Source organism: Siphateles boraxobius, unplaced genomic scaffold (genome assembly GCF_051911475.1).
Source record: "Siphateles boraxobius isolate OS27281-9 unplaced genomic scaffold, OSU_SipBor_1 65, whole genome shotgun sequence".
In the NCBI taxonomy this organism is placed as follows: Eukaryota; Metazoa; Chordata; class Actinopteri; order Cypriniformes; family Leuciscidae; genus Siphateles; species Siphateles boraxobius.
Genome location: NW_027509192.1, coordinates 8,923,402 through 8,994,824, shown reverse-complemented (window position 1 = coordinate 8,994,824; position 71,423 = coordinate 8,923,402). Strand labels below are relative to the sequence as shown.

Below are 71,423 nucleotides of genomic sequence, written 5' to 3'. Positions count from 1 at the left end.
ACCAACACCAGCAGTTGACATGGCACCCCTGACCATCACTGCCTGTGGTTACTTGACACTGGACTTCAGGCATTTCCTTCTCCCCAGTCTTCCTCCAGACTCTGGCACCTTGATTTCCTAATGACATGCAAAATTTGCTTTCATCCGAAAAAAGTACTTTGGACCACTGAGCAACAGTCCAGTGCTGCTTCTCTGTAGCCCAGGTCAGGCGCTTCTGCCGCTGTTTCTGGTTCAAAAGTGGCTTGACCTGGGGAATGCGGCACCTGTAGCCCATTTACTGCACACGCCTGTGCACGGTGGCTCTGGATGTTTCTACTTCAGACTCAGTCCACTGCTTCCGCAGGTCCCCCAAGGTCTGGAATCGGTCCTTCTCCACAATCTTCCTCAGGGTCCGGTCACCTCTTCTCGTTGTGCAGCGTTTTTTGCCACACTTTTTCCTTCCTACAGACTTCCCACTGAGGTACCTTGATACAGCACTCTGGGAACAGCCTATTTGTTCAGAAATTTCTTTCTGTGTCTTACCCTCTTGCTTGAGGGTGTCAATGATGGCCTTCTGGACAGCAGTCAGGTCGGCAGTCTTACCCATGATTGCGGTTTTGAGTAATGAAACAGGCTGGGAGTTTTTAAAAGCCTCAGGAATCTTTTGCAGGTGTTTAGAGTTAATTAGTTGATTCAGATGATTAGGTTAATAGCTCGTTTAGAGAATCTTTTCATGATATGCTAATTTTTTGAGATAGGAATTTTGGGTTTTCATGAGCTGTATGCCAAAATCATCAGTATTAAAACAATAAAAGACCTGAAATATTTCAGTTGGTGTGCAATGAATTCAAAATATATGAAAGTTTAATTTTTATCATTACATTATGGAAAATAATGAACTTGATCACAATATGCTAATTTTTTGAGAAGGACCTGTTTATATATATATAAACAAAACAAAACATATGTTGTCATAACTTATTGATCATATCATTTTAACAGTTTGTATGATATATACACACACATATACACGTGTATATATATATGTATATATATATATATATATATATGATTATTTACTCAACATTATATTGTTCCAAACCTGTATTACTTTTCATTGCTTCACTTGAAAAATGTCTCTCTTTTGTTGTTGTTGCTTACATTAAAAGTGACTGAGGTCTAATATTGTTTGGGCCCCAAAGTTCTTCATAAGCATCTTCTTTTATGTTCTACTAGCCCAGGGGTAGGCAAGTTCGGTCCTAGAGAGCCGCTGTCCTGCAGAGTTTGGCTCCAACACTGAAAAAAAACTCACCTGCCTATAGTGTTAGTAATCCTGAAGATATTGATTAGCTTGTTCAGGTGTGTTTGATTAGGGTTGGACCTAAATTCTGCAGGATAGCGGCTCTCTAGGACCGAACTTGCCTACCCCTGTACTAGCCTATAAGTCACAGGTTTCTTATGACATGAGGGTAAATAATGATAGAATTTTTTAATTATTGGGTGAACTATTCCTTTTAGACACTAAGCATGGTGAAAAGTCTAGAAATGAGAACTAGAAGGGAAAACACGATGAAAACAAACTGTGATCTTAAATCATTAGATAACTGAAAAGAGTTTAGACACTGGTCACTGAGGATCTGGACTCCTCGGCACCACAATATTTCGCTCACTTACCTAAGAGCCTTCTTTTTTCTTTGACGTAGGACAGTTGCGTCAAAGTATCAGTAAACAGAAAGGCCGGCATCACCATGACATTTCAGTTGTGCCAAATTAAATTACAGCACTGCCAGTTCTCATTCCCTTTCAGAGAAATGCATGCAACAACATTTGTTTTAAATGCCTATGGGAATCCCTGTGATAACTGCAGTGCTGTCTGAGGCCACGCTTGACTAAACAAGTAAAACACAAGTAACCAATTTTCTAAGTCACCCTCAATCAATTACAAATCTCTTATTTGCATCTGTAAAATTCCATGGAACGAGTTCAGTTTTATGCGCCACTTTTGATGTTTCTTTATTACCCATTTTTGAATAACCTTTCATTTCACAGGCATTATGTCATGAGGAAGTAACTTAAACCAAAATGTATTTCCAAGAATCTCCTTCTAGACTCTGAAACATACGTGCAAGGCAGATCACATGCGGAGCCAACGACTAATCGACGTACGTGTGTGTGTGTGTGTGTGTGTGTGTGTGTGTGTGTGTGTGTGTGTGTGTGTGTGTGTGTGTGTAAGTATATCGTGCCATTCAACTTTCCTTTTCATGCACGTAAACACATAATCCAGCGAAGTTCTGATGAATCGACTCCAGACAACAAAAGCATACATAACCTATAAAAACAGATGATATGAGACTTTACTAAACATCTGGTTTCTGCTCTTTCATTTCAATCTCTCATGTGGCTTCTCAGCTCAGTCAGCTGATTTCAGTTGGACATACTGGCGACATCTTTGACATTATTCAATCGTGGACTTGATTAAGATATGGGACATTTTGGAATCGATGCAGAGAAAATGCTTAAATGAAAATATTATATTAGCAATGGAATGCTTTCTATTAATAAAACCTGCCCAAATTTGGAGACAACGAACCCTGTCATGAATGAGGTTTGATTGAAACTCTCTCTCTCTATCTATCTATCTAAATATCGTTCTAAAGGGCTCTTGAGATGCATTTTTCAAAGTTCAGCTTTTTGACTTCACTTGCTGAGCTCATGTTCGAGATGTTCATTGAGTAGTTAATCTCCATGTAATGTTATTAATTCAATGAAATGTTTTATTTAAATGACGGCCTTAGTTGTAATGCAACATGGCTTGGAAGCAGTTTCACTACAGTAACTTTTGTTGTGTTCAAACTTACGAAGCCAGTGTGGTAACTTGACTCTCCGAAGTTCTGGCGTAAATCTAACAGCATTACGACTCGGCCTCTTAATCTGAGTTGGATTGCTAGGATTGGATTACATTAACAGATGTATAGGCTGACTAAGCAACAAATCGCCTGGTAGGCCTTGAACATTCTGTATTAGTGAAAGTCTGTCCCCACCTGCCAAGAGATTTATATATCCAATCCAGGTGCGGTTGATGCCATTTCTTTTCTTCACTGGAGCAAATATGACTCATTGAGGAAAAGTTCCACCTAACTGAAAATTGTCACTATTTACTTATCTTCAAGTCCTTCCAAAACTCTATGATTTTAATTTTCCCATATAAAAATGAAAGAAGAAATTGTGAAGAATGTCCTGGCTGCTTTTTCTTTGTTGTTACAACAAATGGGGACCAGAGCTATTAGCTCCAGAAAAGACACAAAACACCATAAATATTCCAAGTCTTCTAAAGCCGAACCATTGCTTTATGTGAGAAACAGACAGAAACAAAGTCTTATTTGCTGATAGTCTTTTTGCACTGATCATTGAGTTGAACGAATTCCTCAATCATTGTTAGCTACATCAACAACAAAAAAAGATTCTACTCAAAAGAACAATTTGTTCACTACTTTCCCTTTTATGCTGTTTAATCAGCCAATTGTGTAATAATGCATCATGTTGTTCAAACTGTGCCAGACGCATAAACTGACTAATGTCTTACACCTGAGAAACACCGGTATCCAAACCACTTTAATTAAATTAATGAGTATGATGTCTTGTTTGACACATGCGCCTGAAGGGTTTGTGACCTGCTCTTTTCTTTATAAGGGTTCATTTTCGTGGTTTTTGAATCTATCGTCCCAGTCCCCGAGCAGAAAACACTGAGCTGCATTGTTTTGCGACTTTTGCTCTGTACCTATTCCAATCAGTCCCTTGATCCAGCTTTACCCAAAGGTACATCATATTGAATTATCACCAGCAGACCAAACAGCCACCAGCTGGTACTTGCGCCCTGAAATGGGACAGTGCATTTGGCTCTCATTTAGTCAGTAAAGTTATCCAATTAGGGTGGAACGCTACAGCTGGCCCACTCTAGTAGTGCTCCAAGATGTTAACACCTATGCAGTGATTTTCAATACGGCAATATAAGCAAGAGCCAGGTGATATATAGAAATGTTTTGAGTTGGTAAACTTGCTGGACAGAAATTACGATTTGTTTGTTTTTATTTAAATCTTTTGACTGCCCTATTTTTTTTATGACATTTTTTTTTTTTACAGCTTAGCATATTCAAATATTTTTTTGTTATTGTATTGTTATTGTATAATAACATGAAAATCTAAAGATAACTGTCTGTTATTATTTATAAATGTATTGCTATTAACGCTTGACACAGTTAAATTCTTAAGTCAAATTAAAATAAATAGCATGCAGATTATTAGTGACATTATATATATATAGCCTATATATATATATATAAATCTGGCTATTAGTCAAAAGATTAATAATGACATTTATTAAAAAAAAAAAAAGATCAATATAAAATTGTTGCTTCAAAACAGTATCACTTTTAAGAACAAGGGAGCATTTGCAGTTTCATAAAAAATTAAAACAAAAGACAGAAGACAATGAATATATATATATATATATATATATATATATATATATATATATATATATATATATTTTATTGCAGTTTTTTATTGCAGTTTTTTATTGCAGTTTCATAAAAAATTAAAACAAAAGACAGAAGACAATGAATATATATATATATATATATATATATATATATATATATATATATTTTATTGCAGTTTTTTATTGCTCATTTTTTATTGCAGTTTCATAAAAAATTAAAACAAAAGACAGAAGACAATGAATATATATATATATATATATATATATATATATATATATATATATATATATATATATATTCATTGTCTTCTGTCTTTTGTTTTAATTTTTTATGAAACTGCAAATGCTCCCTTGTTCTTAAAAGTGATACTGTTTTGAAGCAACAATTTTATATTGATCTTTTTTTTTTTTTAATAAATGTCATTATTAATCTTTTGACTAATAGCCAGATTTTTAAAAAAGGAAAAGAAACTTAATTGCGGAAAATATATAAAGGTCCCAAAAAAAAGGATTTCGCTTTTCTTTACTATTTTTATTTATTTATTTATTTGCCTTACCAGGAAGTTAATAACTCTTACGCGGTCTTAATCTTATGTCATGTTTTGTTATGAGTACACACCTAACTAGCTTCTGTTCTAAAGATGGCAACAGACATCTAACAGCTTTATTTGGTGAGGGAAACATGTGTGTGTTCTGAATTTCTCAATTAAATGACATTTGATAAGTTAATCCTTAAATTTGTGGCTTTGTTTTTTGGCAGTGGAGTCAAGCATAATTACGTTAGAAAATAAATCCCTCACTTTTTATGAGATGTAATGTTTAGACATGAGTGTAATTCTAGAGTCACATGATTTGAATTAAAACAAGATTTTTACATTCTCTGAAGAAAACAAGAGCAGTGCCTGCCATAGGCCTACATGCAAAGCACGCTGAGGAGTTCTGAGTGATTTTTAGAGTAAATTCTAAGTGCTATTTTTCCATTTACCTTTGCAGATATCGTATGCTGTCTTATTAAATCTTTAAAAAATACTAATAATTTAAAGTCGACATGAAACAGAAGTTGCGATAGTCTTTTCTTCCGCTATTGCGATGTATATCTGAGAATGAAACGGCTTCTTGCACAAGAAAAAATGTTGGGCGTGACTTAATTTTGTTTATTGGAAATTGATTGAATGGTTGTGGCTTCCCATTGGTCGATCTCATGTGAGTGACAGCTTGTCACGCTAGTAAACACGCCATCAGAGAAGAGAAGAGATGTTGCTGAAAGAAGGAAGGAAGGGAAGTGATTAATTGAACACATGTACAATTTTAGTTTATCAATTATTACGCACATTTTAAATGAATACATATATAAAAGTAATATAAACACGCTTTAGAATCAATAGATAAAGCTATAAAATGACTACATGTGAGCTTAAATGTTCAATTCTCTCTATACCTTTATCAACTGTATAAACTAACTTCACAACTTTTACTTGTACTGATATAGCAAGACTTTGTCTTTTAGTTGTCCTCTTTCATAGACAGCTATTTTCTTCTTGCTGTGTAAATTTGTTTAAATTCTTAATTTTTTTCAATCTCATAATATCCTGCAGAAGACAGAAGTGAATCGCGTTGCTTCTCTCGCGAGAAATGAATCTCAGTTTCACTCTTTCTCAGCATGTGATTGGCTGTTCGCTACTGATGTCACACCTAAACTTAGGATCAAAGCCTGAGTTGACAGAGAAAGTTGATGATCAGCATCATGGTACCAAAAAAGCCTAGTTGGATTGGTTTGGTTTTGTCGACTCGAAACTAATCCTGCAACCCTGAGTTTGTTCAACTACCATCATGGTACAGGCCCAAGGGCAACATTTCTCTGCGTTTATTTGTTGCGTTTCTTACAGAACAGTGTTCAGTGTCGACCTTTATCTAATCCCTTGCACTCTTTCTCCAACAAGTGTGTTGTTTTATGGGTATGTCAGCTCTATGAACTAATGCACTGTCACACCTCTGATTATGATTTCATCTATTATTACAGCTTTTTCCTCTTTCTCCTGCTCTCACCAGGTTGTCACAAGTTTCACTTCACCTCCCCTTGTGCATCTGTGCATGTAGGAGTGATAACTTAATCGTCTTTATTTTCTGTTGCCTGTTTTTCTTGATATTGATGTAACTTAAGCTTAGACAGAGGATTAATTTTTCACCTCCATAACAGACACTAATTTAATCAAGCTGCTGAAATCTTGCAACTTCATTTCCCTCAACACTCAAAATGCATCAATTCATTACTTGTCCCTTTAGAGCTCACGCATTACCAAAAAAACACAGGGGCTTTCAGACTCTTCAGAGACTTCTTTTAGCCCTCCAGGCTTTTGACTGTCTAAAGAAATTAATACTTTTATTCAGCAAGGATACATTCAATTGATCAAACGTTACAGTAAAGACATTTATAATGTTACAAAAGATTATATTTCCAATAAATGAAATAGAACTTTCTATTCATCAAAAAGTCATGAAAAAAAGTACACAACTATTTTCAACATTGATAATAATAATGGATGTTTTTTAAGCATCAAATCAGCATATTAGAATGATTTCTGAAGAATCATGTGACACTGAAGACTGTAGTAATGATGCTGAAAATTCAGCTTTGCATACACAGGAATAAAATACATTTTAAAATACTTTAAAAGAGAAAACTTATTTTAAATAGTCATAATAATAAATAATATATAACATTATATATATATTTATATATTTTTATCATATATTATCTTTTTTTTTTTTTTTTTTTGGAAGATATGTATCACAAATATTTAACCAAGTATTTTTGGAGATAAATGCTGCCACTATTTTATGAGACCAAAGCCTCTCTTATGCTACTGCATGTTCCCAGTAATACATCAGAATTTACTGCTATAAGCAATACCACATGTTGGGAGGGCTGGAGCAGGGTGTTCCCAAAGAGGAGGAGAGCGCAGAAAGACAAGACTTGGTATGCACAGCAAAGCTAGCAGAACACAAGTGGAATTTGAACAAGGTCTAAACGTGCTCATCCGTCAATAAGAGATATTTCATTAAAAATCATTTACTGGAGCCCACCCAAATAACTATCCATCTCCAATAGTCTGATCCCAGGGCATTTGCAATGTCATTTGTGGTTTCAGCTTAAAATATTGGGTCAAGAATAGAAATTCTTATATACAAGGCTTAAAAAACGTCAGAACAACATTCCTTATCCAAGTCAAGAAATACAAAAGAAAAATCCAGACAACGTCAACATTGTCACCTCCTAGAATAGTTCCCCTCTTCTTTCCTTGAAAAAGAGGTCACACTGAGTGAGGCAACCAGCCACTGTCACTCATTTATGTACAAAGCAGAGAAGCCGTCCCCCCCCAAATAATTTTTCAAACTGTTTATTTTGTTGTTCTCGTTTTAAAACACATTGGATAGTGGCGAGGGTGATAAGCCTGGGTACACATGATCCAAAGAAAAAAAAGAAAAGTAAAAAAAAAAAAACATCCCAAGTGCTGAACTTGATTTGTGTGAAGACCTCCCCATCCAGATAATGCATGGCACCAGCATAAACCACTGATCATAAACTACTTTAATGGTTCTGTCCCAAGAGAAAAGGCTTATAGCTGGCAGATAGCACATTTGGGTTGGTTAAGTCACAAGTAGGCTACTAGAAACTTGCTGGTTGCTGTCAAGGCAATAAAACACACTAGTACAGTTTTTATATTGCATATTATCACAACAAATTGCCATTATGTTGGCTAATTATGTAATTGCCAAAAAAAATTTAATCATTATGAAATAAAAATGGCAAATTCTTGTTTTTTTATGGAATAATCTTGCAATATTTATTAAAACCTTTATTTTTATTTTTAAGGGTGTAATAATAACATAGATAATATCTATATCATACAAAATTATTATTCCAAATAAGCATTACTAAAACCCAGACGATTTTGTCTTTAAAAATCATTTGCTATGTAGTGACCTTTAATTTGGAGTAGAAACAGGTGGAGTCACTTTGCTCACAGCTGATTGGTCCAAGTTCGGTTTGCAACCTCTTACCTGGAACATAACCTGCCCCGGACTAGGGGCTCGTTCTTCGTACGTTGCTTAAAACATCCGAGATCAAACGAGACATCCAAGATAATATCGTCGTGCTCATCATGTTCCAGCTAATTAGGTTCTTCGAACACACCTGCCGTTTATGATTAGTATAGCTGGATTGAGGGTGTTTCTCAAAACCAAGAATGCAAAGAACGGACTTGTGTTCTTGGGGAGAACGCTCTTGCTAGTTGATCTTGGAAGAATGAACTTGGAAGAATGACGAGCATACAGAACGCTGCTGACAGTTTGAGACGATGAGTCTGTGGGCCTGTTGGCTCGCTAGCTAACGTTACACCCGCAGGCCCTTATGGAGATTCTCACTTCCGAAAACGTTTGAGCACATTTTCGATTCGCCATAAATTTTAGTAAAAATGCCAATATTTGAAATCTGCACGGTTGATTTCTCGCATCAAATGTTCTCAGAAGTGAATTTAGTGATGAAATAGCATATGAAATTGTAGAAGAAGGACTTACTGACCTGCCTCTCTCTGCTTCCCGCTCCTTCCTCGAATGCCGAAATGAATGCTGGGAGATTTCTGCCGTCAAGTTCACCCAATTTACCAACCTATGCATCCTCAGTAAAATGGGCGTGTCAAGAACACTTCAGGGATTTTTAACCATTCTTGCTAAAATGCAAACTTGTGTATTGGGACAGTACTTGGGCCATAAAAGATGACGTTTCACAAGAACACAAGTACAGACAAGAACACAAGTACAGACAAGAACACAGATTGAGAAAGGCCCTGAGTTATCTGAGATAATTGCGTGTTCATGCGCTGGTTTAAAAGGGGATATGTATCGATAGTAGAAACATTGATCAGCAACGCTGCTATTGGCTGCTCACCGTGGCCAATGAGTGCGCTCAGTTTTTCTCCGCAGCAGAGCAAGAGTTATTGCTTGAAGGTTATGCTGAATTTGAAATCTTATTTAAAACGCCAAAGTGTGCAAAAGCCAGGAGAGAGGGCTGGCAAAAGGTAGCAGACAAATTAAGTTTGTAGTGACCATGTTAAATGTTTGTATCACTTATTACAGTATATATTTTTGTATTTTAATAATTTCTAAATAATTAATAACTTTGTTCATTGTAATGTCAGAGTCACCACCCACTACTAGAACATGGGAGCAAGTAAAAGTGAAGTACTAGAATATTCTACATAATGGTAATTTGTAATACTTGTACTATAGTCTCTTTTAAAAGGGCACTGTTAATAAATGTTTGCCTGTTTATAAAAGCAACCAACCGACCCATTGTGAAGGGCATCCCTGGGTTCAGCTCTTCCTCAGACCCACAGCAGGGACCAGTAGCAGCAACTCCTTCACTGCTGGTAAATGAACTTTAAATGATCTTAGTACACTGTAAAATAATTTGTTGCTGCATTAAATTAAGTAGGCCTATAATCCAAATGGCTGGTCCAGTCATATCCACTGTTAAACCTTGGGTAGTAATGATTTGCTTTGACTTGTGAAAGTGTACATGTGTGAAACTACATGTAGTTAATGTAAAAAAAAATATGTTGCCATGAGTGATAGATCACATTTCCCCCCAGTGTACTTCATTGTAATGAAATTGTGTTTTCCTCTTTTGTGCAGATTTAAATACACCAACACTTATACCTGTTCCCAAGCAAGTGGTGGCTGAAGCATGTGCGGTAAGTTGACTTTTTCTAACTTTACATCAAAAGGGAAGAAAGTACAACACTTTGTAATGCCCATTTCCCCCCCAATGCACAGGACAGTGAAGAAACCCTCTCAGGTGACTGTCTTTTGGAGAAAGTATCTGCAAGTGCATAAATAACTTTACTTAATTTACACTTAGTACCTATTATTTCTGAATGCAATATGAGTTGCAGGAGTCCACACCTACAGAAGAGTCTGCACAAAGCAGTGACACAGAGATGGGCAGTGTTGTACTCTTCCTTTAAATTTTTGTTGCATAAAGTATGTGTTGAAAGGTTTACCCCAACCCGCCCCCAAGTATTTTGAAAGAATTTAAAGAAAAAAACTGGCACCAGAGATAGAGTTGCTTCAAAAGGACCTTCAGAGTAAGTGCTGATATATTATTTCACACAGAGTAATATTGCTGACCTTGCATAATATCTCTTATTGCAGGCAAAAGATGACTTGATCACTGGCTTTTCTTTACAAAGAACAATTAAAATAAAACTCAAAGAACTAAGCAAATTTATCTTGTCTTTTAGTAAACATTTAATGAAATGTTTTATATGTTTTTCTGATGTTGGCAATGTTGTGTAATATGGCACATGCAATGTCACAGGCCCTGTCTGGTGCAACCCTCAGGCTTTTCAGACACTAAAATCTTCCCTTTAGTTGGCTAAAGTTTACTTCAATAGCCGCATTTCCACTGTCGGGCCAGGGCTAACAGCGAGCCGAGCCGGGCCAGTGGCCTCGGGCCTCAAGCACCTGGCTTGTGTTTCCACTGCCGGGCCAGTAGCCCCGCAGCGCTGCCCAAAACCCCGCCCTTAACACACCTTCCTGGATCAAACGTCATACAACCCCACCCATTTCAGCGCGAATTACATACTGACAAGAAACTAACAAAATATTTAATACTTATGTGGTGTGTTTTGTATATTTTTTTCATACCGGGTGTCGACGTTAGCAGTGGAAGTGTAGTAGACGGTCCCTGCTCCACTTCTGAGTCAAATAAAGCACTCTGGGATGACGATTCTAGCACACAAAACGTAAACACGGATGTGAGCCACTTATGCAATATTTAAATTATTTTTTTTTAAGTTAGGAAGATAGCATGTATAGCATGTACTCACCGGCCGTGGCTGCCATAGTGTCTCGACTTGTCTCGCCGACTTGTCTCGCCACTAACAGAGGGACGGTGACCTAGCACACCGTCCATCAAATCGAACCATGGAAAGTTCCTTCTCTGGGCTCCGCTTTGTCCATTGTGCGTTTTAATCGCCTTGTACTGCGCCCGCAACTTTTTGATTTTTTCCCGAACTTGAAGCGTTGTTCGTTGAATGCTTAGTTTAGCAAGTTCAGCAACGATGTATTTTATAACGTCCTCGTTTCTGCACACACCATCAAATTGACGTTGTACCCTTTCTTCTGTCCAAATGCTCAGAAGAGCTTTGGTATCTTCGACAGACCAGTACAGGCGATTCTCGCTTTCGAGCAGCGATTATTTTGTGCGATATAAAAAAGTGAAATGTGCATCTTAGAGCAGACCATAACTTTCCCTAACACCGATAAACTACGCCTTTTACCTTGACCACGGCTCTAGCCCGAGCTGGCCCGCTTTGGCCCAAGGTATTCGACGGGCCAGAAATCCTGGCCGTTGGCCCAGAGTAAGCCCCGATCAAGCCCCGGAAGTGACAGTGGAAATGCGACTGGCCCTGGCACGCACTAGCACGGCCCGGCCCTGGCCCGACAGTGGAAATGCGGCTATTGTGTGCCCTTGTCCTGGCTAGAGCTGCATTGTAACTGGTCTGGGGTTTGGGTCAGGGAATGGGGTCATAAAACACCTGTCTCCAAGCAGGATCCTGTTGTAATCACCTGTATAATGGAAAAATCCAGTTCTGTTAGGATCAGCATAATGTAATACAGTGAGCTTGATATTTATATTTTTCCTTACCACCTTCAAATAAGGTGCATAAATGTGAATCACTGAAAATGCTTGAGTCATGCACAGATCCTGGCCATTTTGCTTCCACATTTGTGATATGGAACATAGTCACACACCATCTAAGAGATTTTAGTTTGTCAACTGCCTTTTTTGAAATTTGATATAATAATACTAATCTGGAATATTAAGAATCGCAATAGTAACTTGCCTGCACATTTACATTGTGATTCCCCTTTCGGTTCACAAATTCGCCTTCATTGAGGCCTTGATATGGGAACATGTGTGCAGTCTATGGCACCAATCACATTAGGGAAGCCTGAGGGACATATACTGTAAGTCATATTAATCAGCATGGTCATGATTGCATGATCTTCATTAAAAATTATAATGTAATGTATAATGCTGGCAAAAAAAAAAAAAAAAAAAACCTGCTATACAACTTTGGGTCTAAAGTGGCTTGGAAATGCCACAAAAAAACCCTAAAACTAACTGCTTGAGCGCCAGGTAAACTTTGCGAATGGCACGACAGACAGCACTTATCACAAAGTTCTCCGAATCTCCAATAGTGTAAAGGAAAGAGCCACTCGCAAAGAATTTCATGGCAATGCACACAGTTTGTGCTTTTATTAAAGCCCGACTCCTACGAGTCGAACATTTATGCGTTTCCAACAAATTAATGATGTAAACGACATCCTCACGAGTCATGAGTAGGGATGAGTATCGTTAAGGTTTTAACGGTATTACTACTCTTACCGATACTGCTTATCGATCCAGTACTTTAACGGTATTCTTATCGGTTCTTTTTGGTGTGGTTTTCTTTTTACATTCGAGTAATAATTAACATTTGCTTTATCTTTTGAAATGTAAAATATCTATAGCAAAAGAAAAAGCAATGCTTTAACAAAACGAATAAAATATCTATTTGTAATGCAGCAGTGTGCAGGCTTTTTTGTTTTATATACATGAGATAGGATACGATAAGCAAAAACAAGTACAAACACATGTTAAAAAAAATACAATTAAACAAAGATACAAATTATATACACAGTGCTTTAATTTCAGGAAGGTCTACTAAAATTACTTTTCAGGTAAGTGTTTCTTTCTGAAAAGAAATCTAATTTAGTAATCAAATGTAAAATAACACTGCATAGTTTATCATAGATAGATTAATGCTTATTAAAGTTTAAGTTATTCATTCAAGAGCTGTGAGTGATTTACTCTGCCTTTCGTTGTTTGATTCGCATTAATGGCTCAATCGTCAGCAGGTTTTAGACTGCTGCCCCTTTAAGACCGAGACTGATGCGCCATCATTTTCTCCCAACTATTTACGTCCATTTAAGACATAAACTGGGTTTAAGTGAGTAAACTGTGTTTCAGTGAATCTCAGAGCTGGTCATTTTTTTATTTTATGTATATTTGATAGTTTAGATGTGCACACAGAAGCCCAAAGTTAAGTGCACTTTTCTTGTCTCTTTCGGAGCGCGCGTCGCCTTGTGAACGACGATGCGAACAATGCGTCTCTTGCCCAGATTGTTGTGCTTTTAATAGCTCTTTTACTGATTAAACGCGTCCGCAATTTAGCAACAGTAGAGACTGCATTTTACAACAATCACGGATCGTGCTGATTCTGATGGTACGTTGAGTAGTATGAAGCCTGAGCTACAGTCCCCCACCCAGAGTCCCGCATTCTCAGACCCCACTTTTTTCGAGACAGCGCCTCCTATTAAATTGGATCGGATAAACATGTGAAGAACTTAAGCCAAAACGTGAGTATCGTCAATTTTATTTAGCGAATCATACTCATTCGATTTTTTTTTTAAATCAAACTACTTTATAGCTCATCGATACACCAACAAATGAATAGTCCATTTAATATTTGTAAAGATAGTTTGTAACAAAATTTTTGCCGCTAATGTATGTTTTTTCGCCTTTTTGCCCCGACAATATTTTGATAGCTAACGTTTAACCTTGGACTTTTTGTAGACAAGCCATTGTAAAAAATTTATTAAAATTAGTTGACATTAAAGTAGACCAATTAAATACATTAAGTGTGTTAATATCAAAGAATGTCATCATTAATTATTTAATCAGATTTACCATTTGACCTTTTTTTAATTACCGGACCTTTTCTCCTAAAACTATAAATACACAATATTTTTGACAATGGCATTCATCTTTTATTTTAGTGAAGTCGAGGAATTTGACAGAGCAATTGCAAAAAGAATGAAAAAGAAGGAACATTCGCTTACCAGAAAGTAATTATTTTACCTTATGCATTTACATTACATTTTACATTTATTAATTTAGCAGACGCTAAAGTTTTTTTAATGCAATTGATGACGAAAAGTAAAGTCACTAACACAATTCTTTCTTCCTTTTTATTTTGCTTTGTCCTGTTTACAGCAAGATGATGTTTAGGTGATCGTTAAATAAAGTACAGAATTTTTTATTATTAGTGTTTTGTCTATTCTTATTTGAGTTTTGCTTCGCACTCAAAATATCAAAAAACAGGTTCTGTAATTTTAGCATGGTATAATGTTAATTAGACCATTATAGGTTGAACTGAAAGAAAAATTGGAATTTGAATAAAAGAAAACATTGTAGCAATATAATATCACATAATATTTTTCAGAAGATAGTTCAATCTGTAATTGTATCCCTTCCATCAGTAATTTTCTTTCAATTACACCCACGCTCAAAAAATAACTGGGTAATTTGTTAGTCAGAGAACTTTTTTTTGGCACATGCATTAAGCAGGGAACCAAAATATTTATTTTGATAACTTGTTGGATGCATCCTACTGTTTTCAATGGCATTTGGATAAGGGTTTTATACGATCTTCCGAACAGCAGAAGGCGCTGTCTTGAAAAACGAGGGGTCTGAGAAAGCGGACTCTGGGTGGGGGACTGTAGCTGCAGGCTCTGAGTCTACAGCTTCATAATATTGGGTACGTTTGGGTTTTAGGAAGAAATGACAGCGCATCGCTGTGAAGGGAAGGAAGTTGCGCTAGACAGAATGCTTCTAGTTTGTAATGGTTTCATCTCAAATATCTTTTCCTAAACTTTGAAAGCCGAAATCTAAAATAAAATTAGAATAATACAGATCTAAAGTGTAACCACGTTTGAATGTTTAGTTCTGTCCTCATTGTCACTCATTAAGCAGGGCTGTCGTGTTGTGCTCGCTGTGGCTCCGCGTGAGAGATCGCTCGCTCGCTCTCTCCTGGACTGCGAATAGCAAAATTGCATCACAGACAAATGGTTTAATATTATTATATATTGAAATGGCTGGCGAGATAAACATGTTCAATATTACGTCTTTATAGCAATAATAAAAAATTGGCCTACGTGTATTTTCTTAAAGGGTAACAAAACACTAAAACAACTTTTTTAAGTTAATGATCTGTAAGAATAGAGCTTCATAAATGCTGTTCATTGATTCCAGTAAATTTTTTGACATTCTGGTTTAAAGTGTTTTAATTCTACATTATATGGTGTAAAAACGTCTGAGTGCTGCCCACTTCAGGTTGAACGGTGGCTACTGCAGTTGAATTTTCCTATTGGATGTTTGCGGTGGTTCGTGACGCAGCGGTTGTTGGTGACGTAGGCAGGTTCCATACAGAGAGATGCGTCTCAGGCAGTGCTCGAAGTGGGGCGGTACTCACCGGTACGCAGTACCGGCACTTCTACATTTGACTCTTAAGCGTACCTGCACTTTTTCTTGCGTACCACTACTTCTCGCATGTAGCCGGTACTCGACAACTCACAGAAAAAGCGCCAGTGACACGCCCGTTGATATACTTCGTTTGCAGTGCGTATGCAGTGGGTATTTTTTCCGCACCCATGTTAACAGGTTCGAGCTTTCACACTGCACGCGCATGCGGTCCGTTAATGCGCTCCTGGTGCTGTGCGTATACAGCAGTGCAGAGATCGTTCCGAGTCTATTTTTGCTGTGCTGCACGCGGTGAATTAAAGTGACAGCTCATGGTTCGTGGTCAAAACACAGATTGACATGAAAATATAATAATCTCACCATAAATGCATTTAATTAAATAAAATGTAGTAATCTAAATGTATTTTTGGACTTGCAGGCTTGGAGGAGTTCCGTTTTCGCACGCACGTGCACACACGCATGACTTGTTTTAATACATTTATGTTGTTAATAAATAACAGTAAGTTTTGCTCTAAGTTTTGTTTTTCACTGTAGAAATCTCAAATGTCATGATTTGCCAATGCAAGAGAGTACCGGCACCTTTCTTTTCCCACTTCAAGCACTGGTCTCAGGTACACGCCCCCCCTCCGCTGGGCTCTGCCCACTTTTCCAGCATTTTTCAAATATTGCTAGTGGGTGGAGTCAGGCTCTGACCAGGGGTTTAGTTACCCTTTAATTTCTCCAGTACCGACAGCAGAACCGATAACGTCCGAGCTTATCGATACAGCGGTCTTTCAAAATTCAGCCCCGGGGCCCTTTAATACTGGGTTTCGGTACCCATCCCTAGTCATGAGAAAAATTATCTCTCAAAAAGTACCCTATCGCCTAAGTACCCTAAAAGACTTCCCGTATCACCTCCGCTTATAAAGCCGGGATCTAATCTTGTTAACATGAAATAAACCTGCTCGTGAGCAGGTTCAAGCTTACGCACCTGTTGCTATGACAGCAAGTCCAGGATGAGCATCGAAGAACCAAACAATCCAAGATCATGCCAAATCGCCAACAATCAAATCCAGCTAACTGAGTTAACGACGTACGAAGCACGGGCCCCAGGTTAGCCGTAGAGCATTAGTTACTATGGCGATATACACTGCTAAAAGCCAGACCGCTTTCATGGTGCCTAAAACCCAGGGTTGGCAAAAACTAGGCTAAAACATACCTGGCTAGCCACCTAAACTGGCTTCATGGCATAGGCCCCTGGGGTAGAGGTGTCAGGGTTATGTTTGTTTTTGATCTGTTTCCCTGTTTTGTTCATGTCTGAGTTTCACATGTTCCTTTGTTCAGTTTCCCGCTTTTGTTCAGGTTCCTGCTTTTGTTCAGTTTCCATGGTTACCATCATTATTAGGATTGGTTTCAGCTGTTTGTCATTTATTAGTTTGTTTCAGTTTGTTATTTATGCCCCGTGTACACGAAGGGAAGACAGATAAAGACAGTTTGGCCTCTCATTTACACGAAAACCCAGTTTTAATCACAGAAAACGATTATTTCTAAAAACTCCGGCCAAAGTGGAGATTTCTGATAACACCGGTTATGTGTTGCCGTGTCAACTGGTTTTGGGTTCTCAAACGTCACATTATGCGCCAGAAAATGCTTAACGTCATGTGAGCGCCCAGTTTGGCAAAGTTATGATGGCACTCAACGGCGTATATATTGGGGTTGATGTAAATGACAACTTTTGTTGGGGGGGGGGGATATTAGTTTCTCTAAATACTATGTTTCTATTTGTAAATATGGACTTAAAGGTGCAGTGTGTGATTTTTAGCAGCATCTAGTGGTGAGGTTACGAATTGCAACCAACAAAAGTTACAGTGGCCGACAGGAAAATATGTCATCGTCTGAGACAGCAGAGAGTAGCTAGTTCAGCAATAAGGTTTCATTACAAGGATAAATTAAGAAATTAAGTTTACTTAATTATTAAGTAAAACTATATGTTATTGCGAATATTATTGTTACTTGTTCATCATTGTGTCAGTGTTTTATTCGCTGAACTAAACTTGCTTCCTTGCACGAAGAGCAACATAGTAACGAAACGCGTTTGTCCGTTTAGGGCTACGGTAGAAACATGACAACACAATATGTCGACCTCCATAGAAGGGGGTGCCCGCGGTTATGGAGATATAAATGTCTCATTCTAAGGTAATAAAAACATAACTGTTCATTTTAACTTTTAAACTTTTAAAGACCATAACTGGTCTTTATACACCACTGAAAACATAATTATAGATCTTATATTGCATTTCTGTCAATAGATCCTCAGAAATATTACACAATGCACCTTTAAGCTGCACCTTTGCCTTTACTCTTGATCCAGTTTCTGTTATGTTGAGATGTGTTTGCACTGCCTGTTTGCTTGCTTTTTTAGTAAGAATTAAACTTATTAGTGTTTTGTGAGAACCTGTCTTCTGTCTTCAGCTTCCCTGCATGTATCGTTACAAGAGGAGAGTGGGGTAAGATGTGCCAGTTTTGTTTTGCTCAACTGAAACACCTTTTTTTCTAAAATGAATATTTATATGGCATCTTTAACACAGGGCTGGAGTAGCAGCTTGCCCCATGATGTTGAAGGATAAGTTGATCCATCTTGGGTAAACTGACCAATTTATTTTTAAGTAATAAACAAAAAATAATTGGCCCATTTGCAAAGCTCCATCCCTCTTGGTTCATCAGACAAGCGTTGAAGAATATCCCACAGGAATGAAAATGGAAATGGATTTTTGTAAAAAAAATTCTTCAGTGAATGTCCTCTTAAAATGTGCTGGGGGATGGGGGACTGATTGAATATTATTCTTATGTGCAAATATTAATGCAAATATGATGTTGTGGAGATTTCTACACTAATACTAAACACAAATAATGATAAAGATTTGGGTTATGGTAGACAAGATATGGCCCTTTGTAAATATATAGCGACATACAATTGTGGAGTGTTATACTTATACAAGTGGTGGTTCTTCCACTGGCACATCCATGAAACAAGTGAGACATCATAATAATAATAATAATAATACAAATGTCTTAAATGAAGTTATTTATGGAGCAATTTCATATCTTTATTGACAAATCATTTATGAATTGAAGGTGTTACATTCTGAACTTGCAATCCACATTGAAACTTTACAGTAGACTGTACACCAGATATCAAGCAAAGCCAGTGTTTTATGCTTGCTATATCATTCTAATAAAGTGTATTAACAGTATATTTAAAAGCTGCCCACCGTATGAATGTTATCTTGAATGTTCAGCTATTAAGTTTCATTATTTTAAATTTAGAGAATACAATTCAAATAAAGCTTTCGGGGTTCTCTCATTGTGTAAGTAGTAGGGGAGGATGGGGTAAGATGGGTCAGTGGATAAGCTGTCACCTCCTCATCTATCTATCTAGAGCCCTGAGCTGAGATTCACATGAGAAAAGTGACAGGTTTTTTATTTCAAAGAGTATTTGCTACACTGTAGGTAGAATTCATTTTGTGATGAAGTATATTATAATAAATATATTTTAAATTTATTTATCAAGTTCAACTAATATAGTAAGCTTTGCCTCTGATTACAGGAAGTATTAGCCTTCAAATAACGCTGCATTTTGTTTCATTGCAAGCAAATATTCTAAATAGCCTATTGAAGCTTTCCTGTTTGCAAAAAATAAGACTTTGGAATGGGGCTGTGCATTAGTAAATTTCTTTTCTTTTTTTTTCTTATTTTAGTTCATATTTTTAGTGTCTTGCCCTAGTTTAAACTCTATCTGATTTATCCTTGCCTAAAGGGTAACTTTTAGCCAGAATACTGTACTACTGCTGTAGATGTCACTGTTTACCTCAGTGTTAGCACACGTCTGTCACATTTGACCATTTATAACACAGAAAAGTGAAACACGTGTGATTTTGAGCACATGAGATTTGCACATTTGATTTGCACATAAACTTCAACTAGCCTATGTGCAATATGAAACCAACAAAATGCACTACGCTGCTAGTTTACACTCAATTTTGTAAACACTGTTGGAGAAAACTTTGGTCTTATTTTTTTATTCCAACTTTGAATACATTTCTTAGTTTCCATAACATCTAATTTAGCCGATTGTTTCATCGTCTAGGTTAAGACGTTTTGATATATCACAAGCACAGGAATAATAAGATGCATTAAAAACGCTCCCGTGATGGAACATTTTCCAGAAAGATACCAAAAACCACTAAGCATTTCTATCAGCCTACGCCTCAGGGCTAAAACACTCCAGCGCCAGAGACTAGCCACAAAACATCTTACAAACTATTTGCTGTCACGACGAGCCATAAACAAGCGACCCCATCCTGTGAAAATTAGCAGGAAAACATCTCAATTTAAATAAATCTCAACTGGACGTTTGAACGGTGATTGTGAAATCGATTGAGTGAGACCCAGGGCAGTTAGACGACTGAGAGAGAAACTGGGGTGGGCGGGAGTGCGCAGAAGTCACACGATAAAAAGGCTTTGCTCTTGGGAAAAAAACTCTTGATTCTTTCCGCAGCCTTCCGTTCTCCATCGTGCGGTATGAAGCGTCTACCTGGATACTTACCATCATTACGCAGATTTAGGTGACTTTCTTTCCCTCCCGACTTGGATTCTACTTTATGATGATTTTGGATATGTACCTTTGGGATGAAAAAAACCCTTTCCCTGCCCGCCGAAGTAAGATAAAATAGGGTTTCGCTGACATTGGAGTTACTCCTCTCGTTCCATATGAAGAAGTCAAACGTAAGTGACTTTTGCTTTAACGCGAGTAATTTAGCGTGAATCATGTGATCTGCATTTGTTTTTCGCTCCGTTGCGCTTGCAAAACTGCGCTGTCTGCAGAAGATAACTGGAGAAAATGTAAATGAACACAATAGCATGTTTATATTACAACACATTAAAGCGATAGTCTTCGTATTGTCAGACTTTCTTGCATCGAATTTTAAGTCCGCGTTTAATTAGTAGCCTAGGCTAAGTGGGGGTATGGAAGGAGCTATAATGGTTTATTTGAAATAACTTGTCGCTTGACATTAAGTGCCCTTGATTTAGCAGAGGCGGATGTCATTATAACAAACAAATTTCTCCCATCCACTTCACTTGTCACAATCTATTTGGTAATTTCTACTCAATAGCCTATGACTTTTTGGAGTTTGGTCAAATAATCGAAAGTGCAATTAAATTATCACCTTCAAATTGTTTAAAAAATTTAAGGCAGGAATAAGCTTAAGTTTTCGATTTCAGTGGGATAAACTATTATACAATGATGCAGATCGCATCAAACGTTCGCCCTGAAAATAAGAAATCAGCTTTTTATTGGCGTTCAGTATGTCCTCGACATATTGCAAATCTGAATAATATGACAATTAAAACATGATAAAATGAGCGATATATAAAGTCTTTGAAAACGGAGATAAGAGAAAAATAACTACGATAAAAACGAAACGACCTTTGAACGTAGGCGGCTTACACAGGTGCTATATAAATATATTTTGTGAAAACTAGATTTTCCTGATACGTTACTCGCTGTCTTGGGACATGTTGTACACGGGAACTAAGCCAGTGGACATGGTTTTCATTGACTGTGGGGGATATTTATTCGAAATGCACCATGCTGCATCCCTACCAGCATCAGTAACGCTTTCCCTCTTTTCCTTGAAGTGAACTATGTCAGGCTTTGCTCTTGTTTTTTATGTAAATTATGAGCATTCACCTGAAAAACATTTGAAATTTTGTAAGTTTTTTTTACTCACTTCAAGACCGGCTAAATCTATTGATGTATAAAAAGCAGAGAGAGGTCATTCCCCTTGCACCTTTGCCCTGCTTTGAATTTGCATTACCTCTTGCACCGAGTAAGGCAGTTTTAAGATGATACATTGGCATGGAATGTTGGAACTTTCACTTGCTTCAATAAAACATTTTTTGAGTTGCCTACCTTATACATAATTATTTAATTTCAACTTCAGCAGTTTTCATCTGCACTCGTAAAAATAAACGTTATTTTTTTCTTTTTCTTTTCTTTTTATTGAAGAACGGTTAGCATCCATGGATCATTTCCATTGGACAATGTTCATTGTTGTGGAAAAAGGTTTAGATTTTTAAAATGTACTTAAAAAAAAGTTTCCTTCAAGAACCTTTAAGGGGAACTAAAATGTTGGTTCTTTGGCATCGCTGCGAACCCCCCCCCCCCCCCCCCCCCCCCCCTTTAGAAGCTTTATTTTTAAGAGTTTGCCACTCTATTTGAATATTACTGCTTTCTTGTTGCCATTATAGCTTGTAACATTATTACACAAAATTAAGTTAATCATTGGCAAACATAATCACAGGGAAGCTCTCTCATACTGTACACATGACAGTTTTGATTTCTGATTAAGATTGCGACATTTCATCTTGTGGTTATTCTATTAGAAAAAATTGGGTGTATGAGGAAAGTGTGTGCATCTCCGTTTCAGTGTACAGTATTCTGTGGCTGAAATTAAAAAATCCAATTATTGTCAATTTTTGAACTAATTTTTTTCCATCCCCTGTGACATACATTAGCCCCTTTGCCAAAACTAATGCACAATTATGTGTAACATCTAGCATGAAAGCAAACCCCTTCAATCATGTGCCAAGCCCAAAGGCAAAATTAAGTGACTGTTTGCAATGCGACTGCTAGTTTTCGTTGCATAGCATACTTCCTCAATGCAAAATTCCCAATCTTCACCTCCTTCAAGATCATTGAATTTCCTTTTCATGAGTAACTAATGCCAGATTTCTGTCTGGTATATGTTCTTCACAAATGTCCACTGAAGCGCACACTACTCCAGTGCTTCTTCCTGGAAGACTCCATTGTAGAAAACTGTGAAATGTGCAGGTATTTTGACAGTTGACATTCATGTGTATGGACTGTATTATATGTACAAATGTGATTTGTGTCTTTAACCTCTAAAATTAGACATGGGAAATGGTATATTAGCACCTCACCAATGAAGTCATTGCAAATGAAATGAGCTAGTATTGTTGGTGTAACTTATGTTGTATAGAGTCCATAGCAGTAATTCCATTCATAATCTTTAAAACTGGTTTTAATGATAACAAATCTTTTAAGACACGGCTAGCACGGACAACCAGATTTTTAAGCAATGGCATATGCTTGAGTATAAATCATATGCTTGAGTATAATTCATAAGTACCTTTATTAATTTAGTAATTTCAACTTATTTAAAAAAGCACATTTTGTTAGCAAATCCCTGGAAGGTCCTGTTACTGTGCAAAAGTCTTAGTTAGGGAACTATCAAATGTTAATGAATATGGGATGTTGCAGCATTACTGCAATAAAGACAGGTAATGTGTTCTGAAAATATATTTAAAAACACACAGATGGCCTGCATTATTTGCAGTGCTTTATGGTATGTGTTGTCCATCAATTCTCTCATAAATTGGCTGTCATGTATTGTTGTCTTTTCCCATCATTTAAATGCTTTGTTACTTCAAATCAAATGTTGTAGATAAAATAATTCTTAAATAAATGGTTAAATGATTGTTGTAGTTTACTAAAGCAATAAGCCATTTTTCATCCCTAAAGTCACTGTAATGTATAGAGCATAATCTTTTTTTTAAACTGCAGCAATAGGACTATAACATGTGAAGACAATGTTTAATAAAAAGTTAATATTGATGGGCAATTTTGGGGTATATGCATGGTGGAAGGATCTTGGTAGCAACAGATTTTCTGGATTTTGCTAGAAATGTTTTTGTGATGCAGTTCAGTAATTTTGCTTGGGCTGTAGATGAACGATAGTGTGTTGTGTCTACGTTTAAGAAAGTTTATGGACTTTAAATCTGATTTTGTCATATCAGATGATTCGACTTGTGCTGTTAAGATCACTGACAAAGGGAAGATTTTTATATTGTGTAAAGTAAGAATCAGAAGTCCACTAGGCACTGAATTACACACTAACCCAAACACACAAAGAGTCAGTGTTAAGACAAAAAAAATTGGTACATTAATAAGTTAATACATAAATATGTGGTTTGAAATGAGAAGATAAAGTACCAGAAATTGCCTTGTTGTGGGTTGAACCATGATTTAATGGAGCATTATCGCCAACATCATTGCAGCCGTTCCATGAAGCCAGTTCACCTATTTACTTTGTTTCCATATCCTTTTAGTCCTTATACTTACTATGCTTTGACACTGGCTAAGCCTAGTCCAAATAAAAAGGTTTTCAATAGCTGATGGCCATTTACAATAAAGGGTGGAACTTAAACCGTGTTTGGAAAGAGCTTAATTGTATAATGGACTCTTTAAAGTGAATTGAACCCAATGATAGAAATGAAATCACTGGACCGGCAAATAAATCTCTTGCTTTCATTGGCGCACTTTGTAAACTGAATGTCAAAATTAAACTCCAAGCATATAATATGATCCTCATAATTTTTTATTATTTCTGTATTATGTGTTCCATTTGTCTGTTGTTTTAAAACAGAAATTGGATTACCCCAAGTAGCTTTTCAATGCCTTGGCTCAATTAGCGTCATTTCATTGCTCAAATAAAAAGTAATTTAGCATTAATATCGTTGTATTTCTTTTCTCTTAGAACTGATATTCCCAGTCTTCTACTCAAAGCTTTGGGTGGGTTTCATTAGCATAACTACTTTTCTTGGTTAGTTCCTGAACAAGGGCTCCCTCCAAGACAGGCGATTGTCCAGGCTATTGTTATTTTTGCTCCCACCCAGTCATAGAGTCCCTCTAAATTAGCTATCAAATAGGCAGATCACATTTCATTGGACTCCTGTGGCCTGTTCCCCTCTATTTAAACACTCATAAGGGGACAGTGTAATTGATGCTTCCCCAGCTAGTGTAAATCAGCTATTTCTTTTCCAATTGTTTCAGATGTTTAGCAGCACCCAAGACTTTGACTTAACTGACTAACCCCATTGAAGAAATAATACGAAGCACAGAAATGTAGAGTCATGGGTGGTGAGGAAGAATTTGACATTCTTCTGTCTTGGCAACATGAGAAAGCACATTTATTCTTTGGGACATGTGATAGCATATTTAGCTAGTGTTTATTCGGTTAGTCAGAGGTTTGTAAAGTGCACCTGAATGGACACAGGCAGTCTGAGTGCAATTTGCTGAAGCAAATTTGATTTGAGTAGTTTTTGAGTGGATACTGGTCGCTGACTATTCAACAGAGGCTGAAACGATTATGCTAGTTTTCCGGCCACTGATGTTTGTCCTCTTGATATTCTGGCCTGCGTAAGTTGATCACATGGCTTTACAAAGCTGTCTTCTGGACTCACATCTGGTCACTTTTTTTTAATCAAAATTAAGAGACCGTATGTTCAGAATCTTTTAGTTTTTTCCTTGTAGCATGAATTGTTAGCATTTGTGGCATTGCTAATATGCAGCTAGCTGATATCAGTCATTGGGATTCTGCTTGTATTTGAAGTGTTAGACTGATGTACACCATGAGATATATAAGTAATGACTGTGAAAAGATGAAAAGAAAGATAGATGGTGACTAGACATATTTCTGGGCACCATGTGTTACACTGGGCTCTGTTCTCACTAATAAGATTATGTAGTGAATGGTACATTGTTCAGAATGAGCTTGTACGTCTGGGTAGCTTGCAAAGTTAATAAACCCTTGCGATCAAAGTGTCTGGACAGCATGACTCTGTCGGCTAGGGAATAAGATAAATCACCAGAGTTACTATAACATGATGTTCAAAAGGAAGGGTTGAGTTGTTGCTCTATTTTTTTTTTGTCACTGCTGGTGTTTAGATCAGCTCATGGTCAGCCATAATGAGATATTGTTCTCCTTTTTCCAGCTAAGTGAAAGTCACCTCTTTCATAATGTGCTGTAGCTAACACTTTCAAGATTTATTTGTTTATCATTCAGTGTCTGTACTATATCCTATCAAAAGCCTGTTTATATAGACTAAGAGTTTGAAAGAAATTTGCATTTGTGAGATTTAAAGTCACGTTGCAGGATATGACGCATCTATAATGAGGGGAAAAAATGCAATTGCGATATATAGTGTCAGATTTTACAATGTGATTACATCTTGTGACTTTACCGTTATGAAAAACAAAAATTCAATTGAGATATAAAGTCATGTTGTATAATTTTGCAATTATAAAGAAAAAATTTGCAAAAGAGTCACAACTGATATAAAGTCACAACTATGAGAAACTAATTTGAGACTGGGATATATAGTCACGTTGTGAGATATAGGCCTAATTAGTGCTCGAGCACTGATGCTGTGAGGACCCTATTGGAATTGCTCTGTTTATTACTTTTTATTTTGTTTTTTCTTCGGCAGAAACAGCTATAAGATACTTGTAGAGCAGAATAACCCTATTTAACCCAACTATTTTGGATCAAATAATTTCTTTATATACAGAGCTATTTGTAATGAATTTTTTTATCTTGTAGTAATTTTTACTTGTTATATTTTACATGTTGTTCAGTTGATCCTGTCAGCGGTTCACTTTGCTTACACTATATTGATGTATGACAGTCAGCGTTGAATTTGAGCACAAGTGAATTTGAATGGTTCACATTTAAATGGGAGACAGACAAGCTTTTGTTGTTGTGTCCAAGTATTTGCTAAAATCGTAGTTCTTGCTATGAAGGCACTTTTAAGTCTTGGAGGAAGTCAAATATTGAATAATATAACCAATAAAACATCTGGGCTTCCATATGTTGCTTCAGTCACCAAATTTCAACAAATCCTCCTCATCTGGTTCACGACACGCAAGAGCCCTTTACAGTCTCCGATTATGCTGTCTGAAAGACTTGCTACAGATAAACTGCTTGTTCGAATGCATACTAAATTCCAGATGCTGTGTACTAGCTTTGTTTACTTTGTTTGCCGGACAATAATTCAAACCAAGACCTAAGCATTTACATAGGGCATGTTTATGTGCATCGAACTATAAATAAGACTAACCATATTTAACCAGGTAGAACATTTTTGGACAGCTAGTTGGAAAGGAGATATATTTTTGTCTTTGGATAGAAACTTAAGATTATTGCATAATTTTCATCTTATAATTTTGTAGATTTGCTTAAAATGCCTATGACTTGCCTAACAGTATTCAGGCAATGAATACAATGAATACAATATGTCAATGTAATGTGAAATCATTGATGCCATGATGTAATCGGTGATGAAACAAGGTTCTTCCTTATGGCTGTAGGTAGAACTTATTTACTTTACATGACAACAGCTGAGACCTTCCAAACATGGTCTTCAAGAAAAAACTGGTAGCATGGAATTGGAGATAGTTTAAACTTGTTATCTGGTGTTAGTGAGGTTGAAATTTTCTTATATTTAATTTTTAGTTTAGCGGTGGTGGTGCTTAATTTGCATGCTGTTTTTATACTGTCAATACATTAATGGTTATTTTACAGAATTTAAACTTCTGAAAAGCACCACTTCTCCAACCATTCATATTAAGGCTAAATGTTTTTGAACTGTGTCTCACTGTTTTCTTGAACGTCCTGCCACAGTGTTTGCATTTTTAAGATGCTATGTCACATTTTCGAAGGAATCAGGTTATCTAATGAGAAAAAGTGTAGAGGTGGATTTTATTTTATTTTGAACAATGAAAAGTATACATTACGTACATTTATGTAAAACAACACCTAATTAAAATATTAGTTTGCTAAAACTATTACTAAATAAAATGCTAGTTTACTTAAAGGCTAAATAGAATGTTAGTTTGATAAAACAACAGCTAAATCGAATGCTAGTTTGTTAAATCAATGGCTAAATGGAATGTTAGTTTACTAAAACAACTACTAAATAGAATGCTAGTTTTTTGCTATAAAAAGACAAATAGAATGCTAGTTTGTTAAAACAATAGCTAAATGGAATCCTAGTTTGCTAACAAAAGACAAATAGAATCTTTGTCTAAACAATGACTAAATACAATGTTAGTTTGCTAAAACAAAGTAGAATGCTAGTTTGCTAAATAAAAAAAACTAATTGCTAGCTTAATAAAAAATGGCTTAATTGGATGTTAGTTTGTTAAAACAATGGCTAAATGGAATGCTAGGTTGCCTCAAAAAAGTCAAATCGAATGTTTGCTAAAACAATGGCTAAATAGAATGCTAGTTTGCTTAAAACAAGTTTAAAAAAATAGAAGATAGTTTGTTAAAACAATGGCTAAACAGAATGCTAGTTTTCTAAAAACAACAGCTAAATTGAATGGTAGTTTGCTAAAAAAATAGAACACTGCTTGCTTAAAGACTAACAAAATGTCACTTTGCTAACAACAGCTTAATAGAATGCTAGTTTGCCTAAATTGGTTAACAAATTGGTTAACATTATCCAATAGCCTGCACAGCCTTAGTGATGTCAGTAAAAAAAAGGAAAGCTGTTTCAGAGGAAAATTATTGCATGTTAATGAAAAAATTAACTTTGTGATACCACGAATCATTACCAAATAAAGACAATAAACATGCATTAAGAAAGTAAATATGGTCAGTTTTGATTCATCCACACTTTACGAGACCCCTGCATTGTGCTCTAGCTTTTGAACATTTTTAAAAATGTGAATGCCTCCTGAGAAACGCATTCGATCAGGTCACGTGATCCCAAAACCAAACTAATTTTCGAAAATACGTAATTGCAGAGCATCAATTTTGTAATTGTGCAATTACATACTCAGAGCATCTTGCAGTTGAACAGCCTGTCCTCCAATGATTCTGCTCTTCACCTCTGTCCGCTCTCTCTCAGAGCAAAGCTGAAACTCTTTCTTTTACTTGCCTGTTTCTCCTGACAAGGCTCATGCATTGTTTGTCTGGGATCACCCTTGTAATCAGGGTTAAGAGCAAATCTGCCTCTTGTTATGCAACAAGCTCAAATCGCAGGTCTGGAAAGAGTAGAGCAAAAGCTTTAAGCTTTAAGCCACCATGGGACAACCAGCTTTATAGCGGCGGAAGGGAAGGAGAGTTTGCTAGACAAAAACGTTCATTTATTCTAGTGAACCTGACCCGGATATTCTTAAAATAACAGTGAAAATATTTTCCGTTTTGCCTAACACTCCTCTAAACAATGAGATTATAAATTAGGACACAGATCTGTATTATTAAAAGATTTCAGATATGATCTATTAGCCTCAGACTGATCTTTTAATTTTTGTTTTTTCAGATTTGGATATGCACCTGTGTCCATTTATTGCTGTACATTACAGTTGCTGCCTATTCCAGTGAAATAGGAAATCCCATTACAGATGACATCAGGAAAATTTCTTTGTTGGTAAGAGCTTGGACATTCTTATCTCTCCAGTGCCGAGTTTTTTTTTTCTTTCGGTTTTTTCTGAGCTTATTTTTTGAAAGACAACAGCAAAGGCTGATTTATCGATGCTCAAGGGAAAAAGCTGAAATTTATTTCATTTGTTGGAATGAAAGCAGCAGACATATGGATTAAAGTATGATAATGGAGTCGTATACATACAAAAAAAATATTTTTCTGGAGACAACCTCTTTAGAAACATCAAAAATCATTGGCCTGTTGAAAGTATTATTGAGTTTATCGCTTTGTTTGAACTTGTGAGTTGTTTAATGGTATTCACTTTCTTTTAGCAAAATATTAATGAATCATGATGCCAAATCACTGTGCGTGCCATTTGCTGAAAGGTTGATGACCACCAATGATTAAAATGTAGATCTTTTGAAGTAAATATGTAACATGTTGGTGGTTTTCATTACTATACCCTAAGCCAAGTTATAAAGCAAATTACAGTAATGCTTTGTTTATATTGTGGTTACTTAATAGTACATTTTCCGTTTTGTTTCTTTATTGATGATCAAATGACCATTGTGCAGTGTAGTCTTTGGCACTTAGAATTGTCTTTTTATTATTTATTTCTCTCCCATTAGAAACAGAATATTCCAAAAGACTATAAGATTACAGTACGTTATATACCTAAAGAAGTGGTGAGTTGTTGTTATTTAATCTTCATTGAATCATTCACTGCAATAAAAGCGAGGAGGGTGATAACGAAGTAATCTCTTTCATTTTTTCTTCAAGAGTGGTATGTGCTGGGTGAAGCTAAATGTATTTCACTTGGAGGTGAGCTTAAAAGGCCTGGCGCAGAAGTTTGGGAACATATCCTCCAATAAAGATAATATAGGCACTTTTGTCCAAATACTGCAAGAAATGCGGTATCACATTGGACATGGCTTGGTAAGTTACCTTAACCAAGTGATAACAATAAACAACCGTTTTTTATCCAGCAATTTTTTATACCGGTGAAATTTCTTGTATGTTTTATTATTTTTATATATTTGTCTTTTCAGCAATTGTTTAAAAAAAAAATTGGTAGCACTTTATTTTACAGTCCTGTTCCCCATGAACATACTATGTGCTTATTATAGTAATTAAAATAACTGTACTAACTGTAAAATAATATAGTACTACCCCTGAACCAACCCCTACACCTAACATTAATCCATGTAGTTATATTACCCAGTACTTTCTTAGGCAAGTACACTGTAAGTACATATACTGTAAAATAAAATGCAACCAAAAATGTATATTTTTATAAATAAAACATTGTAACCAATGACCAACTTTTGTCAAATTAATAATTTGTTTATATTACTATTCAAATTTATATTTCTATTTAAAACAATCTTTTAAAACCAATTATTTATTTATTTTAGTAAAACTTAAATCAACAATTTTTTTTCCTGTACCTTTAGGAGGATTCAATGCTAGAATTCGAGTGTCATTATGTAGAGGAGATGTGGCTTACAGCAAAGTATTTTGAATATGTGGAGGACTTTTTCAACACTGCCAATTCGTCGAGGGAGGCCGAGGATTGCGAGCCCCCGCCATGTCCCACGTCCACAAAAACAACAGTAACGACAACTACAACGGTGTCGACAACGTCAGCGCAACATAGTACAAATGGTGAGGCGCATGATATAACCACTCTTAAAGGCCTTTGTATGAAGGCATGGACACCATATTGCAGAGTGTTGTCTGTGTCACTTTTTAATGAAGCTATTGAGAAACTGCGGAATGTCGTTTGTGGAAGCCCGCCCATTTGCAACTGAGGTTTTAGATGTTAACACCCGCTTTTAAATCATCTCTTGTGGCAGCTTTGGTTGCAATTTTGTGCATGTTGTGTGTGTGCGTGGGTGTATGTGTGTGTGTTCCATGCCTTTTCAAACGAAGCCGCTGGACAAAACAAGAGAAGGCAACATGTTTTTGTCAGCCCTATTATGACAGAGTCTCAGCTGAGTTTCAAAACCAAGAGATGCTCCCTAGTGAACGGCATGAAAGGGAGAACAGAATCGAAGTCCAATTGTCACCATGTTGATTACAGAGCAATCTTCAGATCTTCCCAAGCGCAAGCTCTTTCTTTCTAAAAGCGGACAGATCAGATATTTCATGGGGCGGAGAGAAAAGGAGATTGTGTCCGACTTTTTAAGCATCTAACAATGAACGGTTTCTATGTGAGACTTTTAATGCTTCTCTGTTTCTGCCTTTCTCTAGAGAAACGTAACGGTTTGCCTGATGACCCCGAAAAAGGTGAGATCACAAATGTCTTCAGTCATCACTATTGTACGTTTCCTAGGGATAGTTGATCCAGAAATGAAGGAAAAAAACATTTACTCATCCTCATGTTGTTCCGAGTTGAGTAAATGATGAAAGAAATTTTAAATAATTTTTTAAAGGTACAGTTTTGGCCTCTAGCGGTTAAAAAAACAAAACTGCATGCATTTTGCGGAAAAACATTGCTTCGGCTCTGCATGAATGTGCAAATGAATATGGTTCTTTCTCATAACTCAAAAAAGAGAGAAAGATTATCCTACTGCTCATAAAACATTCCCTACTAGGCTTAAGAGATATAAGCAGTTTAGATGGAAAGGATCTCAAGCTGACTAGCTGAAGACATTACTGTAGCTATACTATACCCATTAATAGACACGGTACTTCCTTGAAAATGAATTCCAGCACTGCGCTACGATAGCCCATAGTGAAATGATCCTTCACAATAGATAATGCTTTAAAATAAACTCTGTTAGATGGCTACATATGGCAATTTATCTGTTAATTTCCAATGCCTTCAGTTCTTGCCATCTCCGAAAAGCCAAACCAATGTTTGTTCTTGTTTTATTATGAGCTCTGGCGCAGTCTTTTTTTGACAGCAGACTCTCCTCCGTTCTTTAAAGGGGTGATTCGAGGTTCGAGATATAGCTGCTCCATGTAAACTTTTCTCGTTTGTTGTGACAACTAACCTATGCCACTCCCACACCATACATGCGGCAAAGTAACCAGAGCAACCTTTCTTTATTTATGGGTATGACGAGATACACACGGGCGAGTGACGTATGTACGCAATTTTCTGTGAAAACCATCTTGCCAGGTCTAAAGTATAAACACTTATAATAGGCTTAGCATAGTGAAAAACACGTTTTGGAAGGATTAATCATGTATTGACTCATTATTTAAATTGTTCATTTTTAACAAAAAAAGTCCATAGTGTACCATTAAAACATTTTATTTTCACTTAATGAGGTCAATGAGATGAGGTCAAATTTTATTTTATCTATCGAGGAAACAAATAACATGATGTTGAGTAAATCATATGACAGAATTTCTATTTTATTTTTTATTTTGGTTGATCTATTCCTTTAAAGCATTAGTTCACTTTTTAAAAAACTTTTGCTGATAATTTACTCACCCCCATGTCATCCAAGATGTCCATGTCTTTATTTCTTCAGTCGAAAAGAAATTAAGGTTTTTGATGAAAACATTCTAGGATTTTTCTCCATATAATGGACTTCATGGGGTACCAAACGGTCCAAGGTCAAATGACAATTTCAGTGCAGCTTCAAATGGCTTTAAACGACACCACACAATGCATAAGGGTCTTATCTTGCGAAACGATCGGTCATTTCAAAAATAAATTAAAAAGTTTAAGTTTTATAAGCACAAATGCTCGCCTTGCTCTGTTCTGTGATGCACGTTCGTGACTCTCCTGTTCGAAGTCGCTCATCAAAATGAAGCTGCACTGAAACTGTCATTTGGACCTTGGACCGTTTGGTACCCAATGAAGTCCATTATATGGAGAAAAATCCTAGAATGTTTTCATCAAAAACCTTAATTTCTTTTTGACTGAAGAAAGAAAGACATGGACATCTTGGATGACATGGGGGTGAGTAAATAATCAGCAAGTTTTTTAAAAAGTGAACTAATCCTTTAACATTTATTTGAAGAAAACTGTCCAGCTATGTAGGTCAGCTCAGTTTTAGTTATTAATAAGTTTAACAGATGTACCCTGTAAGGTTTAAAGTTTATCTTGCTATCTGTCACTGTCTAACTAGTGCATATTTGCAAACTAATAAAACCAGTCTAATTTGTCTCTAGGGGCATTCCTTCCGAAAGTTGTGGAGAGCAGTCTTATGTCGCTCCTCACCATACCATTCATCGCAGTGGTGTTTTTGTTGGTGTGGAAGGTACGTGTAGTGGCTTACCCTGCTGAGCCTTCAAGATCACAGCATTTTCACTTTATGTTCTGATTTGTCCATTTGTGATGCAGATTAAATCTAGAAGAAATGCCCCCCAAACTGAACGGAGTCCAGAAGAAGGTCCAGCCCTTTTCTCAGGAGAGGAAGCCAGTGTACCCCCGTTAGATGTGGAGATATCTGAAAAGTAATGTTTGCAACAGGAAATCTGCATAGTGTGCTTTTTTTTACACTTTCATTGACCCTTAAAATATTTAGATACTTGAGCTATACTTCAGATTGGGCACTGCCTAAAAATAAATCACATTAAATGTCACTATATATTGTTTTATAATATGAAACCTAACAAATTTGTTTTGCATTTAAATTTCTTAATAGATAGATAGATAGATAGATGTAGATAGATAAATGGATTGCAAATAATCTATATATATGTATGTTTGAATGTATGTATATATATATATGTGTGTGTGTGTGTGTGTGTGTGTTTATTTGTTTATTTATTTATATATATAAATTACATATATTTATATATATATATATATATAAATTACAGACACATTTATATATATAAATTACATTTATACATTTTAAGTGTGGCTTAAGTGGCAAACATTTTTGGAATTTAGTTTTGTACTCCATTGTGTGCTGATTCAGTTGTTTCACACCAACTTTCTGTTTTCCTTTTCCAGAAACAGATTAAATATTATCATGGCAGTGTAAATCCAGCCCCAACTTAACCAACGCAGGTGAATAATGATTTAATAAGTTCTTAAAATAAATGGAAGTATTATATTAACCTACTTAACACAAGCTGTTACTGATGTATCAAATTTTACAGTCACTGCTTCAGACGGCACAATGGACAGGAACAAACAAGCACCACCTCCGAAAGATTCTCTTACTGAACTTCTAGCTGTGAAGGACACATACAGGCCTGAAACTGCTCTTTGAGAACTGATGCCCTCTTATCAGCCACTGCTGAACCCATTGGGGTAGATATGGTTGCTCCTCCTGAGAACTTCTGAGAGCTTCTGGGACTCACACTTCATGCTCTTTAACACTTCCTTCTCCTCTCGGAGACCGCAAGGAGACTGTGGCTGAGGAATTAGATGAAAAACAGAACGAAAGCAACACGGCATTGGATTCACCCGGAGATGTCAAATAGCCAAGCGCATTTTTTCGAGCTCAGGATCCGCAGTTCAGAAGGAGGGCAGCCATATTATTGCTTGAGAGCAGATGGCTATCAAAAAGGAGTTAAAGCAGAATCGACTACCTCCAGCTCCTCTGGTCCATCTCCTTCTTTCTTTCTTAATCCTTTGTTCTCTCTCTCTCTCTCTCTCTCTCTCTCTCTCTCTCTCTCTCTCTCTCTCTTCTTTTGGTCTGGGCGTCCAAATAGACACCTTTTCAGTTTTTTTGAGTGCTTGAATCAGTAAAGTCATTTTCAGATTGTATCATCTGATTTGTGAATTGTTTTTATTATCACTATAGACTGGTGGTGTGGACTTAATTTATTTATTTTCAGAATATGACATGACACCTGCATGGCATCAAATATCCAATGAGATGACCAATACACAATCATCTCTACCTTAAAAAATATCTTGCAATCCTTAATCGCTTGTGTACAGTAAACCCTACATTCATACTAGCTACAACATTGTAAGTACATTTATAGCTCTTCATCTGATAGACGCCGTTACGTGAATGACTTTTTAATGCTATATATATCATATATTAAAGTATTTTTAAGTACACCCGCGATTAATGCACTTAGTTCCACATTACAGCTTTTTATAAAGTCTGTTGCAGTGTTTTTGAAGTCATTCTGGTGGCTGCTAATTTTATAGACGACTCCGCTTTTGTCAATGGTCATGAGAGTTTTATAGCTTGTAGATTTTGATTTAGAATAAAAATCAGATTTTTCTCCTATTCCAAAAGCAAATTTATTCAAATGCATCTGTCAGACTTAAGATCAAAACAAACTCAAGAAGTGTTACGTCAAACAAAACGGTACACCACAAACAACAAAAAAACCCTATTCGAATACTGAAATTCATTGGGCCTTTGACGCTGTCTGTCGGAAGATCTCGTTAACAGTCTACAAACAAGTAACCATAATAGAAAATGTACATGTATGCTTCTACTCATATTTTTGTGCCTTTTCATAGCATGGCTCTCCCTGTAAAGATTATTTTTGGATAACCAGCCATATATTTATTACGGAAAAAAGTAATGTAATAATGTTATTGCACTAGTCATTATATATATATATATATAAACAAATTCCTCTAAGACATTTCAGATGACTTTCCAAGAAAAGCATAACAAAATCTGGTTCCGGCTTCGGTCTCCTGAGTATGACTCAATTTGTTGACATCTGACGTCTTGCACTTAATCTGTACATACTGATTTATGATAGCTATGACTCATATAGACAAGTGCTAATGACTTTGAGATGAAACTCAGTGGAGATCAGAATTGATTTTGTACCCTGCTTTCTCAAACTGGTTGTAATGATCTATATCCTGTGTTGTGGGGAATAACCTGTTGTCTGCCCAGTCTTTGTTTTCTTAGTTAGCGCACGACAGTTTTTAAGATACAGCATGTAATGTGAAGTTGACATTTGGTAAATAATATCTTGTATCGGTTAAGGTGGATGTTTACAGAGACTCGTATTAACATTGGCAGCGATGGAAACGTCTCTCATTGTAGTGTTCTAACAGTTTTCATGCAGTTATACCAACAATCAGTCATCTTGAAGCTCTCGATGGGACATGTCAGTGAAAACTATTTACTTTTTTCCATCAGAGATTTCCTGTAAACTGCTTTAGATCATCTCAGTGTAGTTCAGGGCAGTGCTGGTAATGTTACATCGTGTGGTCACAGATGATAAACATGCAAGATTCATTTTTTATGCTCAAATTGATTCTGTTCTGTCTAGAGGGTGATGACACTTCCTTTGGCGTCTTTGTCGGTGCCCTGATAAGGAGTCAATAAGTAATAGTGACAGATAAGCTGCACCAACTTCAAAAGGGGGAACATTCCTACATGTTGTATGAATTGTTTGTGTGCATATGGCATCGCTCCCAGTCTTAAGACCCCCTGAATCACTAACCATAAACCATATGAGCCAGCCCATGAAATTCCCACCACTGCCCTGTTGGCGAAGTGCTGGAAAACACTGTCGATCCGTTTTGCGATGCTGAGATCTGAGGAACGTACAAAGGAACCATTTTTTTTCTTCAGATTTGGCACGTCCCAACTGCTGCAATTGGATCCTGCATCATATTTGTAAGACTGCAGAACACAGCTAATCAGGAAAGCCAGTCAGGGTGCCAAAAGTAAACAAGGAATTGTGGCCCAGTCATTGTCTGGGTGACAGTCTACTGTATTCTGTATTTTATATGAATATATGCAAATATATGTATGAGATGTGAATAAAGTACATTTATCCACCATTGCTGTGGCTTGGGTGGGCTTACTTCTCATTATGACTAATAAAACCATCATAATGACAGTTGTGCTGTCTGCTTTGATTTTTAATATTTTTGATAGTTTCCTGTTTTTGACTTTGTTTCAAAAATGTACGTAAAATCCATTTAACGGGACGGTTCACTCATTTTTCTCATGCTCATGTTGTTCCAAACCCACATTACTTTCTTTCTGCAGAAGGAAGTATTCACTTAACTTCCTTGTCATCCATTGTAATTCATGAAAGTTCATCAGAGAAGTGGCGTATCATTTTTTGTGTCACATCTTTCCCACATATAAACTGATCTTCAATCCTAAATGATTCAGTCAATTGGAGTAGAGTTTAACTATCTGACTCCATGATCAGGTTGCAAGGAAATGAGTAATGAGTTAAAAATGTACTACAAAAGACTTGCAATATTGATGTTGATTCATATTGACCACTTTTATGATGTTTTGATTAATCCACAATGACGGATCATTGAGTCATCATACATTTTCTTTACACTCTTCAAAAATGTGGTTCCCGTTTTGTATATATCGTCAAAATTTCTTCTTTTGTGTCTCAAGGAAGAAAAGAAAGAAAAACATGTTGGTTTGCAATTACCTGAGGGTGAAATAACAGAATGTTGATTTGTGGCTGAACTCTCTCGTGTAAAAGTGTGTGAACTTTGTTGATCGTTGATGTTTACTAGGAAACAACGTCATTGTAATCTGGTTTGGGATTCAAATTTCATTCAAATGAAACTTTCCTCTTTCCTGTTAAATGGAACAATACATTTGCTATGTAACTATCGTGAGGTATTTTACCAAAGCCATTCCAAACAAGATTCATAAGGTCAATACTGCTGGCAAAATTTTTAAATAGTGTTTACTTCAACAATATTTTGTATTTCAGAGCCATTTAAAAGTCATGTCTCCATTACAGTATGATCAAGCTCCATAAGAAAAACTGTTTAAACACAGAAACTGAAGGAAAAGAAAATACCTAAAGAACATTTTTAAAAAAAAGCACTTGATGTTTAATGTTCTTAAAGTGACAGATCACCCAAAAATGAAAAATCTGTCATCATGTACTCACTCTCATGTCGTTCCAAACTAGCTTTTTGTTTTGTCCATACAATAAAAGTCACTAATGTTGTTTTGAACCCAACTGACTTTAACTGTATGGACAGAAATAGTGGACACACAGGTTGAGAGTGACACTTTGGCCAAACTATCCCTTTAAGTGCTTTAACTCATGCAGCATCTAAATCCCCCAATTGGTTCAAGTCTGTTTATGGGCCTAACTACAAGCCTGCGGAGTGAAAATGCACTATGCTTAAGATGACTGATCACACACCATCAGGGAGTCATTGTAAAAGTTAGGCCCAAGCTAACAAGAAGAACGAGGCAATTTAGCTGTTTTCCATTTACCAGCCATCGCTTCCTGAGGTTATCTGAATGGTGTAATATAAACCTGCTGTGTGCAAATTCTCCAGCCCCTTTTACTGTTCCCTTGTTAACTCAGAAATTTTGCTCACTCCAGAAGTTTACAACCTTTCCAGGAGGAAGAAACGAGCAGCGAGTGTTGTAGAGTGGTTCAAGTATGAAATAGCTTCAATAGAAGTCATTCGATCTTGTTTATTTGTGCAAGTAAAGAATATATGGATAGTCATCTCTCCCTCCCATGCATGTGTGGGCAGCGGCGTCCCGCTGCGCAAATATGCAGGCGCTTCAGCATGCTACAATAAACTCTGCTGTCTCTTGAATCTTGAACCCAGATTGCAGAATGCATAATATTGAAGATAAAAATGGAAGCGATTTTGCATAAGAGTCTACGGCTCGTTCTCCTCTGCCCTGCTCGGCGGCCCCCTCGGCTCTCGCGCGCCACATTAGCGTGGGTTGGTACGCTGGTTGAGAGCCCAGGCAGATGACACTATAAGCCTGTCCCCCTGAATGCCAGCCTCTCCTGTGACAGTACGTACATTAACAAAAAAAGAGCTTTTGAATGTGTGACAAAGGTCTTTATGAATTTAAATTGTGTGCGTTTTTTCTCGGCGGTGGGAATCGGCACAGGACCTTAGTCACAGGTCATGTGGTTTAGGGTTACTAAAAGCCTCTACCAATAGAGTTGTGTTGCGCGCTTTTTGCCCTTTTACAAAGCCCTTTCTGCAGCCGCGAGAGAAAGCACTCACCCCCAGGTGGGGAGCGGAGACGGACGAGTCGGGTCCCTGGAGGCCGTAACCGGAGGCTTATCAGAGCCCGACGTTGTTCTGTAATACTCCTGTGAAAGGCCTTCTCCGTCACCTCCCAATAGCCGCTTCTCTGGGCAGAAGGCTGTAATGGAGATCTCCGTGGCCCCTCGGTAAGCAACCAAGGATCGAAAGGGGGGGTCTGTCTCGGGATGAGGCGTCCCGCTCCACAGCCGAGCGGGGGCGGTTGGAGAGATGACACGTAGGCGTGACAGAAGAGAGGAGAGGTCCAGTGAGTCAGAGGAGAAAGGCTCGGGTTCTCCTCAGGGGTCCCCTGCCACGAAGCGTCACCTCACGGGGGCGCAGGTGGACACGCCCGGCATTCGAACGCCACCGCGTTTCTCACAGGCTCTCCAAGGAGTGCGTGTGTCATGGCTCAAAGGGATTGGATAAAGACCGGGAAGGTTTACACCAGTTCAATGACATTCAGATTAAAACCAAGACCTCGCCAATTCAGCCGAGATGAGTAACCTGAGATTTTCTGATATGACAAAGACGAATATCCTACATGGTCGGATAAAGATAAATGCCATGTTACTGTGTAACTATGAGTCATGCTCACTGCTTCTTGGCTGCTATGCCGATTGAAATCTTTAAAGTTGTTTTGGCTTTATTTTTGCCAGCTGAGACAACCGGCGTTGTGCCATAGCGGCCTAAAAGGCTTCGTGAAAACAAGTTCAAGTGAAACTAAAGTGCCTAAAGCAGTGAAACTGATCTGAGACCTCAAGATGACGCATTTATCACACAGAAGCTTTTAAAACGTGGTTATCTGTCCTTTCTTCACTGGAATAATATATAATGCAATTCAATTAAATGATCATTAATGGGTCAGGTTTATTTACAATATATAATGTAAAATGCATTTTTAGTTTATTTGGTTCCTTAAAAGTCAGCCACTTCAGGGAGATTTTTTTAGTTTCAATTATATTTAGTATTTCATTACATAACCCCACACATCGTTTTGATTCCCAGGAGAGAAAAGGGTGTGTAAAAGGAGATGTTTTATTTGATCAATAATGAGCACTGTTGGGTGTTTTTATTGTTTGCTGGTCTTTGAAATGCTGATTCTTTTCACACTATTTCATTGAATTATTTCAAAAGAGTAACTTGATAACATTGAGGGTTTAGTTGCACGTCTAAAACATATTCTTGGAACAAAGGCATTTCCCCCTGGAGATTTTTGTAAAATGAAATGAAATCCACCTATTTCATATATAGCCTATGATGTCGTATGGGATACAGAGACCGCAATCTTGAATTTGAACAATATGGACCAAATTAATTTCAATATTTCAAATTGTGGCTGATTATTTTGGATTATTTCAAATGCATAAATGTTTATATCAATTATAATGTGGTTTATGCAACAGTTCATTCTGGTTCTCAAATCTGATTGTCTGAGAGCCTTTTTTTCCAGCCATTCAATATTCTACCAGTATCACCAAAGGAACTGTTTCACCCATAGACTGTAAAAAAAATAGGTTTCACCATTTGTAACACGTTGGTTCTATTGACGGAAATGAGAGGGAGGAGGAGGGGGGGGGGGGGGGGGGGGATTTTTCACGAGTGATGATATTACTGCGCCGAGTCGAAGTGCTCCCAAGCACTTGCTATGGTATTCCGCCATACAATATAGTTCTCTTACGAGAGGTTCTCTCGTATTGCGTAAGCTAGCTTACGCTACGGGTAAAGTCATCTTTGCTCGAGATATTGAAGCCAAAAAATTATCCTTAATTTGTATTTATTGTCAACGCAGTGCAGCAGCTAGCAGACCTAGAGCAGGCCATATCGCATGCTCATTGGTTGCCCTGCGGCAACTGCTGCAACCTACCACTGAGCCTCGCGCGTGACGTCACGTCCAATGAGGGTGCTTTTGCGCCCTTACGCATCATAGCCCGCCAAAATGAGGGTGGCTTAGCGTATAAAAGCCAGGCTCGTAGGTTGTCTCACTGATTTCATCATCTTCAGCGAAGCTCTCCGCATCGCTGGACTCTGAGAGAAGCCGCCGCCGTTGAATCCAGCAACTAGCAAGCAGAGGAAAGTGCCTGAAGAAGCCGGCCGTCTTCGCCACCTTCAGCCATCCGTGCCTGCTACGCCATCCGGCGTGTATCCTTTATACTGCTATCTGTGTGTGTTCGCCGCTGCGACACTCACTCTCTCTCTCACAAAAAATTGTTTTAAAATGCCTCGCCTTTCCTGCGGCTCGTGTAGAGCCCAGCTCAGCGCAGGAGACCGCCATGTGATTTGCGATCTCTGCCTGGGACCGGATCACGCAGCCATCGCCCTGGATACGGGCGGCTGCGAGCACTGTGAAGCGCTTCCGCTGTCGACCCTGCGGGCTCGACTCGAAGCCTTCACACAGAACGCTGTCACTCCACCCTCTGGACCGTGCAGGAAGAAGCGCCGTGCTCAGAGGATGCCGGAGCCCGTGGCCGCAGTGAAGTGCTCGCCGGAACGTCTTCCGCCGGCCTCATTCTCTCCTTCTCCGCCCCTCCCGGACGCGCAGCCGCCGACTTCGGCCCGCGCTGCCGCCGCCTCAGGGGACGATTCTGAAGGAGGCCACTCACTGGACAGCTGTTCCATCCTGGCTTCGGACAGTGAGGAGTGGTCGAGTTCACATCACTCCGCCTCCTCATCCGTCCAGGAATCCAGCAGGACTCGGGCAGGCGTGGACGCCGAGTTAATGCGCCTCCTCACTAAGGCCGTCAACCAACTCGGGCTCGATTGGTCACCGCCGAAGGAGCCCGCACCCACCAGACTCGACCGCTGTTTCCTGCACAGCCGCCGCCCCCAGCCCGTTTCCAGATCTGCACCCTTTCTGCCAGAGCTGCAAGCTGAGCTGTCAAAATCGTGGAACGCACCATTCTCCGCGAGGCTCCACGCTAATGTCTCCTCGACGCTCTCCCAAGTGGACGGCGCCGCCGAGAAGGGATACACCTCTATACCCACAGTGGAAGCGGTGGTCGCAGCGCACCTTTGCCCGCCCTCCGCGAGATGGCGCTCAAAGTCTGCTCAAAGAACGAAATGTTCCCCATTCCCAGTAATCGGGTCATATCAAGTGGCTCAGGCAGTTACAGCTGTCGGCGAGCCGCCGTTACTGAGATCAGAGAGCGCGCGCACCCCGCTCACGCCTCCGGTACAGTTTCCCGAGCCCGCGCTACGCGGCCATCGGAACCCGGAGTCCATTCTGCCCCTAGCTATACATGTAGAAGCATGGAAGGCTATTCCAGGTGTGACAGATTGGGTGCTAAGCACAATAAGTCAGGGCTATTCGCTTTAGTTCGCTCGCCGTCCCCCTCGCTTTCGAGCTCGCACCGAGACGAAAGTGAAAGCGGATGTAGCACATCTACTCCGCGCAGAAATAGCCAAACTGCTGTGCTAAGGGGCCATAGAACCAGTACCTCCTTCTCCGAGGGAGTCAGGCTTCTACAGCCGTTATTTTCTTGTACCCAAGAAGGACGGAGCTCTAAGACCTATCTAAGATCTGAGACATTTGAACAAAGCTCTCATGAGACGGCCATTCAAAATGATTACGACCAGACAAATCCTCGCGCACATTCGCCGAGGAGACTGGTTCGTTTCTCTCGATCTGAAAGATGCTTACTTTCAGATTCCGATAGCCCCGCGTCACAGGCCATTCTTGAGATTCACCTTCGACGGTCGGGCATATCAATACACCGTCCTCCCGTTCGGCCTATCCTTAGCACCCCGTACATTTACGAAATGCATGGACACGGCTCTCGCCCCCTTGAGAGTGAAAGGGCTGCGAATTCTGAACTATTTGGACGATTGGCTGATTTTAGCCCAGTCAGAGATGGAACTTATATCTCACAGAGCTGCGCTCCTCAGCCATCTGGAAAGCTTGGGTCTCACGGTCAACTGGACCAAGAGCTCATTACTGCCCAGTCAGTCAGTTTCCTTCCTAGGAATAGAACTGGACTCGGTGGCTATGACGGCCCGCTTATCGACACAGCGCGTGCGCCGTGTTCGACAGCTAGCCGCGTCTTTCCAGAAAGGCAGCATTATACCTCTGAAGACATTCCAGAGGATGCTAGGCTGTATGGCATCAGCTGCGGCTGTGCTTCAGCTGGGCCTGCTGCGCATGCGCCCGCTACAACTTTGGCTGAACTCCCAAGTGCCTCACCGGGCTTGGGTTTCAGGCTACAGGCGAATCAGAGTGACTCAGAGCTGCGTTTGGGCTCTGCAGCCCTGGTTAGCGGCCGACTGGTACTAGCGGGGAGTGACGATGGGGGCTGTTTCACACCGATTGGTCATCTCGATGGACGCCTGCAACCTAGGTTTGGGCGCCGTCTTCGAGGGCAGACCGGCCTTTGGCCTGTGGTCGGACCAAGAGAAACACTTCCACATAAACTGTCTGGAAATGATAGCGGTCGAGAACGCGCTCAAACGCTTCCTCCCGTTCATACCATGTACTGGTCCGCTCGGACAACATGTCGGTGGTGTCCTACATAAACCGTCAGGGCGGCGTCAGATCCAGAAACCTCTGCCATCTGACGGAACGCCTTCTTATATGGTCTCAGGGCCGTCTGCGCTCGCTGAGAGCTGCGCACGTGCCAGGCCATCTGAACGAAGGTCCAGACACACTGTCCAGGAACCACATCCCCCCGGGGGAATAGTCCTTGCACCCCCAAACAGTCCAGTTATTATGGCGCCTTTTCAGCAAAGCGAAAGTCGACCTGTTTGCGCCAAAAGACAACGCTCATTGCCCGATGTTCTTTTCAAAGAACGAGGATGCGCTAGCCCAAATCTGGCCCAGCCTCCCACTCTATGCTTTCCCTCCGGTCTCTCTGTTACCACAGGTAATCAAGAGAATCAGGGAAATGCGCCACTCGGTGCTCCTTATAGCCCCGCGCTGGGAGAATCAAACTTGGTTCCCCGAGCTGATGCGGCTGTCCCACACAGCCCCTTGGCCGATTCCGGTGAGGAGAGACCTCCTCTCTCAAGCCCGCGGCTCAATCTGGCATCCCCATCCAGAGCAGTGGTCTCTACATGCATGGTTGATCAACGGATACCCGTTGTACTGCCAGAGGGAGTGATGAACACAATCAAGCAATCCAGAGCCCCCTCTACGAGGCGGCTTTACGCGTCTAAATGGTCGGTGTTCTGCAAATGGTGCGCCGATAGAGATCTAGACCCACGAATGTGCGGGGTCCCGGGGTTGCTTAGCTTCCTTCAGGAGCTGTTGGATAAGGGCAGGTCCCCATCCACGCTTAAAGTCTATGTGGCGGCCGTTGCAGCGTTTGCTGAGTCGACGCGCGGCCAGTTAATAGGAAGGAACGAGCTCGTCATTCGCTTCCTTAGAGGGGCTAGACGGATGAACCCCCCGCGACCTCCCTCGGTTCCCATCTGGGATCTTTCACTGGTCCTAGAGGCCCTGAAAGCTTTCCCCTTTGAACCGCTAGACTCCATGGACCTAAAGTACCTCTCACTCAAAACCGTTTTTCTGACAGCTCTGTCATCAGTTAAACGTGTGGGGGATTTACACGCGCTATCTGTTAGTGCTGCGTGTCTTTAGTTCGGGCCAAATGACTCTAAAGTCATCCTCAAGCCAAGACATGGTTATGTCCCTAAAATATTGGGCACCCCATTCAGAGCGCAAGTAATTTCTCTCTCGGCTCTGCCTGCATCCGACGGTGAGGGTGATGTGAATCTCCCCTGCCCCATCAGGGCGCTCAGGATTTACATTAAGCACTCCGCCTCTTTCAGGCGTTCGGAACAGCTCTTTGTCTCGTTTGGTGGGCGCACCAAGGGTCTCGCCGCCGCGAAACAGAGCCTGTCCAGATGGATAGTGGAAGCTATCACATCTGCTTATATGTCTAAAGATCTGCAATAACCTTTGGGCGTTAGGGCGCATTCCACCAGAGGCGTGGCCTCGTCGTGGGCTTGTTCCAGCTGAATTTCCATTCATGACATTTGTGAGGCGGCAGGCTGGGCCTCTCCGTCCACATTTGTTAGGTTTTATAACCTGTAAGTTCCCGTCTTGCAGGCTAGACTTCTGTCAGTGTGATCAGTGTGTTGTCCTGCCCAGATTATCATGCGCGGACTTCCCTCACGCGACGTTAGCTCTCCTGGTTGAGCTGCACTATAGGTTGAACAGTTATGGACCGGCGACGCCGCTCTGTATACCCTATATGTGCTTATAACATGTGCTTGCCCGCATTGCTGGCCACCTGTTTCCCACTTATCTATGTTCCCCGGGAATCCCTGGGACTCATGAAGTGGAGGCTGGGCGCGCACGACGTTGACAATGGGTTCCCGTAGCGTAAGCTAGCTTACGCAATACGAGAGAACCTCTCGTAAGAGAACGATACTCGGTTACTAACGTAACCTCGGTTCTCTCTAGAAGAGGGAACGAGTATTGCGTAACCTGACCGTGCAGGCCTAGATAAGTGGCGAGCGTCTTATCGCTTCAGCTGATGAAACCAGTGAGACAACCTACGAGCCTGGCTTTTATACGCTAAGCCACCCCCATTTTGCCGGGCTATGACGCGTAAGGGCGCAAAAGCGCCCTCATTGGACGTGACGTCACACGCGAGGCTCAGTGGTAGGTTGCAGCAGTTGCCGCAGGGCAACCAATGAGCACGCGATATGGCCTGCTCTAGGTCTGCAAGCTGCTGCATTGCGTTGACAATAAATACAAAATTAAGGATAATTTTTTGGCTTCAATATCTCGAGCAAAGATGACTTTACCCGTAGCGTAAGCTAGCTTACGCAATACTCGTTCCCTCTTCTAGAGAGAACCGAGGTTACGTTAGTAACCGAGTATCGTTATCCATTGTACACGCTTAGAAAAGCGCAACGTTTTATTTTGTGTCACCGTTCTTGGTCGAGTTACACTAGTCGAGTAACTGTATTTAAATAGGGAAAACGTGGAGGTGTTTGGTCGCTTCTCTGCTTGGATCCTATGAATGAATTGGGCTAAGCTAATTGCTAACAAAGTTTCGCGATTTAGTGCACGCACTGAGACGAGGGAGGTATGTATCAACCATTTTTTTACAGTCTATGGTATCAACTCGTCTTAGTTAAGGGAATAACATAGTTTAATATGAAAAAACGGTGGAGTATCCCTTTAAGAGCGCAGTGCGCATTACATCGTTGACAGAACTGCTTGATTGGTGCGCTCCAGTGAAGCTAATTTTAGCTTTTAAAAAATGGAGAATAATAAACCTCCACTCGCAGTCGGGAAGAGAAAACTTCTTACTGACTTTTTTGAGGAGTAATTTATATATCTTTCTAATATATATATCCACTCCATGTCGAGGCTTTTGTATTCCTTGCATAAATTGGAAACATTTAGGCTTAAAGGACAAGTTCGGTATTTTACACTTCAAGCCCTGTTTTAAGGCCCCCGTCTACGGGAGTGCTAGAGATCTCGATGAAGATGAGTAACAGATTTTTAGAAATTATAAAGGGAGCGCTCGTTGTGCGCTTTCTATGCTTTCTAATATCCATTCAGAATTAGTATTTAACTTGTTTTTCATCCTGCTAGGACCAATGGCCACCTCCACGCTGCAAAGTTTTGGGAATTACAAAACACTTGAAAAATAGCAATGATTGACATTGATAGCCATGTTTGCTCCTGAATAAAGCAGCCTTTTTCACTGAAATGGTTGAATTGTCTGCTGACTCACTTACTCATTCATAACAGTCATTTGCCGCCACCTACTGGACCTAACTATGTAAAAATCGTAAGTACTGAAATCGTTGAAAAATCCCCACCAATGTAATATGTTTAGTATCTAATAAACTAGTTTCATGCATTTAATCAAGTCTTTAGTAACAAACATTATTATTACAAAAGGAATAAACCAACCCTTTCAATCGGATCGAGCTCAGTCAGATCGATTAAGGTGTTTACATGAAAGTTGTTTAGTCCGATTGAGCCCTCAATCCGATTATAAGGGTCCATGTAAACGCAGCTACATCAGTGATCCAGTTTGTTATGCGGTTTAAGATTCAGGGAAGGAGGCGGGAACCAGCGAACATTCAACATTTTTAATCATAAAATAAAATAAAATACAAAAACGAAAGGATCCGCCAGCAGCCCCTCACGGACGACTGCTGGCTAAACAAAAGAGAAATAAAACACAACATAAAATCAGGCCTGTTCCTCTCTCAATCTTCAGCATCATCGCTCCTCATTTTATTTTATTTTTTTATTATTCAACTTTCATAAAAGCTTACAATGACATTTAACATCAAACATAAGACAGACATATATTGGGGGAAACATATAACAGATCTTACATTGTACAGAGTAAAACATTAAATTCTAAAAACTATTTTTTCAGAATATGAGATGTTTTCATGCACTTCTTATTTCTGGTGATTGAATTCAATGAGTCATGTAATATTTTAAGATCTTTACAGAAAAAATTAAAGGAGGGTGTTATAGTCATTACTTTAGCTTTATGTATATGATACTTCCCAAGAAGAATCATTAACTTTAATGTGTTATCAATTATATCTGAGCCAGTATTACAATCCAAGAAAAAGATCATAGCCTCATCTATTCTGATTATTTTGTAGAATGTATCAAAAACCATCATAGATACCTGCTTCCAAAAGTATTCAGAGTATTTAGGCTACAATTACAAAATAAATGTATATGAGTTTCAGATTCAAGATTACAAAAACAACATTGTGGTGAGAAGTCTTTATAAAACTTATTAAGAAATGCATTACAGGGATAATTCCTGTGTAGTATTTTGAAATTAGTTTCCTTAACCTTATTTGGCAGTAAAAATGTATTACTTGCAGACCAGATTATCTCAGTAGAGGATAGGCTATAGAAGAAAAAAAATGTTTCCATTTCAGAATTGCTTTAGGGTAACAACTGATATCTTGATTAAGACACTTTCTTGATGTAAGAGTTATTACACTTCATATCCAAAATATTAACACCTCCAATAACAAGTTTAGGAGTCTGCCGGAACACTGAGTTGTAACTGAGAATCGCTTTCACAAGCTGAAGCAATTTAATGGAGATGTTTTTAACAACCATATGGCAATCTCTACATGTCGATTCAATTCCTGAGAGAGCAAGAAATTGTTGATAATTATAAATCCCAATATTACAATTTAATAAGTCGGAAATAAAAAATTCCCTTATCAAACCATTCTTTTCATATACTTCTTTTAGATAATACATGTTGGTTATTCCATATTATACATGTGTGAGGGGAGAAATAATGTTTAAAGGCTATTTTCCATGCATCTAGTGATTGCTTGTGAAAATTATATAATTTTATGGGAAGTTTACTACATTTAAATTCACATGATAACAAAAAGTTTAACCCACCACACTTTTCAAATGATTTCCATTACACGAGAGTAGATGTTAAAACTTCATGCTGATTTGTACACAGCTTTCGCCAAGATAAGCACCAACTAAGACGTAGCTTTACAGTAACCTATTCTTCTCCATCCATTTACGCTTCTTTCCATATGGTGATGTCAATCTCCTTCTGTCTTGTGTTAATAGCTGCAGTGTATTGCGCGTCAGCACACACAACGGCTGCAACCACAGTGCGGTCCCCCCATGACAACCCTCTGGATTGAGCTGAGTAGGGAACATCTCTAGGGTCTTCAAGTGGGCACCTTCCGTCCTCAGTGTTTCGTCGACTAGCCCACGACACCTCAAGAGGGCTCGACAGTGACTCTGGCGTCCCAGACTCACCCCCCTCTGTCCCCCCCTCAACTCTGCCCAGCTAACTGACCTTTACCTCCCTCCTGCTGCTGAGGTTGCTCCTTCCTCATAGTTCACATGTGACCTAACCACAATCTCTCCGCAACCCGACCATACGCGCCAATCCGTTTGACTAAGGTTGTCGAGCCCCACTGCCGTCATTAAAGCAGGTTCAGTGGCAACGGTTCCGTATGGCATACTACCTGTCCAGACACCAGTCCTCATTCACGCAAAATACACAGGAACATAATATTACAATGCAAAATATACAAATAAACCAACAGACTCTTCGAGTTTTCAAGAAATCTTCGAAACCGTAGCGTGGCGGCCTGTACACAGCCAGCCAGAATCTTTCCGTCTCAACCACAGCCAGTTGCTGCTCCTCTCTGCTGCTTCAGATAAGTTCTTTACTGTGCGACGCAACTCTTGGCCACTGAATCCGACGTCTCTGAGGAACCGGGTTGTAGAGTGTGCCACAAATCCTCGACAACCCACTTCCCCTGTATAAACCCCGGTTTTGCTAGAACAGGTGGGAACTTATTAGTCATGTTACGCTTATCTTCCAATGCTGAAGCTCAATATTGCAGTACTTGGTCATGGCGCCAAGTAAACCGACCCTGGCTAAGAGCCAAACCCCCTCTTCCATGCTGTACCTGTCCCACGATATCACCAATTTGAAGGGCCGCCTTTGCCTCTTCCACAGATTTCTTTGCTGACCACTTTCTACCAGTTTTTAACACAGGTCCTTACATATTTGTTGCGTGACTCTACTAAGGTCATTTCCAGTCTGACCTTGGCGCACTTAAACTCCTCAGTTAAAGCAGAGACTGGCAGCTGCAATATTCCTTTACTATAAAGTCCTGCTCTGCTGAGGCAGCGTGGAACTCCCAACCATTTCCTGATATATGAATTTATTATCGCTTCCAGGTTGTCCACTGTTGTCAAAGAAACCTCGTACACAGTCAGTGTCCACAGCAACCTCGGCCGTAGAACAAACTGAAAGCACCAGAGTTTTAGTTTGTCTGGTAGAGCGCAGCTGTTTATGCTCTTCAACCCTTCCACTGCTTGTCGTCTAACTTCTCCCACTCGAACTGTGTCCTTTAGATCCCCATCGGACCATCTCCCAAGACTCTTCACTGGCTTCTCAGAAACTGTTGGTATTGCCTCACCATTAATGAAGAATGTTTTATCTACTCCCTTGCCTTTAATTATCGAGATGCTCCTTGATTTAGAGGGCTTAAATTGCATCCGTGCCCATTCAATGTTATTGGTAAACTTACCCAATAACCAATTAGTGCAGGCTACCGTTGTAGTCATGGTTGTCATGTCATCCATATGTGCTCTGATTTTGATGGCCTAATGATTACTTCCATTGCCATGGTAAAAGCCAGTGGAGAAATGGTGCATCCTGCCATTATTCCAACCTCTAAGCATTGCCATGTAGTGCTGAATTCTGGAGTTGAGAAACTAAATTGCAAATCTCCAAAATAGGCTTTCACTAAATTTGTTATCGACATCGGTACCCTGAAAAAATCAAATGCTGCCCAAAGAAGCTTATGTGGCACTGAACCATATGCAATAGCCAAATCCAGGAAATGTCACATGGAGCTCCTTCCTCTCCTTTTTATCTGATTGAATTCGTTGCCAGATGACATTGATGTGTTCTAAGCATCCTGAGAACCCTGGAATGCCCTCTTTTTGAACTGAAGTGTCAATGAAGCCATTCTTTTATAGGTAGGTTGACAATCTCTGAGCAATAATGGTGAAGAAAATCTTACCTTCGACGTTTAATAGTGAAATAGGACGAAACTGACTGATGCTTGCAGCATCTTTTTCTGTAGGTATAAAGACTCCACCTGCTCTGCGCCATGCTCTAGGTACAACCTGCTTTCCACAGAATTCGTAGAACTCCTGAAGCACTCTTGTACACTCTGTACGGAACTCCATTAGGCCCTGGAGAAGATGAAGCCCTTGCCTTTCTCACAGCCTGCTCTATCTCTTTCCACTTAGGTGCACAGACCTCCATTTGGTATTCTGGTGGATTGATAGGTGTGATGTCAGACGGGATTGACATAGGCTCATGCCTTTTTGCATCTGTATGCGTTTCTTCCAAATATCTCTCTAGCTCAACCCTAGATGCTTTTAAAGTGCCATTCTTCTCACTGGTGAATAACTTCTTTACGAATTTGAATGGATCTTTATAGAAATTAGCCCTCGCACACTCCTTCTTTTTGTAGCGTTTCCGTAGGCGCTCAGCTCTGCGTAATGTTGCAAGCTTATCTTTTATCTTTTATTATCCTTTGTAAGAGATAGAGTCCCTCCTTCTGACTTTGTTCTGCTCTTTTCCATCGCTTCCTCAGCTGGCTCCTTTCTCTAACCAACCCATCAATTTTCTGCTGCCGTCTAGATATTCCAGGAGTAGTTTGTACTTGTAACAATGTTCAGGGAAGAAGGAGGCGGGAACCGGCGAACATTTAACAAACTTTATTTAAAACAAAATAAACAAACTAAAATACCGCCAGCAGCCCCTCGCGGACGACTGCTGGCTTACTCAAAATAAACATAACGGCCAGCAGCCCCTCGCGGACGACTGCTGGCTAAAATAAAACACAAATACAAAAACCAGAACAACTAAAATCAGGCCTGTTCCTCTCTCGATCATTAATGTCGTCGCTCCCCCTTTATGCTTCCGCTCCTCCGTGAGAGATGCGAGACCGGTGTGCTATACAGGTGTTGCTCATTAGCAATCGCACCACCGGCCTCGCGCCGTTCTCTCACGTCCCTCGGCCGTCCCTCGCCACATACCCCCATCGCCCCTCACAGGCCGGGGGGGGCACCCACGAGCCTGTGCCTACTCCCCCCCGGCGGCGGCGATCCCTGGGGGGTATGGACCGACAAGCCGAGGGAAACGGAGACGGAAGCATGAGGAGCGACAGATCGAGAGAGGGGAGAGAGGAAAAAAAAAAAAAAAAAAACATGGTCCGGTTCCCACAACGCGCTGCCATCATGGTCCTCCACCAGCTGGGCGATCTCCTCCGCGGTGCCTGGCGGTGACGCTGGGTAGCCCTCGATGGACGGCTCGACACTCCTCCGCCGCCCGGTGGACGGCGACGGCTCCTTGGGATCTAGGGCAGACGGCAGGAGTCCCCCGCTCCCTGCTCCTCCCCTTTGCTGGTGGATGGCAGCAGGCTCCGGCCCACGGCGAGCGGAGGCGACTCCCCCGATCCCACCCGGACGGCAGCCGCCCCTCCAACTCCCAGGCGGCCGGCAGCGAGCTCGGCCGTCCCCCCGGCAACTCACTCCAGTGTACCGCCTCGAGCGTCCATGGCCGCGAGTCCCCCGCTCCCTGCTCCTCCCCTGCCCGGCGGATGGCAGCAGGCTCCGGCCCACGGCGAGCGGCGGCGACTCGCGCACAATGCTCGATGGCACAGCGGATTCCCCACAGCGGCGAGGACTCTCTGACAGCGCGTTCCTCCCTCTTCCCGGGTTTCGGCACCAGTGTAACAATGTTCAGGGAAGAAGGAGGCGGGAACCGGCGAACATTTAACAAACTTTATTTAAAATAAAATAAACGAACTAAAATACCGCCAGCAGCCCCTCGCGGACGACTGCTGGCTTACTCAAAATAAACATAACGGCCAGCAGCCCCTCGCGGACGACTGCTGGCTAAAATAAAACACAAATACAAAAACCAGAACAACTAAAATCAGGCCAGTTCCTCTCTCGATCATTAATGTCGTCGCTCCCCCTTTATGCTTCCGCTCCTCCGTGAGAGATGCGAGACCGGTGTGCTATACAGGTGTTGCTCATTAGCAATCGCACCACCGGCCTCGCGCCGTTCTCTCACGTCCCTCGGCCGTCCCTCGCCACAGTACTTTTTCCTTCCTTTTTTCCACACCAAACCTCTCACTTCCATATATGTAAATGATGTCCCCAAATTTATCCAGCTTCTTTTCAACTGTACCAGTTAATCTTTCCAATGCAAAGCATAGATCTGTGTTTACCGTGTCCCATGCAGTTTTCTCACAAGCTCTTGGCCATCTAACTCCAGGCCTATGCCCGTTGAGGTTCTTTTCTCTCTTATGATGGTTAGTCGAACGGGTTCACAAGAATCAATGTGTTCATCACTAACTGTGTAAACCCTCCTCTCCTCTATGACAGGGGTGCTGATATCCTGCGAACTGTGGTTCCCTTTCGTCCTGTGAACTCCGACGTATCGTCGGGGGAGTTCCCTGACGAATTGGGATCACGCTAGGGAGCCAATTGCCTTCGAGAGAATTAAAAAACGAGCCAATAGACATTGGCATGCAAGATTTGCATTCCGCGACCCGCCTACCAGTGCGGGTATAAAAGGCGGAAGTAAACATTGCGCAATGCTTTTTGCTTCGGAGCCATCCAGTGTGTCTCTCTGTAGAACTAAGCTGCTGTCTCTGAGAAGATTAAAACTTCGATTCCTCTTTGGAAGGAGAAGGTGTGACCACAGAGTGACCATCCCTTCCCGCGGCTGGCCGTTTCTCTTTAAAAAAAAAAAAAAAGAAGCTGTTCTAACGGCTGGTACGGGTATTGAGTGCAACACACAGGCTTGCAGTTTCCCCGCTGTGTTTTTTGCCGCGGTGGTCCCTCTGTGCCTCGGCACATAAAAAGAGTATATTTTTCCCTTCTAAAAGAGCAACACGGGCGTTTCGTAATCCTTTTCAGGATGTCGTTTCACCCGTGCGTTTCTGGATGCGGTCGACTTCTCCCACAGGAGGACGGTCATAAACACTGCCTCTCGTGTTTGGGCTTAAAGCACGCTGAGGCAGCGTTTGTGAATGAGTCATGTTCTCATTGTGGTAATATGGCGATGCAGCGTTCGAGACTGAGATCCCTGAGACATGGGGGAGTCCCTTCAGAGAATCCCCGATCTAGGGCGTCTGCCGGTTCAGTTTGGCAGACGGCTACTTCGGTGATTCCTGTTGGTGAGCGGATGAGGGTTACAGTGCAGAACGTCCCGTCTGGTGAAAGATCCTCACGGGCTTCTCACGCCTCTAGTAGCTCGTTGCCATCGGGTGTCCCGGTGGTGCTTCCGGCACCGCCTCGTGCGGTTCCGTTTGTCTCGTTTGGGGCACCGCCTGAGGATCAGATGTCGATCGCGGCATCGGAGGAAGAGCGGTTGTCTTCTGGTGATGACTCAGCAGGTCTACCCCCTTCGGGTGTGGTGGCTGTGGCTGAGCCGGTTCCGGAAATGGCCGCTATGCTCGAAAGGGCAGCTGCGAATGTCGGGCTCGTCTGGAACCCTCCACCGGGCCCTGAACCTTCGCGGCTGGATGATTGGTGTCTCGGAGCAGGCCGTGCTGTTGCCCCGCGGCCTGCTCCAGTACCATTCTTCCCTGAAGTGCATGAGGAGCTGAGGAAGTCTTGGCTTGCCCCCCTCGCGACCAGACGTAGAAAACCTCGCTCCTCCTTCCTCACCACACTTGACGGCGGAGCGGCGCACGGGTACGAGGGAATCCCCCCAGTGGAGCGGTCCGTTGCGATGCAATTGTGTCCTAAGACCGCTTCCTCCTGGCGGGGTGCCCCTTCACTCCCCTCCCGCGCCTGTAGGTTTTCCTCTGGTCTGACCAGGGATGCCTACATGGCGTGTGGAGACGCCGCTTCCGCCCTGCATGCCATGGCGCTGCTACAGGTCCACCAGGCCGAGGCACTCCATGACATGCAGAGGGGTGGTCTCGATCCGGGTCTGCTGCAGGAGCTGCGTGCGGCGACGGACCTCGCCCTCCGGGCGATGAAAGTCGCCGCACGTTCCCTGGATCGAGTGATGTAGACCTTGGTGGTCCAGGAATGCCACCTGTGGCTCACCGTTGCGGATATGCGGGAAGCAGAGAAGAACAAACTTCTCAACTTCCCCATATCCCAAGAAGGCCTCTTCGGCGACGCGGTGGAGAGCTTCGCCCAAGAGTTCTCCACCGCCCAGAAGCAGTCGGAGGCGATATGGCACGTCCTGCACATGAGGCGGACTGCTGCTGGTCCGTCCTCTGTGGCCGTAGAGTCTCCGGCTGCTCGTCGCCGAGCTCGCCGTCCGGCGCCCGCTGCTCCTTCAGTCTAACATAGTTTGCGGATAGCAGTGACACAGCCCTAGCTGCGTCGCTCCAGTCTTGGCCGGGCCCGGAGGCGCAGAGACCAGCACACGAGGAGTCAGGGCCTCGTTCCTCGTCTCTCCCCCTCCCCTCGCCACCAGGCAGTCCGCAGCAGAACGCCCACGAGCCTTCTCTGCCGTCTGCCCCTCGGTGGAAGCAGGTTGGTGTCAGGCACACCCAGACCCCGCTCACAGTCGCTACAACGCCACCAGAGCCGGGTCCCTGTCGTCCACCTCGCTGCCCCTCCACGGGTACGTCGGTGGTTCGGGTGGGTTCATTGGGACGCTATCTGGAAGCCTGGCTAGCGCTTCCAGGTCCGTCCCGATGGCTCATCTGCACCGTCCGGTTCGGCTATGCAATTCAGTTTGTGTTTTTCACCGTGTGTGGTCAGTGGATGCCCCTGTCTTGAGGAAAGAGATCGATGTCCTGCTGGCGAAGGACGCGATCGACCCGGTCCCTCCTGCCGAGATGAGGTCTGGGTTTTACACCCCCTACTTCAGTGTACCCAAGAAAGGCGGTGGGTTATGGCCAATCCTGGACCTGCGTGTTTTGAATCGGGCCCTGCACAAACTCCCGTTCAAAATGCTTACGCAGAAGCGCATTTTCGAGTGCATCCGTCCCCAGGATTGGTTTGCAGCGATCGACCTGAAGGACTCATACTTTCACATCTCGATTCCTCGACACAGACCGTTTCTTTGGTTTGCTTTCGAGGGTCGAGCGTATCAGTACAAGGTCCTACCCTTCGGGCTGGCCCTGTCGCCTTGTGTCTTTACGAAAGTCGCGGAGGCGGCCATTGTTCCCATGAGAGAACAAGGCGTTCGCATTCTCAACTATCTCGACGACTGGCTCATTCTAGCTCACTCGCGAGATGTGTTGTGCGATCACAGGGACATGGTGCTCCGGCACCTCAGCCGGTTGGGGCTTCAGGTCAACTGGAACAAGAGCAAACTCTGACCCGTGCAGAGGATCTCTTATCTCCGTATGGAGCTGGACTCGGTCGCCCAGACTGCGTGCCTCACGGAGGAACGCGTCCAGTCAGTGCTCACCTGCCTCAGGTCCTTTCGAGGCAGGACAGCGGTTCCACTGAAACAATTTCAGAGGCTCCTGGGGCACATGGCAGCCGCAGCCGCAGTAACGCCGCTCGGCCTGTTACATATGAGACAGCTTCAGCGCTGGCTTCACGATCGAGTCCCGAGGTGGGCGTTGCACAGCGGCACGTTCCGGGTCAAAGTGACCCCGCACTGTCGCCAAACCTTCTCCCCGTGGTCAGATCCTGCGTTTCTACGGGCCGGAGTGCCCCTAGTCCAGGTTTCCAGGCATGCTGTGGTTTTCACGGATGCCTCTGCCACCGGGTGGGGGGCCACGTACAAAGGGCATGCAGTTTCAGGTTTGTGGATGGGGCCTCAACTGCATTGGCACATCAACTGCTTAGAGTTGCAAGCAGTACGTCTAGCCCTGCGTCGCCTCAAGGGGTTTCTCAGACACAGGCACGTACTGGTCCGTACGGACAGCACTGCGACCATTGCGTACATCAACCATCAAGGTGTTCTACGCTCCCGTCGCATGTCGCGACTCGCCTCCCACCTCCTCCTATGGAGTCAGAAGCATCTGAGGTCGCTTCGTGCCGTTCACATTCCAAGGGAGCTCAACCGTGTGGCAGACGAGCTCTCGCGATTGCCTCCCCTGCCAGGAGAATGGCGACTCCATCCCCAGGCAGTCCAGCGGATTTGGAGTGTCTTCGGAGCCGCACAGGTAGATCTGTTTGCGTCTCCAGACACGACCCATTGCCAGTGGTTTTACTCCCTGACCGAGGGAACCCTCGGCACGGACGCCTTGGCTCACAGCTGGCCCCGGGACCTGCGCAAGTATGCGTTTCCCCCAGTGAGCCTTCTTGCACAGACTCTGTGCAAGGTCAGGGAGGACGAGGAGCAGGTCCTTCTAGTGGCGCCATATTGGCCCACCAGGACTTGGTTCACGGAACTCATGCTCCTCGCGACAGCCCTTCCTTGGCCGATACCTCTGAGGAAGGACCTTCTTTCTCAGAGACGGGGCACTCTATGGCACCCACGTCCAGACCTCTGGAAACTCCATGTCTGGTCGCTGGACGGGACGCGGAGGTTCTAGGTGGTCTACCACAGGCAGTGGTCAGAGCCGATCCGCCCTATACGCTCACTACGCAAGCTGCGTAGGGCCCCGCAAATTACTCAAGGCCCCGCCTCCCCCTCCTCGTGTCATAGCGCGTCAATTAATGTTGACAAAATGAAGCGAAACTATCCCTCTGGTCACGAAAAGAGGAAGAAGAAAAAACATGAGAGTGAATTGCGGGAACAACATTCAGGTAAACTTGTGTTCTCTCCTCTCCAAGTTTGATGTCAGTCAGCAAAGTAAAGTTAAGTTTATGTGCATTTCTATTGTGTTTTTTCGGTCTTGCTAACCTCGCTGGGCAGACAGGCAGTGCATCTCTTGCATCACTTCTCTTTGTGCCTGACTGACAAAAGTGAGAGTAAAATACAATTATTTATTACGTTTGTTTTTGATAAACAACAAAGTACAAGTTGTGCAACGGTGTTTGTTTACTGCAGCTCGGAAAAGATAACCGCGTCGCGTGTGTTAGGCTATCATGCGTTCATATGCGCGTGCACGAAATTAAACGCGCATTTTTCAAGCAGAAATATATGTGGACATACTGTACAATATATGGGCGGGAAATGATGGCACTCCTCATCAAAGTACACATTATACATACATACTTTTAAAACAAGACACTGATTATCTAGTCTCAGTCAATGTGTAGTTAAACATTCTAAACAACTGCAGCAGCACTAATTATGCAAGATGGAAAGCAATATTGACAATTTGACATTGATTGACTATTGATATATAGGCTATATTGAATTTAAAATGTTGATTAGCTGGACATACTGGTCAATATGGATGCACATCCCTCAGTAAATAATAACCATAAATCAAGAATTGCTTCAACATGCATAATAAAAAAAACTTTAACATGCCATGGCAAGCCATTTTAGCTTTTATTCATTCACAGTTTATGTATTTTTGATATCAAGAATTCAATTTTTTTTTTTACTATTTGCAATGTGAATTCTTGATTATTTTTTACTAGTAAGGCCCCTTAGTTACATTTTTATCTACCAATGTCTATTTTTGATATCAGGAATTACATTTTCACTTGTACAAAAGTTAATTCTTGATATCAATGATGTCATCACTCACAGGGATTATTGATATCTGCATCACTAGTTCACTAGTTAAATATTACAAGAGCCAAGCCATAGTATAAATAGTATTTTATATTAGAAAATGTATAAAAGGAAATTGGGAGCCAGTTTGAATGGGTCTGATGAAGCTTATAAAATGAGTTATCTATAATTTGCAGGTGCTATGCTTAAGTTTGTCAGTAGAGGAGATGCTGGATCATCAGCCAGTACAAGCACAGACTCAGTTGATACACATCTAGCCTCAGCCAGTACTAGCACAGACCCAGTACAGTCAGCTTCAGCAAATACAGCACAGCCGTCTTCAGCAAGTACTAACACAGACCCAGGTGAAGTACAGGCAGTCTCAGCCAGTACTAGCACAAACCCAATACAGCCGTCTTCAGCAAGTACTAACACAGTGACCGGCCCAGGTGAAGTACAGGCAGCCTCATCCAGTACTAGCACAAACCCAATACAGCCAGCTTCAGCAAATACAGTACAGCCGTCTTCAGCAAGTACTAACACAGTGACAGACCCAGGTGAAGTACAGGCAGCCTCAGTTAGTACTAGCACAACAAGAGGTGTACAGCCAGCAGCAGATACAAGCAGCTCAGACCCAAATAGAACAGTTGCCGCTCCACCAAATGACCCAGCAGATTGGCCCCCAGTCTTAACAGACTTTATGAGGACTGAGTTAGTGCGCAGAGGTCCATTCAAACCAGGACTGGATTTTTCTTTTCCTAAAGACAAGTCTAGAAGAGCTTTCCATTCAGGCTTATTACAGAGACAACTGTCAAATGGGGAAAAGATTCACATTCTGAAACACCATGAGAGTACTCCTGAACACACACAAAACATGATTAAGTGGAGAGAACTTGATCTGCGCCTAAGTCGGGGACAGACTCTTGACCAGATACAAATGACCATTTATGAGGCTGAAAGAAAGAGATGGCGGGATGTCCTTACACGTTTAATAAGTATCACCCAGTCTCTGGCTGAACGAAACCTAGCATTCAGGGGTTCGTCAGAAAAACTCTTCCAGCCAGATAATGGAAACTTCCTAAAAGAGGTTGAATTACTGGCAAAATTTGACCCCATTATGGAAAACCATCTCAGCAAAATTAAAGATGGAGATACACATGCTCATTACCTTGGGCAGCGCACACAGAATGAGATAATACAGATTGTGAGTGGCAAAATTCTTGAAGCAATAGTGACTCAAATAAGAGACTCAAAGTACTTCTCCATTATCTTGGACTGTACACCTGACATTAGTCACCAAGAGCAAATGTCCATTATTCTGAGAAGCGTGGCTTTAAGGGGAAAGCCAGAGATCAAGGAGCACTTCCTCGGTTTTGTGAATGTTGAGGCTACAACAGGTTTAAATCTGTCCACTGTCATCTTAAATAAGCTGAATGAGCTGAAGATTTCATTTGAAGATTGCAGAGGGCAAGCTTTTGATAATGGGGCCAACATGAAAGGCAAGAACCAAGGAGTACAAGCCAGACTGCTCAGAAGAAATCCCAGAGCCGTGTTTGTCCCATGTGGAGCACATACTCTAAACCTTGTAATTGCAGATGCTGCCAAATCTTCAAAAGATGCAGTAGGGTTCTTTGGACATGTGCAAAAGCTCTTCACCTTCTTTTCAGCTGGCACACAAAGATGGAGTGTTTTAAAGAAACACGTGAAGATAACCATGAAGTCATGGAGTGACACAAGATGGGAGAGTAGGCTCAAAAGCGTGCATGCAATAAGGCACCAGGCATCTGAGGTTCGGGAGGCATTACTGGAAGCCAGACAGACAATCAATGATCCTGTGGCCAAAGTGGAGGCACAAGCACTTGCAGAGGAAGTTGGGTCCTACCGCTTCTTGATTTGCTGTGTCGTATGGTGTGAGATACTGACTATTACAAACATAGTGAACAAGCTCCTCCAATCCGCCTCAATGCAGTTGGATATAGCAGTTAATTTAATCTCGAATGCAAAGGCTTCCCTCGCTACATACCGGGAAACTGGATTCTCTGAGGCACAGACAACAGCCAAAAGCATTTGCGAAGTAATGAATGTGGAGGCTGTTCTGAAAGAGAAGAGATTGAGAAACAGCAAGAGGCATTTCAGCTATGAGGCTCCTGATGAACCAGTGACTGTACACTGAAAAACCTTGAAGTCAACTTCTTTAACATTGTGGTCGACTCTGCTGTGACATCCATGGATGAGGGATTTGAAACACTCAACGAGGTGAAATCCAAATATGGAGTGTTGCTAAACTTCAGCACTGCCTCACAGATGTCTAGTGAATCTTTAAAGGCTCACTGCATGGAAGTTCAAAATACTCTAACCTTCAGAGATGACTATGACATCAGTGGAATGGATCTGGCACACGAGATTCAGAATTTACCTGATCTGCCATCAGATAAGATGACTGCATTTGAGTTGCTTTCATTTCTCTGTGAGAAAAACCTGGAGGAACTCTATCCTAATCTTTGGATAGCCCTAAGAATTGCAGTCACCCTGCCTGTAACAGTAGCATCGTCAGAGAGGAGCTTTTCAAAATTAAAGCTCATCAAAAGCTACCTGAGGTCTTCAATGTCACAGGAACGTTTGAGTGGATTGGCCATCATGAGCATAAATCATGATGTGGGGAAACACCTGTCCTATGATGACATGATTGATGATTTTGCCTCAAGAAAGTGCAGAAAAGGAATATTTTGATGGTAAGATTTTAATTCAAACATTCAAATGTTTACACATTTGTAACATGTAACGATGACTGTTTAACTAACTATGTGATATTCTTCTAAGTTTCTTCTAGACAGTCCAAATAGACTGGTGTTGCCCATATATGGGATCAAATTCCCGCCAAATGTATTGCGGCCACGGATCAAAATATAATAAGCGTGAATCAAAAAATAACAAGCATGAAAAAAAACTTTAAACACATTAAAAAATATTTTTCACAAAACTTAAACTTGTGTTCATGCTTTCTTTAAAATTATGTTTTCTTGGTTTTACTACTCTGTACTTTGCGCTCTCTTTCATTTTCTGCTCATAATTTATTTTTTTGTACGCTTGTGCTGTTTTTCTCTTCGCTCTTCTTTCCATGTTCTGCGCTTGCTCTTCCAAATGTTGCAGTTCGAGTTTCATGTAAATTAGGGCGGGCTTAAGCGTCACCATTGGTCCACTAGTTCTAGATTGACAGCTCCTCCTCTAGCCAATCAAACGAAGAGGGGAGTTGACGTCACTCCAATGCGACTCGCGCTACTGATGTTCTCTCGTAGCTACAGGTGAAGATAGCCATCAGCTCAGCTGGCAAAAATCTTTCCGTGGCAGGACACCGTTAAACTGTATGTGTGCCTGCAACTCGACCTGTTACGTCTACCTGGCGATCCGTTGTCGTTAAATTCGTCACCCTAACGACGACGATCTGTTGTGTCGTCAGTTGACAGTTGTGCCTGTCTGACGATCCATCATATTCACCTTTAATGCCCTGGCCGAACCTTGCACTGTGAGCGTCGATCTCCTGCGAGCCACACAACAGTGTTTCATTAAAGAATTCCTGATTTGAACGAGAAGTTTGAATGAATGACTCACTCACTCACTCATAAAGACAGTAACTTGCCACCACCTACTGGCCGTTTTACTTTCATATTTAATCTATGACATGGAAGGGCAATGTCGGTCCTCCTGGGTGCAGAGTTTAGCTCCTCCAACCCTAATCAAACACACCTGAACCAGCTAATCATCATCTTTAGGATAATTAACACTGCTAGGTTTTTATCGGAGTTGACGCTAAACTCTGCAGGACAGCGGCAATCCAGAAACGACGTTACCTATCCCTGATCTTTTCAATAATTTTCATGTTGCTGTATTAAAAATTGAAGCTATATTTAAAACATTCATCCTAAAGTAATATGCAATTATGTAGCTATGTAAATGAACACAATAACTATAATAAATCACTTCATATCAAATCCACCTGGTTTCTGTAATCTCCTGTACACTATCACTTTCATTAATCTTTTGTCAAGTGGTACATCTAGTCTAGAATTAATTTAACAGGCTACCTAGGCTATATGATCGCTTAACAACAACAATTAAGAACATATTTCAGGATGGCGTATTTAACTGTAACGGATCACCAGGTAGGCTGTGCGTTTTTTTTTTCTTTTACAAAGGCTACAGGTTTATTTTAAAATTTAGTTGTTGTTGTTCTTTGTTTTACATACTCTGAACTGTACCACAAATGCCTTTGTATTTGTCTTGTACTTTCTGCACTGTATGCCTTGTCTGTAATGGAACTAAATAATATATATATATATTTATATTTAGGTATGCTGTGTGTAGCGTTGAAAGGTCAAAGTCCTAAATTCTTCACATGGGTAAAATGGCCGTTTTTAACTTAATTTTTGCAAAGAAATGTAGCGTTTCAAAACTGCATGATGTCTTAGAGCTGCCTTAGCATATTAACATCATGAGCCAAGTATTGTTTAACACCAATTACCAGTGTGCGCATTAAAATGTAGGCTACCTCAAAAAAGAGGAATTTAATTATTTGTATATGTCCAGAGTTCAGATAGCTTTACTGCTTAAAAGTCCTTGTAAAGTTTAAAATAAACTGTTGTCTTCCCCTTTACGAGAGAGCATCAGTAGCGTGAGTCGCATTGGAGTGACGTCAACTCCCCTCTTCGATTGATTGGCTAGAGGAGGAGCTGTCAATCTAGAACTAGTGGACCAATGGTGACGCTTAAGCCCGCCCTAATTTACATGAAACTCGAACTGCAACATTTGGAAGAGCAAGCGCAGAACATGGAAATAAGAGCGAAGAGAAAAACAGCACAAGCGTACAAAAAAATAAATTATGAGCAGAAAATGAAAGAGAGCGCAAAGTACAGAGTAATAAAACCAAGGAAAACAATTTTAAAGAAAGCATGAACACAAGTTAAAGTTTTGTGAAAAATATTTTTTAATGTGTTTAAAGTTTTGTATTCATGCTTGTTATTTTTTGATTCACGCTTATTATATTTTGATCCGTGGCCGCAATACATTTGGCGGGAATTTGATCCCATACCCATACTGCTGCCGAAAATGCCCAGGCTGTAGAGAGAACAAGAGTAAATTCCAAAAGCCAAAGCTCAGGGTTATAATTTATTATATTATTCTTATTTATGTTTACGTTAATTTTCACTTACTTAATAATATTCACTTGTTATCTTAATATTCTATGGAAAATACTCTATTCAATAAATATTGTTTGTTTGAACCTCATTCTGTTCTTTGACTGTTTTGTTTAAAGGAGGGAGGATTGTATTTGGAGCACTGAAGTGTCAGGTGTGAGTGTGACTGTGTAGAATTGGCAAATGGTTTACATAGCTCACGTCACGGCGTCACGGGTCAGGTAGAGGGCCCCTTAGCAGAATTTTGCTTAGGGCCCCAGGGAGGTCAGGATCGGCACTGGCAGTGGTAGACACCATCACTGCCGCTAGAGCCCCCTCTACGAGGCGCCTCTATGCGTTGAAGTGGAACCTGTTCGTCGATTGGTGTTCCTCCCGTCAGGAGGACCCCCGGACTTGCCAAATTGGTGTCATGCTTTCCTTCCTGCAGGATGGGTTGGAGCTGAGGCTGTCCCCCTCCACCCTCAAAGTGTATGTCGCCGCAATAGCCGCGCATCACGATGCAGTGGAAGGTAAGTCCCTGGGGAAGCACGGCCTGGTCATCAGATTCCTTAAGGGTGCTAGGAGGTTAAATCCACCTCGTGTTTTGCACCCTGTACCCTCTTGGGACCTGGCTCTGGTACTTAGAGCTCTTCAAAGTCCTCCCTTTGAGCCTTTTGCTGACTGTAGAGTTTAATTTCCTGTCCATCAAGACAGCGCTCTTGTTAGCTTTGGCCTCTTTCAAGAGGGTCGGGGATCTGCAGGCTTTTTCGGTCGACGAATCGTGCCTAGAGTTCGGGCCGGGCCTTTCTCATGTTATATTGAGGCCCCGGCTCGGTAATGTGCCCAAGGTTCCTACCACTCCCTTCGTGGACCAGGTAGTGAACCTGCAAGCGCTGCCCCAGGGGGAGGCAGACCCAGCCCTAGCTTTTCTCTGTCCCGTCCGCGCTCTGCGGGTTTATATTGACAGAACGCAAAGCTTCAGAACCTCAGATCAGCTCTTTGTCTGTTACGGAGGCCAGCAGAAGGGGAAGGCCGTCTCCAAGCAGAGGTTAACCCACTGGTTAGTGGATGCTATCACCCGAGCGTATGAGTCTCTGGGTGAGCCTTTTCCTCCCAGGTTGCGTGCTCACTCTACTAGAGGTGTTGCCGCTTCCTGGGCTTTGGCTCAAGGTGCCTCGCTGACAGACATCTGTAGAGCTGCGGGTTGGGCGACACCGAACACGTTTGCTAGGTTCTATAGCCTCCGTGTGGAACCTGTTTCTTCCCGTGTTCTGGCTACGGCCAGCGGGTCGAGGGAATAGGTTGTGTCAGCTTGCTAAGCCACTCTGCCTCGCAGCGGATACGTGCGTTCTTGCTCCGTTGGCGCCCTACGTCGGTCAGCCTCGTGAGTTCGTCCTTCACCCCTCGGTGCTGGGCGCAGCGGACCGCCCGGCGCCAGGTCTGCTACCTCTAGTAGGGAGTGGTTAGTAGACTGGGTGCTTCAGTGGTCTCTACTGTGACCCTTGATGCCATGTGCAGTTCAGCCGTGTCTTCCCCTTGACGGACTCGTTCGTCGTCCCCTTGAGTACGCTCCCACTTCCCTTGGATTGGGACTACCTCTGGGACTCCCATATGTTTCCCTATTCCTTCGGGCTAGTACATATGTGTATTCCTGGCCTTCCTCAATCAGGCTGGGGCTTCCGCAGCATTCCTCCTCTGTTGAGGGAACGCTTTCCCAGTGTTATCCAATTCCACTGTGCAATGTTTACTTCCGCCTTTTATACCCGCACTGGTAGGCGGGTCGCAGAATGCAAATCTTGCATGCCAATGTCTATTGGCTCGTTTTTTAATTCTCTGGAAAGCAATTGGCTCCCTAGCGTGATGTACTCAGGGAACGAGGGTTACATACGTAACAGAGACGTTTGCTTCCAGTCGCTGGATTTCATTCGACTGACTTGACTGACTTTGTAAGAAGTACTGATCAATGCAAGGCCCTTGTCCCTTCTCCCTCAAGCATTTCATTTTCCCTTGATGAATCTTCAAACCCCTGACCGTTGTCGCCTTGCTCCAGCCACAGACACAAGCTTGGAGTTCAATGACATGAAGTTTTATTAACTAAGTTCGGGAGGAGCACGTTCAGATAATTAACACGAGTGGACAGCAATCAGCAATCAATGATAAGAGGGTACATATAGACTCAGCAGTCTTACCTCGATCCATTGACAGTTTGCAGCATTTAGTATTCGCTTCTTTGCTCAGCTACTTGCAACTATGTCTCCTACGAGCTCCTCTTCCGACGAAGAAATCACCAGGGGTGCATCTTCTCACTCCGTCGATCCCACGGTCATCCCTCCTACGCCGGTCGGCGCACTTGAGCCCCCGGCCTCTCCTGGCGGCCGCACACCGGCCCGATCAGCCCGGCGCTCATCAAGACGCCATGACCAGTCTTCGCCGCCCCCGGCAAGACTTCCATCTTCTTCCCCAGCTTCCTCCTACCGCTCGGCCGTCCCGACAATCCCACCCATCGGGAAATGGACTGTAGCTGGATTGAGGCAAGCGCTGGGTAACTCCGATTTACAAGCTTCAAGGAAAATGAATAAAGCGGAGCTGTATGATTTGTATGTCTCCTTAAAGTCAACTCCTAAGACGACCCACAGGCACAGCAAAGCCCGCAGGGCTCAAAATTCGCCTGCCCAGTCACCACCCTCGTCTCCCTGCACAGGACGCGGCTCGCTTCGCCCATCGAGCCGCCGCAGCAACAGGCCCTCAGCGAGCCAGGGCCGCGCTCCAGTTTTCATCACGGCAGGTCCACTACCACCTTTTGACGAGGCCCAGCCCTCCACCTCTGCTTCCGCCGCCGCAGCACCACGTACAGCCGGGCCCAGCGGCCTCCCCGCAGCCGCTCAGTTATATTCTCCTGCTGTACATAACCCTTTTCCTTTTCAGTGGCCTCCAGCTCCAGTTACAGACACTAGCGCGAAGCTATCGCCGCTAGCATCACAGACCCAACCATGTCAACAGTTCTACCCAACAGGTTACAACCCCGCCCACTTCCAGTGGCCTGCAGCACAAGTAACTCAAACAAGTGCGGGCCCGCCTCCGCTCGCAGCCCAAGCTCACACTGCTTTCTATCATCCCTCACTTCCTCCGACTAACTTTTCTTCTCAATTTACAGCAGGTCATCCAATCACAAGGGCACCGCTGACATTCGCAGCTCCGGATTATACCCTTCCCAGCTCTATCATACAAACTAAATCACCATATTCTCTTTTCACAGCCACTCAGATGCCCGTGCCGCCCAACGCAGTTGCTATGGAACCCCCACCAGTTTCTCAATCCATCCGCGCTCAGATCCTCTCAGGTACGGATGTAGACCTCTCTTCTCTGTTGTCTCTCCTCCCTGCAGCTGAATCAGACCGCCAAGTGGATTGCGGTGATTTTTCAGTTACCCTGAAAAACACAAACACGCACTCATCTCGCGGCCTTTCATTTCCCGAATCCACGATCGCTTTTTCACGTTTCACTGAAATCATCTGTTCAGCCTTCCCCCACAGGCGGCGCGAACTGAACGATTATCAAGCAATCATTGCCGAACTCGCGCTGTCCTATGGGGGCGGGCATTTCTACACGTACCACAAACTTTTTTCTGCAAAAAGTGCCGTGCGAGTCGCACAATGGAATCAGTGCACATACTGGGGTGCACTTGACTCGGATCTCCACAGCAGGGTATTTTTAGGTTGTAAAAACATTACCTGTGCAGTTTGCAGGTCAGTGGCGCACTCAACCGCATCGTGCCCACAGGTTAACCCATCCTCTCTTCCCTACGTGGGAACAAGCCATGCTAAATCCACTAGCTATGTGCCGTGCGCAGCAACCACCAGCGCAATGCAGGACTCTGCTTTTGATGAAAGCAGGCAGCCTTGTAATCATTTCAACGCGGGCAGATGTCAAAGAGCGCGCTGCCGGTTTATGCACATCTGCAGCTTTTGTGGCGGCGCCCATGCTCGCATTGTATGTCCAGTCTTCAAGTCTGTGAATAAAAAATCAAAAAATTATTTGGCGACTCCTGTGAATATTTCGCGCATGCACTTCGAACTAGCTCATCACCCGGATGCCGAATTTACCGATTATCTGCTGTCAGGCCTAAAAAACGGCTTTAAACCCGGCTTAGAATGCCCGCTTTCCCAAAACATCATATGTAATAATCTCCAATCCGCCCTTATAGAACCTGAAGTTGTAGACAAACTGATCAAAAAAAAAAGAAGTATAGTCAAAAAGTAAGTCAGGCTTTATGATCGGTCCGTTCGACAATCCTCCATTTAATCTGTTTCGTATCAGCCCCATTGGAGTGGCTACAAGGAAGTTCTCGGGTAAAAAACGCCTAATAATCGACCTGTCAGCCCCGCACAATTCTCCGTTCCCAAGCATAAACAGCTTGATCCCTCTCGATGAATTTTCACTCAAATACCACGACATAGATCAGGCTATCGACATGATCAAAATCGCAGGTCGGGGTGCTTGGCTTGCAAAAATCGACGTTACAGCTGCTTTCAAAGTAATGCCTATCCATCCAGGTTCATGGCACCTATTTGGAGTTCGCTGGCTCGAGAAATATTACTTCGCAGTACGTTTAACATTCGGATGCAAAAGCAGCCCTAAAATATTTGACATGCTATCAGAAGCCGTTTGCTGGATCTTGTCGAACAACTACGCCATTCCTTACCTCATTCACCTGCTAGACGATTTTCTAATAATCTCGCCTCCCGATGCTATTCCAGCTGCGCACATCCTTACGGTACAAAACGTCTTCTCTGAGCTAGGAATTCCTATAGCACAGGAAAAAACCATGGGCCCTGCAACATCCATCGAATTCCTAGGAATTAATTTGGATTCAGACAAATTCCAAGCATCCCTCCCCAAAGAAAAAATCAACCGAATAATCCTGGTCTCTTCTACTTTCCTTGAAAAATCAAAATTTTCAAAACGCGAACTCCTGTCCCTGCTCGGACATCTAAACTTCGCAATACGCATCATCCCGCAGGGCCGCCCCTTCATCTCACATCTCCTCTTACTCGCGTCCTCTGTCCACTCGCTAGAAGACCGCATTTCGATAACTCAAGTATGTCGCGACGAACTCAGGCTATGGTTAACATTTCTAAATCAGTGCAACGGCCTATCCTTTTTCTACAACAACCTTGCGGACGGAGTGAGAACTTTCCCAGGAGAGCACTAACGTTTTCTCTTTCATCCAGCGAGCACTTGGTCTCACAGCGGATGCAGTGTGAGAAAATCTCCTGGGCAAGCACTCATTTTTCTCTTTTTAGTTTTCCTCTTTCCATCCAGCGAGCATTGGTCTCACAGCGGACGGAACGAGAACGTTCCCGGTAGAGCACTCACGTTTTCTCTTTCATTTCGTTCATCTTTGGAACACGAATTAAGATATTTTTGATTAAATCTGAGAGCTGGATCACTCCTCCATAGGCTTCTTAAGGGATTGAAGCTTGCCAGCCCCTAAAAGTTATTAAAGATATTGTTAAAATAGTCCCAGTGACTACAGTGACTCAATCTTAAGTTTATCAAACGACGAGAAAACTTTTTGCGCGCAAAAAATAAATAAATAACGACTTTATTTCAACTATTCATTTCCTTCTCTGTGGGCCTCGAGTCAGTTCACTAGTGATATAGCTCAGTTCTTCTGTTGTTGTATGTCACACGCATCACACACATGACCAGCGTCGGCCAATAGTGAGCCTATGTGTGATGTAGCTTTATGCTATCACACTAGGTTAACTGACTAAGAGGCCCACAGAGAAGGAAATTAATAGTTGATATAAAGTTTTTTTTTGCGCACAAAAAGTATTTTCGTCGCTTGATAAACTTAATATTGAGCCACTGTAGTCACTTGGACTATTTTAACGATATCTTTAATAACTTTTCGGGGCTGGCAAGTTTCAATCCCTTAAGAAGCCTATGGAGGAGTGATCCAGCTCTCAGATTTCATCAGAAATATCTTAATTTGTGTTCCGAAGATGAACGAAGGTCTTACAAGGTTGGAATAACATGAGGGTGAGTAAATACTGACAGAATTTTTATTTTTGGGTGAACTGTACCTTTAAGAGTACTGAAATCAAGAACGTTGAGCCCACCCTCCGAAAAAGTTCTAATAATCGTTTTTTGCTTTATATGTTGTCCTGTTTTTCCAAATGAACTTAAATATGGCCCTGTCAATATCTGTGCACATTTTAGAGTTAACATGCAAGGAGAGCTCCTCCTCTCATGCTTCCGCTCCTCCGTGAGAGATGTGAGACCGGTGGGTCTCACAGTTGACGTTCATTATAACTCAAGCCATCGGCCTCGCGCCGTTATCACGACCCTCGCCCCTCGGCCTCGTCCTGCTCGCCACAGTTGTTTTTAGGTAGCCTACAGTGGTAAGTTGGATCATTCTGTTGGATGTACACTACTGTTCAAATGTTCAATCTTCTGCACACCAAGCCTGCATTGATTTGATCCAAAATACAGAAAAAACAGTAATATGAAATATTATTACAATTTAAAATAATAATACAATAAAATAGCCTATAATTTCTGTGATTAAAGCTGATTTTTCTCCATCATTATCAGGGGCGATTCCAGGATTTTATAAATGGGGGGGGGGGGCACAGGGGGGACCAAGATCCAGTCAGGGGGGGCCCATGGGAAATCAGAAAATTCCAATGGAAATAAATACGTGTTTAGAAAATATTAAGCACGATTTTAAAAAAATCTTTGCAATGTTCAGTGACCTAATATAGATGGTATTAAATGTGGGACTGAACAAGAGCCTGAAAATCATTTTGTATTATACATGGATTGGACCACACAGTTTTGTTCTAATAAATAAAAAAACATTATCTAGGCATTATTTAGTCATTTAACATGCTTTATTCTCAACACAAACACTGAATGTGTGTGTGTGTGTGTGTGTGTGTTGGCGAACGTTCTCTGCATGAAATCTGTCTCTGACATGGTTTCTTCTTAAAGAAACCTTGGATGTCCTGTTGCGGTGTAAAAATAAACAAAAACCCATTCAGTATAAATTACACAGAGTTGTAATTATATTGCCTTTAGTCTTTAAAACAAAAGATAAAGTAATATGTGGGTCATTCCTGGTAAGCGGTGACATTTTGGCTTCATAAATGTTGGGGAAAAAAGGGCATGATTTTCATGTTTTTAGCATTCTATCAAAATCAGAATCAGAATCAGAATCAGAAAGAGCTTTATTGCCAAGTGTGCTTGTACACACAAGGAATTTGTTTTGGTACTGAGGCTTCCAGTGGACATATACAAATACAACATTAAACATAATACTACAAATTATAAGAATAAAAAATAAAAATATAAATATATGAGAATAAAACTATCACAGTTGGGTTTAGTCAGAATAGACATTTTCAGATTTACAGATTATGAACCTATTTACAGTGTTTTGAATATTATAAATAAATAAATCTACATATAAGTATCACCTGAGTTGTGGGATATTGCACTAAACAGTGGGAGTATTGCACTTACAGGCATATGCCTTGGGAGGAGTGTTAACTGTTCAGGAGGGAAATGGCCTGTGGGAAGAAACTGTTCCTGTGCCGAGATGTTCTTGTGGACAGTGATCTGAGTCTCCGTCTTGACGGTAACAATTCAAACAGGTGGTGTCCAGGGTGAGTGGAGTCTGTGATGATTTTACCTGCTCTCTTCCTCACTCTGGAAGAGTACAGGTCCTGGAGGTTTGGCAGGGGGGCACCAATAATCCTCTCCGCAGTCCGGACTGTCCGTTGTAGTCTCCTGATGTCTGATTTGGTAGCTGAACCAAACCAGACAGTGATGGAAGCGCACAAGACAGACTCAATGACGGCTGAGTAGAACTGAATCAGCAGATCCTGTGGCAGGTTGAACTTCCTCAGCTGGCGAAGGAAGTACAGTCTCTGCTGGGCCTTTTTCACAGTGGAGTCAATGTGATTGTCCCACTTCAGGTCCTGAGAGATGATAGTGCCCAGGAACCTGAATGACTCCACTGCTTCCACAGTGCTGTTCATGATGGTGAGTGGGAGGAGTGCTGAGCTGTTCCTCCTGAAGTCCACGATCATCTCCACTGTTTTGAGCGTGTTCAGCTCAAGGTTGTTATAACTGCACCAGGCAGCCAGCTGTTCAACCTCCA

General features: G+C 41.6%; 1 protein-coding gene across 1 annotated transcript; it reads left to right on the top strand.

Moving 5' to 3' along the window:
* The first annotated feature begins 20,252 nt into the window (after positions 1–20,252).
* Positions 20,253–36,869, top strand: kitlga (kit ligand a). Its single transcript, XM_077210716.1, has 10 exons — positions 20,253–20,612; positions 29,019–29,126; positions 29,750–29,806; positions 29,901–30,056; positions 30,575–30,785; positions 31,374–31,409; positions 33,252–33,340; positions 33,424–33,536; positions 34,042–34,098; positions 34,191–36,869. Exons 1-9 carry the CDS (start codon positions 20,598–20,600, stop codon positions 34,070–34,072), a joined length of 816 nt encoding a protein of 271 aa, XP_077066831.1. The 5' UTR covers positions 20,253–20,597; the 3' UTR covers positions 34,073–34,098; positions 34,191–36,869.
* The last annotated feature ends 34,554 nt before the right edge of the window (positions 36,870–71,423 follow it).

What these genes read in the sequence shown, in the direction of transcription:
- kitlga (XM_077210716.1), top strand. An exon ending in TCAGGAAAATTTCTTTGTTG is followed by an intron (nt 29,127 to 29,749) that starts GTAAGAGCTTGG and finishes CTCTCCCATTAG; the next exon opens with AAACAGAATATTCCAAAAGA. An exon ending in TGTTTTTGTTGGTGTGGAAG is followed by an intron (nt 33,341 to 33,423) that starts GTACGTGTAGTG and finishes TTTGTGATGCAG; the next exon opens with ATTAAATCTAGAAGAAATGC.